The sequence below is a fragment of the Bufo gargarizans genome, unplaced genomic scaffold, assembly GCF_014858855.1.
Source record: "Bufo gargarizans isolate SCDJY-AF-19 unplaced genomic scaffold, ASM1485885v1 fragScaff_scaffold_41_pilon:::fragment_2:::debris, whole genome shotgun sequence".
Classification (NCBI taxonomy): domain Eukaryota; kingdom Metazoa; phylum Chordata; class Amphibia; order Anura; family Bufonidae; genus Bufo; species Bufo gargarizans.
In genome coordinates this window covers 170890-231395 of record NW_025334113.1, presented here as the reverse complement: position 1 = coordinate 231395, position 60506 = coordinate 170890, and the positions used below count along the sequence as shown (strand labels likewise).

The 60506-nt window shown below is 46.2% G+C and overlaps 1 protein-coding gene across 3 annotated transcripts; it reads right to left on the bottom strand.

The window, feature by feature from the left end:
- Positions 1 to 10621: 10621 nt before the first annotated feature.
- LOC122922514 (bactericidal permeability-increasing protein-like) lies at positions 10622 to 44920 on the bottom strand. 3 transcript variants are annotated; one of them, XM_044273133.1, is made up of 18 exons: positions 44859 to 44920; positions 44071 to 44232; positions 43844 to 43976; positions 38657 to 38765; positions 38181 to 38295; positions 34171 to 34299; positions 33793 to 33948; positions 33006 to 33069; positions 32869 to 32929; positions 27069 to 27160; positions 26821 to 26997; positions 23096 to 23155; positions 21365 to 21535; positions 21220 to 21287; positions 17983 to 18025; positions 13461 to 13521; positions 11860 to 11933; positions 10622 to 10928 (listed from the first exon to the last, which is right to left on the bottom strand). In XM_044273133.1, the coding sequence occupies exons 4-18, from the start codon at positions 38760 to 38762 to the stop codon at positions 10863 to 10865; spliced, it is 1443 nt and encodes a 480-aa protein (XP_044129068.1). In that variant the 5' UTR covers positions 38763 to 38765; positions 43844 to 43976; positions 44071 to 44232; positions 44859 to 44920; the 3' UTR covers positions 10622 to 10862. The 3 variants fall into 3 exon arrangements, with proteins under 3 accessions (XP_044129068.1, XP_044129065.1, XP_044129067.1); XM_044273130.1 differs by having other exon boundaries at positions 43844 to 43918; XM_044273132.1 differs by having other exon boundaries at positions 43844 to 43918; positions 44854 to 44915.
- Positions 44921 to 60506: the final 15586 nt, after the last annotated feature.

Here is a 60506-nt window from a genome sequence, read left to right as displayed (position 1 = left end):
CGGATGTGTGAATGGAGCCTGACAGTCCCTGATTTTAGGCAGTGTCCTGTGGTCCCAGGAGGGCTGCAGCATTTCCTACTTTTATCTGTATCTAGGTCCTCAGGATACAGATACAGTTAAATACATTGGTGAGGCAGAAACCCGTCATCTCACTGATCCACCATACAACTTTCGTGCGACCACTGCTACCGGCAGCCTTGTGAAGGCGTGATGTGATCACAACTGTTTTAGGCCTCCTGCACACGACCGTATGGCTTTTTCAGTGTTTTGCAGGCCGTTTTTTCCGGATCCGTTTTTTGTTTCCGTTGCGTTTCTGTGTTTCCGTTCCGTCTTTCCATATGGCATATACAGTATACAGTAATTACATAGAAAATATTGGGCTGGGCATAACATTTTCAATAGATGGTTCTGCAAAAATGGAACGGATACGGAAGACATTCAGATGCATTTCCGTATGTGTTCCATTTTTTTTGCGGTCCCATTGACTTGAATGGAGCCACGGAACGTGATTTGCGGGCAATAATAGAACATGTATCTTTCAACAGAAAGGAAAAACGGAAATACGGAAACGGAATGCATATAGAGTACATTCCGTTTTTTTTGCGGAACCATTGAAATGAATGGTTCTGTATACGGAACGCAAAAAACGGCCCGTAAGCGGGAAATAAAAATGTTCGTGTGCAGGAGGCTTTAGGGCTCATGCACACGACCGTATGGCTTTTTCAGTGTTTTGCGGTCCTTTTTTACAGATTTGTTGTTCCGTTTTTTGTTTCCGTTGTGGTTCAGTTTCCTTTCCGTTTTTCCGTTCCGTTTTTCCGTATGCCATATACAGTAATTACATAGAAAAAATTGGGCTGGGCATAACATTTTCAATAGATGGTTCAGCAAAAACGGAACGGATACGGAAGACATACGGATGCATTTCCGTATGTGTTCCGTTTTTTTTTTGCGGACCCATTAACTTGAATGGAGCCAAGCACTGTGATTTGTGGACAAGAATAGGACATGTATCTTTTCACGGTACGGAAATATGGAATGTACACGGAGACACTTCAGTATTTTTTGCTGAACCATTGAAATGAAGGGTTCAGTATATGTACCGCATACTGAACTAAAAAAACGGCAATTATACTGAACGAAAAATACTGTCATGTGCATGAGCCCTTAAGCTGTAGGCAGCACAGACCAGAAGAGACTTGCACTGAGAGGTGAGCTCCATTCATTGTGGGAGCGGGGCTAGGTCAGTATTAAATCTGGAGGCACAAAGAGGGCATGATACTTCATAAGGGTGCTAATGAGGCATAATACTTCCTTGGCGGCACTAAGGGGTATAATACCTTATAGGGGCACTAAGTGGGCATAATACTTTATGGGGGCACTAATAGAGATAATAATTCCTGTGGGAAAATAAGGGTACATAATACCTCAAGGGGGTCCTTAAGGGGGTATAATAATGAGTGGGCAAGCTCCAAGGTGAGCATCATCCTACATAGGGGCACTAAGGAGGCATAATAATAGAAAAGGAAGAGGCACTAAGTGGCACCGTAGTGCATGATGACACTAAGGGGGTATCATACTGCATGGGAAGGCACTTAGCGGTATCATTATCGTAGGCACTAAAAGGTGATCATACTGCGTGAGGGGCGCTAAGATGGCATCATTACTGTATGAGGGGCACTAAGGAAGCATTGTAATTGTCTGGGGGCATCCTTACGATCGCTATGTGGGGATACATAGGGGACCGGGTAGGATTGGGTTTGTATTAACAGGAATTGTAAAAAATGTAATGTAAAAAAACATTTGTCATGGCAGGTTATGCCAACCACTGCTCTTGTCCCTCTTTTCATTTTATCAAAGTTTGGAGGTATGCCCTTTAGTTTCAGCAGAAATTCTGGTTCAGGTTAAAGGGAGTCTGTCAGCAGTTTTGACCGTCAAAACTGCTTGCACTTTATTGTTGATGGGGGAGTAATGTAGTGGTACCTGCAGTGAGAGTCATTCCGGTTGCATGACCAACTACTTCAAACCTATAATCTCTCCCGAGCCACAATCACAAGTGCCAACGGAGGCAGCTTGTGAACAAAGTGCACTAAACGCGTCCATTGCTCCTCTTTTCTGCTCTGAGTAGTGGCTCTAGCAGCCTCTTGATTGGATGCTACAGGAGCAGAGAGCCAAGGGCACTGAACAGGAAGGGACCACTTTTATCACACTTGCAATCACAGCGCCAATGGGATTAACAGATTTCTTGCTGGAAGCTGCATGGTCATCCCCCCTGGTATAATTAAACTGCTCCCCCCATCATGTATATAGCACAGTCAGTAGTTTTTAGGGTCAAAACTGCCGACAAACTCCCTTGAATATCGGTATAACTATCATAGCAGGAGGTACTGTGCTATGAATGTCCTGGGGAGCCTTATCCGAGATGGTACACTTTATTGACCATCATACACTGTGACAGTTCAAAGGGAACCTGTCATCAACTTTATGCTACCCATCAGGGGCGTAGCTAAAGGCTCATGGGCCCTGGTGCAAGAGTTCAGCTTGGGCCCCCGTTCTCTCAGTGCTTTGTGGCCAGTGGCCGGGAAGCACATAGCCTTCCTGCTGCCTGAGGCAAAAACGGAAACACCCCCCCCCCCCCTGCCAAATTATTGACCAAACCCCTTCCCTCCAGCCAGAGGTGTAAATTGAATCTATAACAGAGCCAACCCACCTTCTATTATACCAGTGTCTTCTTATAAGCACAAGGGTCTTTGGGCCCCCTCAGGCCCCTGAGCCCGGTAGTGACTGCTCCCTCTGCACCCCCTATAGCTACGCCCCTGCTACCCATACTAATGGCAGCATAAAGTAGAGACAGGTGAGTTGATTTCAGAGGTCTGTCATGTAAAAGTTAAAAGTAAGTAGTTGCCGAGAACCAACATCAAAATCCTTGCAGACTGGGCCTGGAAAAGAGTCACGGCCACCTGAGAAGAGTCCTGGTTAGTCATACATTCCTGCTCCCCCTGCCCACCTGCTGATGTCTGACAGTCTTCTACCTAGTTGTCTCTCTTTCTCTCTAGGAGAGAACTGACAATCATCAGCAGATGGGTGAGAGAGCAGGGGATTATGGATAACTAGGACTCTTCTCAGGAAGCCATGACTCTTTTCAAGGCCTGTGCTGCAATGATTGTGATGCTGGTTCTCAGTAACCACTGACTTTTAGCTCATGAGTGACACACCGCTGAGATCAGCATTTCTGTCACAATTTTATGCTGCCCTCAGTGAGGTTAGCATAAAGTTGATGACAGGTTCCCTTTTAACTTGATTATAGTTTGTATACACAACTTCAAAGAGGAGATTATGTCCAGTACTTTCCAGGCGGCTTTATTACAGTGAGTGATTTATCGATCAGGATTGTCTTTGGCCACTTTTCAACTTTCCGCTTCAGCCTAGGTCAATTACATTCCGCCTTCCTGTAATTCAATATACAGGGGACTACAGAAATAATGTTATTATTCCACATCACCAGGTTTACCAAGTTATTGGAAGCCTTTTACTGTTATTATCATAGTGCTGGTCTGGAAGACGTTACCTGTCATGTGCACACTTTGTCATAGTTATGGGGGCTCTGTGGCTGTCACTGCTATGGAGGCTCTGTGGCTGCTAATGTTATGGAGGCTCTGTGGCTGCTAATGTTATGGAGGCTCTGTTGTTGTCATTGCTATGAAGACTCTGTACCACAACAAAGAAAACTCAAGGAGGAGGTTCTGAAAGGCCTCTGTCAGAGCTTCTCAGCTGTCTGGTTGTGACAGTACCCCTCCCTCTACGAGTGGACTCCGGACACTCAGAACCCACCTTCTCAGGATGGGACCTATGGAAAGCCCTGATGAGACGAGAGGCCTTGATGTCCGTCACTGGGACCCACATCCTCTCCTCAGGACCATAACCCTCCCAATGAACAAGGTACTGAAGAGAACCGCGGACAAGACGAGAATCCACAATCCTAGAGACCTGAAATTCAAGATTTCCATCAACCATAATCGGAGGAGGAGGCAAAGGCGAGGGTACAATGGGTTGAACATAAGGTTTCAAAAAGGACTTATGAAAAACATTATGGATCTTCCAAGTCTGAGGAAGATCAAGACGGTAGGCAACAGGATTGATGACAGACAGGATTTTGTAAGGCCCAATAAACCTAGGACCCAACTTCCAGGAGGGAACCTTTAATTTGATATTCTTGGTAGACAACCACACCAGATCACCAACATTCAGGTCCGGACCAAGAACACGTCTCTTATCTGCCACACGCTTATATCTCTCACTCATGCTCTTTAGATTATCCTGAATCTTTTGCCAAATAGATGACAAATACGAGGAGAATCTGTCCTCATCAGGTAAACCAGAAGACCCCTCTCCCGAGAAAGTCCCAAACTGCGGATGAAACCTATATGCACCAAAAAATGGTGACTTATCAGAGGACTCCTGACGACGGTTATTTAAAGCAAACTCAGCAAGGGACAAAAAAGAACACCAATCCTCTTGATTCTCCGCCACAAAACAGCGCAGATATGTCTCCAGATTCTGATTGACGTGCTCTGTCTGGCCATTCGACTGCGGGTGGAAAGCAGAAGAGAATGACAACCGAACCCCCAAGCGAGAACAGAAAGCCTTCCAGAATCTGGAAACAAACCGTGCCCCTATCAGAGACTATGCCTGAAGGAATACCGTGCAATTTGACAATGTGATCAATAAATGCCTGCGCCAGCGTCTTAGCATTGGGCAAACCAGGAAAAGGGATGAAATGCACCATTTTGCTAAAACGGTCCACCACCACTAGAATCACAGTCTTCCCCGAGGAACGAGGCAGGTCCGTTATGAAGTCCATGGACAGATGTGTCCAAGGACGGGAAGGAATGGGTAAGGGAAGGAGAGGACCTGATGGCCGTGAATGAGGGACTTTGGCACGAGCGCAAGTCTCGCAGGCTGCCACAAAACCCTCAACCGACTTACGAAGCGCAGGCCACCAGAATCTCCGAGCGATGAGATCCACTGTGGCTCTTGCCCCCGGGTGCCCAGCAAGGACCGTATCGTGGTGTTCCTTAAAAATCTTGTGTCTTAAAGCGAGAGGCACAAACAACCTCCCAGGAGGACAAAGATCAGGAGCCTCTGACTGGGCTGCCTGCACCTCTGCCTCCAATTCAGAAAAAAGAGCAGAGACCACCACACCTTCAGCCAAAATGGGACCCGGGTCTTCAAAATTCCCGCCTCCCGGAAAACAACGTGACAGGGCATCTGCCTTCACATTCTTAACTCCAGGGCGGAACGTGACAACAAAATTAAACCTAGAAAAGAACAAAGACCATCTGGCCTGTCTCGGGTTCAGATGCTTGGCTGACTCCAAGTAGGCCAGATTTTTATGGTCAGTAAATACGGTAATAGGGTGTCTGGCTCCCTCTAGCCAATGGCGCCATTCCTAAAAAGCCAACTTGATGGCCAACAATTCCCTATCTCCCACATCGTAATTTCTCTCTGCGGAGGAGAGTTTTTTTCGAGAAAAAGGCACACGGTCGCCATTTGGCAGGAGAGGAACCATGAGACAAGACCGCCCCCACACCCACCTCAGAAGCATCAAAATCAACTATGAAGGGTAAAGAAATATCAGGTTGCACCAAGATGGGAGCGGAAGCAAAACTCTCCTTGATATTAGAAAAAGCCTTACACGCCTCTACCGACCAGGAAGAAAAATCTACCTCCTTTCTGGTCATATCAGTGAGTGGTTTAACAATAGAGGAATAATTCAAAATAAACTTCCTGTAATAATTGGCAAAGCCCAAAAAACGCATCAGCGCCTTCTGATTCTCAGGAAGCTCCCACTCAAGCACAGCGCGGACCTTCTCGGGGTCCATGCGAAAACCAGAAGCGGAGAGAAGAAACCCCAGAAATTGAATTTCTGGAACCGCAAACACACATTTTTCCAGTTTCGCATATAATTTATTCTCCCGCAGGATGAGCAAGACCTGACGTAAATGTTCCTTAGAGTTTTGAAATCAGGAGAAAAAATCAAAATGTCATCCAAATACACTAATACAAATTTTCCCATCAAATGGTAAAAAATGCTGTTCACGAAATGCTGAAAAACTGCTGGGGCATTCATCAAACCAAAAGGCATAACCAAATTCTCAAAATGGCCCTCAGGGGTATTGAAGGCCGTCTTCCATTCGCCTCCTTCTCTGACCCTGACCAGGTTGTATGCCCTTCTTAGATCTAATTTGGAAAAGACTTTAGCCCCAACAACCTGGTTAAACAGGTCCGGGATCAGAGGAAGCGGATAAGGGTCACGAATAGTGATACTGTTCAGCTCCCTGAAATCCAGACAAGGTCTTAAAGAACCATCTTTTTTCTTAACATAGAAAAAAACAGCGGCAACAGGTGACTTCGAGGGTCGTATGTGTCCTTTTCTCAGACTCTCAGAGATATAAGCACGCATAGCGATCCTCTCAGGTTGGGAAAGATTGTATAAACGAGATTTAGGCAGCTTGGAGCCTGGGATGAGATTAATAGGGCAATCGTACTCCCTGTGCGGGGGCAAATCCTGAACTCCACTCTCAGAGAAGACATCCGAAAATTCAGAGAGAAAAGATGGTACAGTCTTAGTAGCAACCTCAGAAACAGATGTCGTGAGGCAATTCTCTCTGCAAAAGTCACTCCAACCATTTATTTGCCTCGCTTGCCAATCAATGGTGGGGTTATGTTTCGTGAGCCAGGGTAGCCCCAACACTAGAGGAGTAGGCAAACCGCTAAGGACGAAACATGACACATCCTCAACATGAGCGTCACTCACAATTAAACGGATATTGTGAACTATGCCCTTTAATGATTTCTGAGAAAGTGGAGTGGAATCAATAGCAAAAACAGGAATATCCTTTCCCAAAGTGCGCACCTGGAAACCATGAGTTATTGCAAATTGATTATCAATGAGATTGACAGCTGCTCCACTATCCACAAAAATCTCACAAAAAATGTTCTTGCTCTCTAGCGCCACCCTAGCAGGCAGGACAAAACGGGAACTACAAGCAAACGGAAAACCTTCAATTTCCACCTCAACCCTGCCAATAGTAACAGACAGAACATTTTTAAAAGATTTTTTCCTGTTTGTTTCTTTATTACTCCCAGAAAACTGCCTGAATCTCCTAGAGGGACAAACATTTGCCAAATGATTTATACCTCCACAACAAAAACAAACCCTCCCATGCGAGCTGAATCTTCTATTGTCAGAAGCAATCAACCCCAGCTGCATGGGCTCCTGCTCAGAAGGGGCTGACAGCGACCGAGACCGCTGCGCGCTGCACTGTCCTGGGACTGAGTATGACAGGAAGGAGATATCTCTCCTCTCTCTGTAAGACGCCTGTCAATACGAACGGCCTGAGACATAGCAGAGTCTAAGGAAATAGGCCTCTCATAAAAGGCAAATGCTTCTTTCAATCCCTCTGAAAGACCATGGCAAAATTGACTTCGGAGTGCAGCATCATTCCAACCAGCATCAGCTGCCCATCTCCGAAATTCTGAGCAGTATATCTCTGCGGATTGTTTACCCTGGCATAATAGATGTAGTCTAGACTCAGCCAGAGCAATACGATCCGGATCATCATATATCTGACCCAGGGCTAAAAATAATTCATCCACTGAACGGAGAGGCCGTGCCCCCTCCGGCAGCGAAAAGGCCCAGGACTGAGCGTTACCCCTGAGCAGCAATATAATGATCCCCACCCTCCGTTCCTCATCACCAGAGGAATGGGGAAGAAGGCAAAAATGGAGTTTGCAAGCCTCTCTAAAACGCACAAAATTCTCACTACCCCCGGAGAACGTATCCGGGAGCGAGATCTTAGGCTCAGAACAAACTCCATGAACGCATCTGAACCGGTCACTTGAAGCTGAGAAAAAGTCTTACAGAGATCAGCTACCTCCAAGTGAAACCGGATCCATGCTTGAGACGGTTTTGGCGGCTTATAATGTCACAGACGGTGTACAGGAAACAAGACAATGCAACATGCATATATGACTCACTGGATCCAAAGCTAAGGAACCAAAAGGGAGACCCCTGCACAAGAGCTGGCACTTTCCCCGGCTGCTCAGCCTATGCAAAAATCCCAAAGGTGGATGGTTGCATATCCACGTACCTCGACTATATAACACCTGAACACCCTACAATAGTGAGGGGACACGACCACCGGCTCCCTACACCAGACACGGAGGGAGTCAGGGTCACCTGGGATCCAGCAAACAGAAAATAACAGATAAATGTACAGCACTTAACTTAGTAGCAGACTGGGAAATAGGATCAGCATGCACACACACTCCAGGAAGAAGTATAAGCCGCCCAGTAAAGCATTATGGGGAGGAATTTAAAGGGAAGCAATCAGTCCAACTACATGACAGCTGAGAGAGGCTAACGAGATGAGGAACTGAATACCACAACAAAGAAAACTCAAGGAGGAGGTTCTGAAAGGCCTCTGTCAGAGCTTCTCAGCTGTCTGGTTGTGACAAACACTCAAGGTAGGCTTGGGGCCTACATTAGGTCCCAGCCAGCAGGGTGCAGATGGTAGACAGAGGTAGTCCGCCATTACCCGCTGCATGTAAGGGGTAAACAGCCTGGATCAGCGCTCCTGCCGGTCCGAGCTGTTAGGGCAGGCGCGTGGCTCTCATGTGAGAGTCAAGCCCCCCCCCCCTCTGCCCTAGCAGCGCTTAAAAAGGCCTATTGGTGGTCACTAAGCGGTTAAGTAAAGCTTAATTTCTTATTGGTGACTGCCATTAGTTTGACTCCAATTCAGCCATCAAGTATGGTCTCCAAGAGCAGAAGGGAGGGACTGTGAAGCAGCTCAATGCAGAGAACATGTCACAGTGAAGCTCCGCCTACTAGGCAATTTCAGAAGCAGAATAAAACTTCATATTCACAGTACTTTACTCTTGATAAAAACTCCATAAAATGTATGTTTGTACTCCTGTCTCATGCCCCTACCTAGCGCTGACAGACTCCCTTTAATTAGTTATTTGACTTAACTGTAGAATAATGAGTTCCGAGTAAAACTAGTAGATGCCTGCAGCTCAGGACCCTGGAATGGACCTTAAGGATGATAGGAGACAGGACTGAAAGTTCTTACAGATACCACTCCAGTCTAAGCCTTATACCCCGTGCTTTAGGCTGCAGTGTAGAACAAACTACGAAGAACTTCAGTGCATGGCGAGTTAGGGGGTCATTTATCAAACTGGTGTAAAGTAGAACTGGCTTAGTTGCCCATAGCAACCAATCAGCTCCTTTGGAAAATAAAAAGAGGAATCTGGTTGCTATGGGCAACTAAGGCAGTCCTCTCCCCAGGGCCCTCTATATATCGTGTGTCCCAGGTGTAGGAAATGCCAAGTGGTGTAATGGTGCGGCCCAAATGTCTCTTTATGTGTGTCACGGTGCTCCTACCTGGATACTGCTGGACCCCAGACTTTTGGCTCCAAAGCAATAAATAAAGAGAATAATTGAGGGATTAAGGAAGAACTTGAGTCCAGACCTTGAGATGAAGTTCAGTGGCAGGTTTACTTGAGTAAACATTTTTCCAAAACAGATTTCAGGCTTTATCTTGGTTCCAGCAGGCTTTAGCATTAAAATGGCAGGCAAACTCCACCCTGCTATCCAATCTGTTTCTCTCTGACTCTGCTGTACTGACAGGTTGGCTGTATAACTCAGTTTCTTCTGTATGCTGCACTTCACTTTGAAGTCTTACTCTAGGTTATGCCAGGGAACTCTCCTCCTGACTCCTGAGGCTTCAAGCTTTGGCCTCTATGGCCAGCAGAGCTTAGGGTGCTCTGGCTGTCGTGAGCCTGTCGTGCCATGAGGCTGTCGTGTGCCCCTGCACACCTTTCCCCTTGCAACCAACTAGAACTGGTCCCTAGCCCACTTCTCTCCAGGTGTGTGTGTGTGTGGGGGGGTTAGAATGAAATGGTAAGTTCCATTCTACCCAAGTACAGCTCTGCCATGTTTGCTGCCACCTGCTGGTGAACCAGGCACATTACATGTGAACATAACAGTTGCATAACAAAATAGAAATGCACATTGTGGAGGACCTGGAATAAATACACAAGATGACATGAGGTTAGACCAATAAAGACAGTAGCAGAGTGCAGAAGTGGCAACACCACTTGGGGGTGTTACACCAGCATCTCCCCAGTCTGTGTGGCTAATAACAGAGAACAGATACAAAATGTACAGTCAGTTTTAGGCCTCATGTGCACGACCGTATGTACTTTGCGGTCCGCAAAAAACGGATCCGCAAAAAATAGGGATGACATCCGTGTGCATTCCGTATTTTGCGGAACGGAACAGCTGGCACCTAATAGAACAGTCCTATACTTGTCTGTAATGCGGACAATAATAGGACATGTTCTATTTTTGGGTGGAACGGAAATACAGATATACGGAATGCACACGGCGTACCTTCCCTTCACATTTTTTGCGGCTCTGGTGTGGACCTATTCACTTAAATGGCGCCGCAAAAGATGCGGACAGCACTCCGTGTGCCATCTGCATCTGTTGCTCCGTTCCGTGGCCCCGCAAAAATTATGAGTCATGTCCTATTCTTGTCCGTTTTGCGGACAAGAATAGGCATTTCTATAAAGGGCCTTCCGTTCCGCTAATTTCAGAAGGCACATGGGCGGCATCCGTGTTTTTTTGGATCCGCAATTTGCGGACCGCAAAATACGGCACGTTCGTGTGAACAAGCCCTTAATCTGATGATGATCACAGTTGCGGTACACTGATTCTCCACTGTCAGTTATCCAATATCTTTATCAAATCTGAGAGCTGCAGCTCAAAGCACGGTGAACCTCTGGTGGTAAAGCTGATTTTAAGGCTTCATGACATGGTGGGAGAATGGAGTCACTTGGAGATCAGTCATGATGACCAAATATCCCTGAGAAGGAGAGAGAGAGAGCAGATACTGGTCAGGACCCAAGCACAAAGGGAGGATGGAATTATGGCAGAACTGGCTTAGTTGCCCATAGCAACCAATTAGCTCCTATGGAAAATGATAAGTGGAATTTGATTGGTTGCTATGGGCAACTAAGCCAGTTTCCTTTACACCAGTTTTGATTAATCTCCCCCAATGACTATGGCAACTGTGGTGCTTAGCTTGGGTAAGACTAACCTGTGTGGTACTGCCTGAAAAGACACTGTATCTAAGCTTGTATTTAGCCTATCATGCGTGCCACTGTCTGATGAGACACTGTATCTAGGCATATCATGTGTGATACAATCTAATTAGACACTGTACCTAAGCCTATATCATATATGTATTACTGTCTAATGAGATATTGCATCTGCCTGTAAGGTGTGATACTGCCTCCTGCACCTATGTATCTAAGCCTATCGTGGGTGATACTATCTGTTGAGCCAGCATATCTTTGATCTGTTAATAGTCTATTGAGCTGCTATATCTAATCCTATCATGTTTGATACTGTTTGATAAACCACTGTATCTAACCCAGTGATGTATGATACTGACTGCTGGGCGGCTGTATCTAAGCCTTTCATGTATCATGCTGTCTGCTGAACTGCTGTATCTAATCGTATAATGTGTGATACTAACTGCTGAGCTGTTTACTTGGTCCTATCATGTGTGACAGTCTGTTGAGCTACTGTATCTAATCCTATCATGTGTTCAGCTACTGTATCTAATCCTATCATGTGTTCAGCTACTGTATCTAATCTAATCCTATCATGTGTGATACCGTCTGTTGGTTGTGTGGCTAATTGTGTAATGTGTGATACTATCACGTGTTCAGCTGCTGTATCTAATCCTGTTTTGTGTGATACGGTCTATGGAGCCAGTGAAGTGTTTTCACCTGCAGCACACGAACGGTGGGGTCTTGGAGACAGACCAGAGGTGTTGGCAGTGGGATCATTTTCTTGAGTCGCTCTGTAGACAGATTATAGAGGTCAGTGAGAAGCTGCGTTATTAAAGGGGTTCCCTGCAGGAATCATTTGGGGTTCCCTGGGCTATGTCCTATGAGCCTGTGGTGGTGACTGGCATTGGACACAACCCCTGGCAGACCTGGCGCCCCTTATGACTAGCTGACTGCGGCTGGTGAGCCATTATAATGAACTGTCTGTGTAATGCATGTATGTGCTCCACATAGGTAGAGAGGGGACCCACCGCTACACATAGATAGAGGGAGGACCCACCGCTACCCATAGATAGAGGGGGGCCCCACCACTACACATAGATAGAGGGGGGACCCACCGCTACACATAGATAGAGGGGGGACCCACCGCTACACATAGATAGAGGGGGGACCCACCGCTACACATAGATAGAGGGGGGACCCACTGCTCCACATAGATAGAGGGGGGACCCACCGCTACACATAGATAGAGGGGGGACCCACTGCTCCACATAGATAGAGGGGGGACCCACAGCTCCACATAGATAGAGGGGGGACCCACCGCTACACATAGATAGAGGGGGGACCCACCGCTACACATAGATAGAGGGGGGACCCACCGCTACACATAGATAGAGGGGGGACCCACCGCTACACATAGATAGAGGGGGGACCCACCGCTACACATAGATAGAGGGAGGACCCACCGCTACCCATAGATAGAGGGGGGCCCCACCACTACACATAGATAGAGGGGGGACCCACCGCTACACATAGATAGAGGGGGGACCCACCGCTACACATAGATAGAGGGGGGACCCACCGCTACACATAGATAGAGGGGGGACCCACTGCTCCACATAGATAGAGGGGGGACCCACCGCTACACATAGATAGAGGGGGGACCCACTGCTCCACATAGATAGAGGGGGGACCCACTGCTCCACATAGATAGAGGGGGGACCCACCGCTACACATAGATAGAGGGGGGACCCACTGCTCCACATAGATAGAGGGGGGACCCACCGCTACACATAGATAGAGGGGGGACCCACTGATACACATAGATAGAGGGTGGACCCACTGATACACATAGATAGTAGGGGGACCCACCGCTACACATAGAGGGGGGAGCCACTGCTTAACATAGATAGAGGGGGGACCCACTTCTCCACATAGATAGAGGGGGGACCCACCGCTACACATAGATAGAGGGGGGACCCACCGCTACACATAGATAGAGGGGGGACCCACCGCTACACATAGATAGAGGGGGGACCCACTGATACACATAGATAGAAGGTGGACCCACTGATACACATAGATAGAGGGGGGACCCACCGCTACACATAGAGGGGGGACCCACTGCTCCACATAGATAGAGGGGGGACCCACCGCTACACATAGATAGAGGGGGGATCCACCGCTACACATAGATAGAGGGGGGACCCACCGCTACACATAGATAGAGGGGGGACCCACCGCTACACATAGAAAGAGGGGGCCCCACCCTATTATCACTTCTGTGTGTCCATATCGGCCCTTCTTAACATAAAACTTACCATTCAGGACTGGGGTCATTATTTTCAGGCCAAAACTTAGAGTTTTCTGCAGAGCATCCATCTGATGAAAAGATACATGACATATGGTTCATATAAGGTGCATTAGGTCCCCCACAGGTACATTTCCTGGCTGCAGTTCCACTCATCACCTGTAGGTGAAAACACACAACCAAACCTATTGTTGTGTACATCTAGGCTCCTCCCCCTTAGTCAAGGCTACGCCCCTCAGTATACATACAAGAGTTCCCTGATAATGGCAACTATCTTTTAGCGCTACACCTGTCCATGGGTGGTATCAGGCATTGAGCTGCAATACCACACATATCCTGAGGGCAGGTGTGGCGTTGTTTTCGGAATTGAAGACGTGTTTCTCTAACCCGTACAATTCATTCAAAGAAACTGTATAAATTAATTACAAATTTGTGCCATGCCATTTAATGCTTTCAAATAAAAAAGCGATATACTACATTATATACGCCACTGTGGTCCTCCTCCTATTATTTGTATACAAGGCTGCAGCGCTGAGGTGTATGGCACGTGAAGACTACAACCAATGACTGTATACCACTGACGACGGTGACTGGCTGCAGTAGACATGTGTCATATGCAGGGCTGGTTTTTAGACAAAGTGTGGCCCTGGGCAAAATTTTAAGTGGGGCCCCAAAAGAAATATTGTACAACCCACACATTCACATATAGCCTTCCTGCACTGATTGCGGATTACACATGGTTTTTCCACGCAGATTCTCGTGCAGAGAAACTGCAGTGTAATACAGTACCAGCAAGGTGTATATCTTTAGGATAGGTCATCAATGACCTTCTCCCGGGACACCTGCCGATCAACTGTTGGGGGGCCAGTGATGTCACTGTATATCAGTCACATGGCCTCGTTGCAGTCCAGTCCCATTTAAGTGAAAGGAGATTAGCTGCAATACCAAGCATCGCTGCTGTCTAATGTACGGCGCTGGGCTTGTAAGCTATAAAGAGACTGCAGTGCTCTTGTGAGCGCCGTGGCCTCTTTAAACAGCTGACCAGCAGGGGTGTCAGGAGTCGGATCTTCGCTGATCTGATACTGATGACCTATCCTAAGGATAGACCATCCAGGTTCCCTCAAAATTCCCAGGTAAACCTTTTAACTGAAAAAAAACAAGAAGCAGGTTGGAAAGACAAAAAAATATAGCCTTTAAAGTGTAACTCTGCTTTAGAAACACTTTCTGAATGTCATAGTGATCCGCCAATTGTGATTGGTAGGAATTACGTTATTGAGACCCTGCACGGAGGCAGAAATACGCAGCCTTGTACTGTGCCTCCTCACTAACCAAAGACTGGATCACAGACTTTCTATAAGGCCTCAGGCACTTGACAGTATTTATGGTCTGCATGCATTCCATGTTTTTAGCGGCTCGGATGCGGACACATTCATTTCAATGGGGCCGCAAAAATGCAGACAGCACACCATGAGCTGTCCACATCTGTACTTCTGTTCCGTGTCCCTGCATAAAAACAGAACGTGTTCTTTTCTCTAACCTGGAAAAAACAGGTGGCATGCTCATGGCCGGGATCCGTGTTTTGTGGACCGCAAACAGATACGGTCATGTGCGTGAGGGCTTACCGATTCATCAGCTAGTGAGGAGGGACAAGACTCGACTGAGCACTTCTGCCTATTGTGGACTTCTATAAGAGAATATATATTTATACTGTATATACAGTATATAGATATATATACCGTATGTACACACATATTTACACATATACACTCAGATCAACATATACAGACGTGGACAAAATTGTTGGTACCCTTTGGTCAATGAAAGAAAAAGTCACAATGGTCACAGAAATAACTTTAATCTGACAAAAGTAATAATAAATTAAAATTCTATAAATGTTAACCAATGAAAGTCAGACATTGTTTTTCAACCATGCTTCAACAGAATTATGTAAAAAAATAAACTCATGAAACAGGCATGGACAAAAATGATGGTACCCCTAACTTAATATTTTGTTGCGCAACCTTTTGAGGCAATCACTGCAATCAAACGCTTCCTGTAACTGTCAATGAGACATCTGCACCTCTCAGCAGGTATTTTGGCCCACTCCTCATGAGCAAACTGCTCCAGTTGTGTCCGGTTTGAAGGGTGCCTTTTCCAGACTGCATGTTTCAGCTCCTTCCAAAGATGCTCAATAGGATTGAGGTCAGGGCTCATAGAAGGCCACTTTAGAATAGTCCAATTTTTTCCTCTTAGCCATTCTTGGGTGTTTTTAGCGGTGTGTTTTGGGTCATTGTCCTGTTGCAAGACCCATGACCTGCGACTGAGACCAAGCTTTCTGACACTGGCTAGTACATTTCTCTCTAGAATTCCTTGATAGTCTTGAGATTTCATTGTACCCTGCACAGATTCAAGACACCCTGTGCCAGACGCAGCAAAGCAGCCCCAGAACATAACAGAGCCTCCTCCATGTTTCACAGTAGGGACAGTGTTCTTTTCTTGATATGCTTCATTTTTTCGTCTGTGAACATACAGCTGATGTGCCTTGGCAAAAACTTCGATTTTTGTCTCATCTGTCCACAGGACATTCTCCCAGAAGCTTTGTGGCTTGTCAACATGTAGTTTGGCATATTCCAGTCTTGCTTTTTTATGATTCGTTTTCAACAATGGTGTCCTCCTTGGTCGTCTCCCATGTAGTCCACTTTGGCTCAAACAACGACGGATGGTGCGATCTGACACTGATGTTCCTTGAGCATGAAGTTCACCTTGAATCTCTTTAGAAGTCTTTCTAGGCTCTTTTGTTACCATTCGGATTATCCGTCTCTTAGATTTGTCATCAATTTTCCTCCTGCGGCCACGTCCAGGGAGGTTGGCTACAGTCCCATGGATCTTAAACTTATGAATAATATGTGCAACTGTACTCACAGGAACATCTAGTTGCTTGGAGATGGTCTTATAGCCTTTACCTTTAACATGCTTGTCTATAATTTTCTTTCTGATCTCTTGAGACAGCTCTTTCCTTTGCTTCCTCTGGTCCATGTCGAGTGTGGTACACACCATATCACCAAACAACACAGTGATTACCTGGAGCCATATATATAGGCCCAATGGCTGATTACAAGGTTGTAGACACCTGTGATGCTAATTAGTGGACACACCTTGAATTAACATGTCCCTTTGGTCACATTATGTTCTGTGTTTTCTAGGGGTACCATCATTTTTGTCCATGCCTGTTTCATGAGTTTATTTTTTTACATAATTCTGTTGAAGCATGGTTGAAAAACAATGTCTGACTTTCATTGGTTAACATTTATAGAATTTTAATTTATTATTACTTTTGTCAGATTAAAGTTATTTCTGTGACCATTGTGACTTTTTCTTTCATTGACCAAAGGGTACCAACAATTTTGTCCACGTCTGTATAAGAACATACACAGTGTGTGTTTATATATATATATATATTATCACACAACATACATATGAACATATTCCGTGGTAACGGGATCCATAACGCAATTCTGCTTTCACCAGTAAACAAATCGCAAACTAATTTCATAAGCGGACATTCTCTCATCTCTAATTGTATTCTCTAAAGATTGGAGGGAGACCACTGGAAGGGGGCCCCATTGGTGACGGGGGCCCAGGGCAATTGCCCAGTTTGCCCCCCCCCCCCCTAACGCTGGCCTTCGCCATATGTCTGCATGTCACCGCTGCAGCTTTTTTTATACAAAAAGAAGGAGGAGGACCACATTGGCGGTGCTGAGAAAAATGGCACAACAAAAAGATGAGTATATTATCATTTTTATTTTATTTTAAATCATTAGGTGGCATGGGGCAAATCTATAATTTGGGGAAAACGGTATTACCATCTATGACAGCTAGGTGTCAGGCTTTCTGTATCCTTACTATACAATGCTCTCTCCATATATAAATGGATATTGGTGTAGGTGGATGAAAAAGATGATAGATTAGGGTACTTTCACACTTGCCGCAGGACGGATCCGACAGGCTGTTCACCATGTCGGATCCGTCCTGCGGCTATTTCGCCGTGCCGCCGGACCGCCGCTCCGTCCCCATTGACTATAATGGGGACAGGGGCGGAGCTCCGGCGCAGCACGGCGGTACACGGAGAAAGGCCGCCGGACTAAAATTACTGCATGTCAGGCTTTTTAGTCCGGCGGCTTTCTCCGTGCACCGCCGTGCTGCGCCGGAGCTCCGCCCCCGTTCCCATTATAGTCAATGGGGACGGAGCGGCGGTCCGCAGGCACGGCGAAATAGCCGCAGGACGGATCCGACATGGTGAACAGCCTGTCGGATCCGTCCTGCCGCAAGTGTGAAAGTAGCCTTAGACAGACAGAGACAGACATAGACAGATAGATAAATAGATAGATAGATACATATGCGATAGATATGAGATAGATAGATAAATATGAGATAGATAGATAGATAGATAGATATTAGGTAGATAGATAAATAGATATTAGGTAGATAGATATGAGATAGATAGACAGACAGACTATGCATGAGGCACTAACCTTGATAGGACCCACATTGGAATGAACCAGTGTCAGCGAAAAGCTATGAGAAAAAATTCAGTCAGCTGCCAAGGAGACACAACTCCCATCTTCACATTGTTACCACAGAACACCGGTTTCCAACCTGTTTCTCTTTAGCTAAGACACTACAACTCTCAGTATGCCCCGAAAGCCACAGGCTGGAGACCACTGTAGATAAAATATACATCTCTTTAACGTGTAACTCCACTCCAAACCTGAAAAGTCAGGGGTGACTGTCACATTCATAGGGGTGCAGAAAGCTGAGACTGTTAGGTCCTCAAGATGTACCAGAGATGCTGTAGCTGTCCCTCTAGAAACAATGGTGACCACTGTGTTCCTCCATGTCACCGACAGCTACTGTATCGCTTCAGTTTAAGGACTCAGAAAACAGCTCCCATCGTCTCAGCTTCCTGAGATATTGTCAGTTATCAGGAATGAGCCATTTGTTCCTGATAATTGCCTGATCTTCTGCGGAGGTGAGAGATGCACTTACATGCAGCAATCATCTCCTCAGTATATGGAGGGGCAATCACCACTGTGATCTCTCATCTGCAGTTTCGGAAGCAAAAACCAGGAATGAATTCTAAAAAGAGAAGTTGTATCTGTCCTTCATACTTTCTCTCATTTTATGATCCACTCCTGGTTTTGGTTTCCACAACTGCGTGCAAAAAACAGACCGTGTGGCCGCACCCTAATAGTAAATAGGGTGTGCATAAGCGCTGTGACCCCTTCAACCAGCTGGTGGTGGAGGTGCCAGGAGCTGGACCATTGCTGATCTGAGACTGATGACCTATCCTGAGGATAAGTCATCAATATTACGCCACTAGACCATCCCTTTACACATACGCTGGGGCTTTATATTTGGGAGATTACCCCATGGTGTGGTTTGAATAAACACTAGCTGCACTGTTCTTGGTCAAATGTTCTTGACCTGGGCAGTACAGTACTATGGACTGAGGATCCCTCAGGGTCATACATGGTATAGGCTGAACGTCAGTATGAAAATGCCGTGTAATCTGCAGGCAGCATGTTATAGAGCAGGAGGAGCTGAGCAGGTTGTTCTATGGTTTTATGGGAAAATATTCAGTATAATTAGTATTTTATTAATTTAAACATTTGCTCTTTCTATGCTTAGGAGTCACGTGACAGAGTTATCCGCCAGTTACTAGTAGGACTGCCCACTTGACTTCTAATAACAGGAAGAGCAGAGATTTAAAGGGGTTTTCAATATTAGTAGAAGACCCAGGTCATCAAGATCTGATCGGTGGGGGTCCGACTACCAGTAAAAGGCCAGTGATGTCACGGTCATCGATCACATGGCCTAATTGCAACTCGATCTCAATTCAAGTGAATGAAGCTGAGCTGTGATACCAAGAACAGCCACTATACAATGGTTGGCACTGTGCTTGGTGAGCAAGAAGAAGGCAGGGGCGCTCATCAGAGCACTGCAGCCCTTCAAACAGCTGATCGGCAGGGATGCCGGGAGTCGATCACATTTTGATGATCAGTATAGAAGACCTGGAAAGCACCTTTAAATGAATAAAATAAAAATTATACTGAATATTTTGCCATAAAACTATATATCAGTCTGCTCAGCTCCATCTCCTCTATGGGTCAGTTCATTATTATTTGTTTTTTAACCCCTCCAGCCCTATTGTACTATGCATTCTGTATTCAGAATACTATTATTTTCCCTTATAACCATGTAATAGGGGAAAATAATACAATCTACACAACCTTGAACCCAAACCTGAACTTCTGTGAAGAAGTTCGGGTCTGGGTACCACAGTCAGTTTTTTATCACGCGCGTGCAAAACACTGCGTGATAAAAACTGAACAACGGAACGCAGTCGCAGTCAAAACTGACTGCAATTGCATACCTACTCGCGCGGGTTTGCCGCAATGCACCGGGACGCATCCGGACCCAATCCGGACACACTCGTCTGCAAGGGGCCTATGACTTGATACTTGCAGATTGCACTGAATTTCATGGTGACAGGTTCCGCCTAATATGTTGATATCAACATTCCTACCGAGGTGTCAGATTTGTGATAAATGTGAGCGCTAAAGAGGAACTCCAAGGCTGCACCGCTATCATTACAGGAGCCAGTGACATGTTCTGTTCACAGAAACCACCAGGGTAATTACTCACTCATTCTCATGGAACCATAGATGGCAAAGGTTGTGATGTTACTGGCGTTACTGTATTTTTTAAGAATGTATGTCCACCATACTACAATTTATATATAAAACTATCCTAGAAGAATTGTTAAGGGGGTTTTCTAAAGACAGCATATTGAGGGCCTGCCATATGGCCGTCAATATTTTGATCCTGGAAAATTCCTTGAAGTCAGTTTGTACATACATTACATTACTTATCCTGTGCTGATCCTATTTATCCAGCAGAATACTGAGTTCAGCTCTGGAGTTTTACACAGGATCTAATTCAGGATCAGTACAGGATAAGTAATATATGTACACAATGACTCTAGCAGCAGAATAGTGAGTGCAGCTCTGGAGTATAATACAGGATGTAACTCAGGATCAGTACAGAATAAGTAATGTAATGTATGTATACAGGGACTCCACCAGCAGAATAGTGAGTGCAGCTCTGGAGAATAATACAGGATGTAACTCAGGATCAGTACAGGATAAGTAATGTAATGTATGTATACAGGGACTCCACCAGCAGAATAGTGAGTGCAGCTCTGGAGTATAATACAGGATGTAACTCAGGATCCGTTCAGCATAAGTAATGTAAAGTATGTACAGAGTAAGGGTCCATTCACATGTCCGCAGAATGGGTCCGCATCCGTTCCGCAAATTGCGGAACAGGTGCGGGCCCATTCATTCTCTATGGGGCAGGAATGGATGCGGACAGTACACAGTGTGCTGTCCACATCCGCATTTCCATGGCACGTCGTCGATCTTCCGGTCTGCGGCTCTGGAAAAAAATAGAACATGTCCTATTCTTGTCCGAAATTGCAGACAAGAATAGGCAGTTCTATGGGGGTGCCGGCCAGGTGTATTGCGGATCCGCAATACACTACGGACGTCTGAATGGACCCTAACTCCATTAGCAGAATAGTGAGCGCAGCTCAGGAGTACGATACTGGATATAACTCAGGTTCAGTACAGGATACAGTAAGTACATATAATATGTATGTACAAATTGACTCCTCCAGCAGAACAGTGCCAAATATGTTGGCGACTCACTTTTTTACGGATATGGTTGCTCCCAGCGTATCATTAGATAAGACCACATTAACCGCCGTCAATGAATCCTGTGCAGAGAACATTGGGGTCACAATAAAATTATAACCTGGTAAAATCCATATGATCTCCAATACCAGTAACTCACAGCCTGTATCTGGAAAATGGGGAGCCACGTCTGGTTTGGATACGTGACAAAGGCCTGGATGTCTGCAGAAGCCTGAACGGTTAGAGAGTCTGGCTGGCAGGTAACAGTCGGGGCTGATCGGGCAGAGACCTGGAGGACGATTGGCGGAGAGTCGGGGAAATGGCTGGGGAGCTGCGGATGAAGGAGAAGACATCAGGAAGAAGCAAGACATGGTGTTAGCCATAGCAACCTCAGATCTCATCTTTCAAAGGCTCCTTGCAAAACGATTGCTTGTAAGGGGTAACTACTCAGTTACGCAAAGTTTGGTAAATCTGCCCCCCATTGTATCCCTGCATGTGAATAACATGACTCGCCATAGACGGTAAGGCTACATGCACATGACAGTGAAAAACGGACATGTGATGGATGTTTTATTAACCGCCATCGCACATCCGTTTTAAGACCAATGTTAGTCTTTGGGGCTATTCACACAACAGTTTTTTTAACTGCCAGTCAATAACGGACGTCAAAAAATAGATCATGTTCTATCTTGTCTGTTTTTCACTGACCGACCGCCCCCATACATTTGAATGGGTCTGTGTTTAATGTCCATTTCTCAGAAAGGCATCAGTGAAAAAAAAACGTGTTAAAAACAGACAATTTATCCGTTTTTAATGGACTTTCTTTTTCACTCTCGTGTGCATGTAGCCTAAGGCCCCTTTCACACGGGCGAGTTTTCTGCGCGGGTGCAATGCATGAGGTGAACGCATTGCACCCGCACTGAATCTGGACACATTCATTTCTATGGGGCTGTGCACATGAGCGGTGATTTTCATGCTCCTCTTTGTGCATTTTTCACGTAACGCAGGCCGCATAGAAATAAATGGGGTTGCGTGAAAATCGCAAGCATCAGCAAGCAAGTGCAGATGTGGTGCGATTTTCACGCACGGTTGCTAGGAGATGATCGGGATGGAGACCCGATCATTATTATTTTCCCTTATAACATGGTTATAAGGGAAAATAATAGCATTCTTAATACAGAATGCATAGTACAATAGCGCTGGAGGGGTTAAGAAAAATAAATAAAATTTTTAACTCACCTTAATCCATTTGTTCGCGCAGCCGGCATCTCTTCTGTCTTCTTTCTTCATCACATGATCCATCACCATGTAAGGTATACTCACTCGTCCGGTGATGCACAGGTAAGCCCGGGAGCCAGTCTGAAATCAAATGCAGTCACCGGGAGCAGCCAGTTCCGAGTACAGCCGGATGAAGGTCCCCGGCGGCTGTTCTAGAAACTGCCTGCTCCCGGTGACTGCATTTGATTTCAGACCGGCTCCCGGCACAGGTAAGGACTTACCTATGCATCGCCGGACGGGTGAGTCTACCTTATTAAAGATGGCAGCCCGCATGTGTTCACTGGCGAACACTGCGAACTGACCATCACTGACCGCAAAACGTAACCATTGTGTGAATGGGCCTTTAATATTTCACTTTAAGAATGGCGCACATCTTCAACAAGATTGATGCATTTTATGTCTCCTCACGGCTTTTGTCTAAGGCCTGGAGCCTACAGTTCAAAAAGTGTCGAAAACACACCAGAAGTTTTTGGGTCACCATTCCAATTTTTGGTGCCATTTGGTTAGTAAATCAATAATGATTATTGATAGTGGTCACCATAATCACTATGCCATCTCCAGTAATATCATCACACACAATCACAGCTGCGGCAGATACACAAGTGACTCTTACCTCTGGCACAAACATGGCTAGACTCTTCACATTCAGGCGCAGAGGAGATTGCTTCGGGATCTAAAACATGAACAATATTAAAGAGGACCTGTCACCTTTCCTGACTTGTGTGCTCTGTAACTAGTTACAGTCGTGTTCAAAATTATTCAACCCCCAATGCTGTAAAGGGTTTTAGGGAATTTAGTGTACATTTGTAATTGTGTTCAGAATGAAATCTTACAAGGACTTTTATGAAAATGACATCAATTGTTTTTGTAATACAGTATTAAATGTTTTTTTGTGATTTCTTTATTGACACAATTATTCAACCCCTTAAAGACTACCACTCTTAAGAACAGGGGTTCATTCAAGTGTTTTCGATCAGGTATTGAAAACACCTGTGGATGTCAAGGAGCAGCAATCAAGCATAATAAGCACCAATTAGGCAGATTTAAAAGGACTGTGATACTCAGCTTCTTCTAGACATTTACTGGTGTGTTTACAAACATGGTGAAGTCAAGAGAATGGTCCAGGAAGACAAGAGAAGAGGTGATTTATCTTCACAGGAAGGGCAATGGCTATAAGAAGATTGCCAAGATATTAAACATACCAAGAGACATCATAGGAAGCATCATTCGCAAATTCAAGGCAAAGGGCACTGTTGAAACGCTACCTGGTCGTGGCAGAAAGAAGATGCTGACTTCGACTGCTGTGCGCTACCTGAAGCGCAAAGTGGAGAAAAGTCCCTGTGTGACTGCTGAGGAACTGAAAAAAGATTTGTCAGATATGGGTACTGAAGTTTCAGCTCAGACAATAAGGCGCACACTGCATAATGAAGGCCTCCATGCCAGAACTCCCAGGCGCACCCCCTTGCTGTCTCCAAAGAATAAGAAGAGTCGACTGCAGTATGCCAAAAGTCATGTGGACAAACCACAAATGTTTTGGGATAGTGTTCTGTGGACTGATGAAACAAAATTAGAACTGTTTGGGCCCATGGATCAATGCTATGTTTGGAGGAGGAAGAACAAGGCCTATGAAGAAAAGAACACCTTGCCTACTGTGAAGCATGGCGGGGGGGGGGGGGTCAATCATGCTTTGGGGCTGTTTTGCTTCTACAGGTACAGGGAGGCTTCAGCGTGTGCAAGGTACCATGAATTCTCTTCAGTACCAGGAGATATTGGATGAAAATGTGATGCAGTCCGTCACAAACCTGAGGCTTGGGAGACGTTGGACCTTTCAACAGGACAATGATCCCAAGCATACCTCCAAGTCCACTAGAGCATGGTTGCAGATTAAAGGCTGGAACATTTTGAAGTGGCCATCGCAGTCACCAGACTTAAATCCGATTGAGAACCTCTGGTGGGACTTAAAGAAAGCAGTTGCAGCGCGCAAGCCTAAGAATGTGACTGAACTGGAGGCTTCTGCCCATGAAGAATGGGCGAAGATACCCGTAGATCGCTGCAAGACACTTGTGTCAAGCTATGCTTCACGTTTAAAAGCTGTTATAACTGGAAAAGGATGTTGTACTAAGTACTAAGATTGAATGTCACTTGGGGGTTGAATAAAACTGATAATGATGTGAGCACAGAAAAGACATTTGTGGTTATTTCATTATAAATGTTATGTTATATTTGTCTGACATACAAGTGCCTCTTTGATTTAATTGTAAACAAGATGACTGAAATGATCAAAATCAATGTCAAACTGGTCAAAACACTCAATTTCAGTGGGGGTTGAATAATTTTGAACACAACTGTACATTCTCCGATTGTAGATCACCATTTATGATATCTCTATTTTGTGATATTCCTCTATTATTCCTAATAGAAGTTTATGAATGAATTGACAAAAGCCTGAAATAGGTCCAACTTGGTTTCACCAGTTTGGGGTGTGTTCCTCTTTCTGCGCAGTCTGACAATATCCAATTAGTGCTGCCAGTGTCAGACTGTGCAAGGACCCCCACCCCCCAAGATGGACATTTATTGCAGACTACTGGCAATTAATTCATAAACTTCTAGGAGGAATAATAAAGGAATAGTACAACATAGGTTTATAAAAAGATGCGCTGGAATTGTTATTAAATGGGGAATGCACATACAGTAGTTACTAATCAGCATTTGAGTCCTCACTAGTCAAACTTCTACGGAGGTTATCACCCAACAAACCCCCCCCCCACCCATTGAATTGATATTTTTTATGTTTTAGTTAGGCCTCTTTCACACGAACGTATTCGTTCCGTGGCCGTTCTGCAGGCCGTGTACGGCGAGTCTGCAATACACGGGTCACCAGCCGTGTGCATTCCTCGGAGTGCTTCTGTGGTGTTCCGTACCGCAAAAAGATAGAACTTGTTCTATCTTTTTGCGGAACGGACAGATCGCGGACCCCATTCAAGTGAATGGGTCTGCAATCCGCATGCGCCTGCCCCACGGTTGGTGCCCGTGCATTGTGGACCGCAATTTGCGGTCCGCAGCACGGGCCCGGCCAGCACACGACCGTGTGAAAGAACCCTGAGGCTGTCATGCCCCACTCTGACGATGTGCGGAGGTCAGCCAGGATAGCAGCACAAAGTGTTTGTTTTGGTGCCGTGCTGGATCCGCCTCTCATCAGGTGCACTGGGTGGAGTCATTAGTTTAAATGGCACTCCAGCCACGTGATCTGAGCGGATTATACTAATCATTGTGGTCTGGGAAGCTAGGAGGGAAGGTTGGCTGTCTGTTCCTGCTCTGGAAGATAAGTGTCATTTCTAGTTTGGTTGTTTTGTGTCATCTTTCCCATCCAGGTTCTGTGCGAGCAGGCTGCTCCTATTTCCCCACTTCACCATATCAGGGAATTCAGGGTTTTGTCAGCCCAGGCTGGTGGACACATCACACCTACCTTCAAGGTCTGTATGTGGGCTGAGCAGTGCAGGGAAAGAGGTCAGGGATTAGCTAGGAGGTGACCCTTCCCCTGTCTCTCGTCCAGAGCCTGGTTGGTGCGTTATCTGTTATTCGGAGTGCACGCCCGCCGTGACAGAGGCCTCTTTCACGCAACCGTTTTTTTTTTTGTTTACGGGCCGTTTTTTGTGTTCCGTATACAGAACCATTTATTTCAATGTACTCCGTATGCATTCTTTTTTCGTATTTCCGTTTTTCCATTCCGTTGAAAGATAGAACATGTCCTATTATTGCCCGTAAATCAAGTTCCGTGGCTCCATTCAAGTCAATGGGTCCGCAAAAAAACGGAACACATACGGAAATGCATCCGTATGTCTTCCGTATCGTTCTGTTTTTGTGGAACCATCTATTGAAAATTTTATGCACAGCCGAATTTTTTCTTTGTAATTACTGTATACGGTATTTGCCATAAGGAAAAACGGAACAGAAACGGAAAAACAACGGAAATAAAAATTGAAACAACGGATCCGTGAAAAACAGACTGCAAAACACTGAAAAAGCCATACGGTCGTGTGAAAGAGGCCTTACTGAGCGGCTTTATCGAAAATATGGGGTAATTGTCTTACGAGCGATTGTCTGATATAATTCTAATTCCGCTCTCTGTGGCAATGCTGGTCAGTCTTTCTATGGCAATGTCTAGGAGGCTCCCAAAATTCGGGAGGCCTAATGAACTCCTGGGAAATGCCCCACAGCCTCATCCTGAACTCTGTATTTAGCAGGTCTGGTCTGGGGACTGAATTTGCAGAGAGGGTCTGAAATTTCAGGAATGATAGAATATTAGTTAGATATTAATTTTAGGGCACCTCCGCTCACCATCTCATCAGTGACATTACTCATCAGCGCCCCCGCTTTATAGTAGACAAACCCGGCTGAGTTTGCAGTGAATTCAGACAGCGCCAGGAGTAACATGCGGGAGTCGACGTCTGGCAGGAAAAGCTTCTCTGGAGGAAATGGCAGATCCCAGTGATGAGACCGATCCACAAAGTCACCCTGGAGAGGAAAAAAGACCGTTAGGGGGCTTCTATGTCCGCTCACCCACACCTATCCCCCACACTACCTACCTTTACCAGGAGATCAAACCTCTTCTCTGTGATGAGTGGAGGACCCAGCAATGAGATCTCAAATGAGGAAACCATGTCCACATTCAAGGAAACTGCAGATACAAGTGTGTGGGGGGGTGTTTAGTAAATGTTAGTCCTTGACCTGTGTGGTTCTGGTAAGAGATGCTAGGTGACAGGTACACCAGACTACCAGAGAATCCGGCGGTGGGCACAGTCTCTGAAGCCATAGTCGGTCCCAAAGATCCAGGAGAAGAAAACAAACAAACATTAAACTCAGTGGCGTGCCTAGGGTGTTTGGCACCCCCTAACAGTAGTATTGCCCTCATTGTACAACCTTCACAGTAGTTTTGTACAGATGTGTGCCCCCTCACAGTTGTTATGCCCACATTGTGCCCTCTCTGTGCCCCTTTCACAGTTGTAATGCCCTCTTTGTGCCCTATTCACAGTAATAATCCCCATCGTGCCCTCTTCATAGTAATAATGCCCACTGTGCCCCTTTTATAGTAATAATGCCCACTGTGCCCCCTTCATAGTAATAATGCCCATTGTACCCCTTCACAGTAATAATGCCCATTGTGCCCCCTTCACAGTAATAATGCCCTCTGTGCCCCCTCCATAGTAGAAATGCCCATTGTGCCCCCTTCCCATTAGTAATGCCCAGGGGTGGATTAAGTGCATGATATGCTGTCTACCCAACTCAGGCCCCTCCCTCCATTATAGTTTAAAAAAAAATCTGTATGAAGAGGCTGCGGTGCTTCGTGAGCGGCACAGTCTCCTCCTAGGCCATATGACATCACATTCCTCGTTCACATGGCCGAGGTGCAGCTCTGTCCCATCTGAGTGATTGGGTCTGAGCTGCAATACCAAGCGCAGTGCTATCAAATGGACAGCGCTGTGCTTGGTAAGGAGCAAAGAGGCTGCGGCGCTCACTGGAACATTGCGGTTTCCTCGCAGTACCAGGAGTCTGACCCCCACCATCTCATAACTCTCTGAGTACAGATGTCATAGATGTTACCTGCAGTCCTATGTAACACCCCACATAACACAGTGAGCTATTGTGTTATGTGGGGTGCTACATAAGACTGCAGGGAACATCTACTACGTTATCTGTACACAGAAACTTATCACTGTTATCTGGGCTGTTACAAATTTGCCAAATTTAAAATACATATGATTATAATAAAAAAAGACTTGGAGGAGAATATAGCACCACATACCTCTTACATCCAGGGACATTTACTGTCATGTAGACCTTCTCTTTTCTCTTCTCCTGCGTCTGACCCAGACCACCATGACAAATTATTTCAGTTGCATTTCGTCTCAACAGAGTTTGTTACACAGACACGTTACATTTCTCAATTTTTCCATCAACCTCCCTATCCTGGTTTCCTAACAATGTCATCCTGCTGCAACCCCCACTACTGTGCCCACTGTGCTCCCCAATGTCCCAGGTACTGTACTGCTGAAAAAATAGTGACCCCAGTAGACATAATGGGGTCATTTATTGAACTGGTGTAAAGTAAAACTGGCTTAGTTACCCATAGCAGCCAATCAGATTCCACCTTTCATTTTCCAAAGGAGCTATAAAAAAAGATAGGTGAGATCTGATTGGTTGCTATAGGCAACCAAGCCAGTTCTACTTTACACCAGTTTGATAAACTATCCCAAAGATCCCTATAGTGTCTACAGCAATTATAATGTTCCCTAGATGGCCCCCCAGATATAATAACATCCTATATTGTGCTCCATGTAATAATGCCTGAATAGTGTTCCCAAAAATAATGTCCCCTAATATGTCATGTAATGGAAAGGTCCCTACAGTGCCTCCCCAATAGCAGCATCCCCCACACCACATAGTAATTTTCCCCACACTGCCCCCATATAGTAATTTCTCTCACACTGCCCCATGAAGTAATTTGCCCCCACACTGGCCCCATTGAGTAATTTTCCCCCACACTGGCCCCATTGAGTAATTTCCCCCCACACTGGCCCCATTGAGTAATTTGCCCCCACACTGGCCCCATTGAGTAATTTGCCCCCACACTGGCCCCATTGAGTAATTTGCCCCCACACTGGCCCCATTGAGTAATTTGCCCCCACACTGGCCCCATTGAGTAATTTGCCCCCACACTGGCCCCATTGAGTAATTTGCCCCCACACTGCCCCATTAAGTAATTTGCCCCCACACTGCCCCATTAAGTAATTTGCCCCCACACTGCCCCATGTAGTAATTTGCCCCCACACTGGCCCCATTGAGTAATTTTCCCCTACACTGGCCCCATTGAGTAATTTTCCCCCACACTGGCCCCATTGAGTAATTTGCCCCCACACTGGCCCCATTGAGTAATTTGCCCCCACACTGGCCCCATTGAGTAATTTGCCCCCACACTGGCCCCATTGAGTAATTTGCCCCCACACTGGCCCCATTGAGTAATTTGCCCCCAAACTGGCCCCATTAAGTAATTTGCCCCCACACTGCCCCATTAAGTAATTTACCCCCACACTGCCCCATTAAGTATTTTGCCCCCACACTGCCCCATTAAGTAATTTGCCCCATGTAATCATTTGCCCCCACTGTCCCTGCAGTAATATAACCTCCTCTGCCCCAAAAGTTGGCACACACAAAAAAAAAGAAAACTAAAGGCTAATACTTACCTGTGTCCGTGATAGTGAGGCAGGCGCGCGTACATCAAAGCCCTGCGCCCCAGCACAGGCACGCAATGACATCATCGCACGTGATGACGTTATCACGCACACCTGCGTCGGGCTTTTACTACCACATAGGCCTCCGGCCTACTAGGCATGAAGCCTATGGCGATGATAGGCGGCGGGGCTGGGAACTATGTGCTCCCGTGGGCCCTCCACAGTATGTGGGCGTTCGGGTCGACTACCGAGCTGAACGTCCCTATTATAATCCGCCACTTGTAATGCCCTCTGTGCCCCCTCCATAGTAGTAATGCCCTCTGTGCCCCCTCCATAGTAGTAATGCCCTCTGTGCCCCCTCCATAGTAATAAAGTCCTCTGTGCCCCCTCCATAGTAATAAAGTCCTCTGTGCCCCCTCCATAGTAACAAAGTACTCTGTGCCCCCCCCCCATAGTAATAAATATCTCTGTGCCCCCTCTGTATTAAAAAAAACCACAATAACTACTCACCTTGTCCCGCTCCTGAAGCTCACAGTCCTCTCTTTCCTTCAGGCACAGATTGCTTTGCAGCAATTTGTGGGCGGAGCTTATGCAGATTTCCGGGCGATCTGTGCCTGCAGGCTGAATGGTGGAGCGGGGAGAAGTCTTCGTGCTTCACCATTCTGTGCGCCACCGGCCTGAGCGGTGAGTGACAGGACACAGCTCCCTGCGCTCCAGCAATGAGCGCTTGATGGAAGCGCTCATTGCTTTTGGCACCCCCTGAGAGCCGGCACCTGTGGCGGACCACCCCCCATTCAGTGGCGGATTATAATTGGGGAGTTTGGGTCGACTTCCAAAAACTACAGCGGGGCATGGGAGCGCAAAGTTCCTGAGGCCTATGTGATGGTAGAAGGCCGGAGCGGCGTGCATGGTGATGTCATCGCGCGCCTATAAAGGAGTGCACGCAGGGCTTTGACGTACGTGCGCCTGCCTCACCATTCCGGACACAGGTAAGTATTAGCCTTTTTTTTTTGTGTGTGTGTGTATGTGTGCCAACTTTGGGGGGCAGAGGAGGACATATTACTACAGGGACAGTAGGGGCAAATGTTTCCATGGGGGCAAATTACTTAATTGGGGGCAGTGGGGGCAAATTACTTAATGAAGGGCAGTGTGGGGGCAAATTACTTAATGGGGGCAGTGTGGGGGCACATTACTTAATGAAGGGCAGTGTGGGGAAATTACTTAATTGGGGCAGTGTGGGGGGAAATTACTTTATTGGGGGCAGTGTGGGGGAAATTACTTATTGGGGGCAGTGTGGGGGAAATTACTTTATTGGGGGCAGTGTGGGGGGAAATTACTTTAGTTGGGGGCAGTGTGGGGGCAAATTACTTAATGAAGGGCAGTGTGGGATGGAAAATTACTTAACGAAGGGCAGTGTGGGGGCAAATAACTTAATGAGGGGCAGTGTGGGGGGTTATTACTTGATGGGGGCAGTGTGGGGGGCAAATTACTACATGGGAGGCAGTGTGGAAGAAATTACTGTATGGAGCAGTGTGAGGGAAATTACTATATGGGGCAGTGTGGGGGAAATTACTATATGGGGGCAATGTGGGGGAAATTAATATATGGAGCAGTGTGGGGGAAATTACTATATGGGGTAGTGTGGGAAAATTACTATATGGGGGTAGTGTAGGGGAAATTATTATATGGGGGCAGTGTGGGGAAATTACTATATGGGGTAGTGTGGGGGCGTTGCTATTAGGGGACATTATTTTTAGGGACACTGTACAGGCATTATTACCTGGAGCACAATATAGGGTGTTATTATTACTGGGGGCACTCTAGGGGACATTATAATTGCTGTAGACACTATAGGGACCTTTGGGATAATTCATCAAACTGGTGTAAAGTAGAATTGGGTTAGTTACCCATAGCAACAGATTCCACCTTTCACTTTTGACAGCTCCTTTGGAAAATAAAAGGTGGAGTCTGATTGGTTGGTATGGGCACCTGAGCCAGTTCTACTTGACACCAGTTTGATAAATGACCACAATTCTGAGAAATCTAACATGTCTGTGTAACAAACTCTGTAGAGACGAGATGCGGCTGAATGAATTTGTCATGGTGGTCTGGGTCAAACGGAGGAGAAGAGGAAAGAGAAGATCTACACGACAGGAGATATTCCTGGATGTGAGAGGTATGTGGTGCTGTATTCCGCTATGTGTAGAGCTGGCTCACTACTGGGACCTGCGTCTCATCTTCTCCTCCAAGTCTTTTTTTATCATAATCATATGTATTTTAAATTTGGCAACTAAAATTTTAATTTGCCACCTGCAGTCCTATGTAACAGCCCAGATAACAGTGATAACTTGCTGTGTGCAGATAATGTAGTAGATGTTCCATACAGTTCTATGTAACACCCCACATAACACAATAGTTCACTGTGTTATGTGGGGTGTTACAAAGGACTGCAGGTAACATCTATGACATCTGTACACAGAGAGTTAAGGGATGGTGGGGGTACGACTCCTGGCACCCCCACCAATCAGCTGTTTGAGGAGACCGCAATGTTCCAGTGAGCGCCGCAGCCTCTTTGCTCCTTACCAAGCACAGCGCTGTCCATTTGATAGCACTGCGCCTGGTACTGCAGCTCAGACCCAATCACTCAGATGGGACAGAGCTGCACCTAGGCCATGTGAACGAGGAATGTGATGTCATATGGCCTAGGAGGAGACTGTGCAGCTCACGAAGCACCGCAGCCTCTTCATACAGAAAGAAATTAATAAAAATAAAATGGGGGCCGAGTTGGGTAGACAGCCCCAGGTCTATCATGCACTTAATCTGCCCCTGCCCCCATTAGTACGCCACTGATTAAACTTTATTGATGATATAAGGGTTAGGCTCCAAGAATAATTTCCTCTGCTGGGCCCATGGAACCCCAGTCAAACACTGCACTTGTATACTGTATAGTCCCTTCCTCGTCAAGGATTGTGTCTGCTCTGTCGGTCATTACTGTAATTTTGGTATTCTTTTCATAAACTGTCAGGAGGAAACTGTCTAAAGGCTCTGCACTGCATGGATCTATGGAGGACACGTAAAAGGGCATATTTGACTGGCTGAATGGGATAGTGGTGGAAACAGTGGACAGTATGTACCGGTATCATTTTCGAATGATTACCTGGGAAGTTGCTCAGAGATTTCTCCATATTTTCAACTGCATTTGAAAACGCAGGACAAATCTATAGGAAACAAAGGATATGTGAAGAGGACATCACCCCACCCACTGATGATGACACGTGTGCACCTAGTACTTGCCTGCTTATGTAGAGCATCATGTATGGGTTCCACAATTGCATCTTTGAACATGTTAAATAGCCATCTGTGTGTGTAGAGACAAATATATTAATATATAGGAGATAGATAGCTAGGATAGATAGATAATAGATATGACATAGATAGATAGATAGATAGATAGATAGAAGATAGGTAGATAGATTGATAGATATTAGATAGATAAATATGAGATAGATAGATATGAGATAGATAGATAGATAGATATGAGATAAATATGAGATAGATTGATAGATAGATAGAACCTGATGCTTGAAGAAAGCTACAGGTGGGAGCTGAAACGTTGCACTTTTTATGGACAAAATGTACAAGTTGTGATTTATTGCTGGAGTGCTGTGATCCCTATTGCATCTAGATATATAGATAAATAGATAGAACTATAGGAGATATATAGATTAGATAGATAGAAGAAATCCCACGGCACATCCAAGAAGTAAAATAAATGTAGTGACTTTATTTTCCAGGCATGCAACGTTTCGTTCCGCTTCCTGGGATCTTTCTCAAGCAAAGATCCCAGGAAGCGGATCGAAACGTTGCATGCCTGGTGAATAAAGTCACTACATTTATTTTACTTCTTGGATGTGCCGTGGAATTTCTTCTATCTATTAATTTGGAGCAGGATCGTCTCCTCAGCCGCTGGCACTCCATCCATACACAACAGATTGCAGTGCTGCCCAACTCGTATTTTTTCTAGATTAGATAGATAGATAGATAGGTACAGTAGACCGATCGATAGATAGCTTCTACCGACCCTGCTCCACCATGGAACTGCAGGTTGACATATTTGGCAGACGAGGAGCACCCGGCGTTCCACACGGCTCCATGTCCTGTGTCATCACATGTGATCCCCAGAACTCCATTAAGAGTCAGACCTTGGACTTGGAGCTCCAGCCAGGATGATGCGGAGCTGAGGACAAAAACATTGCATTGTCAGTTTCTTAGTTGTGTCTTTATTTGGGAAAGCTGTGTGATGTCAGCATTGGGCTCTCTTGGTGGCCGTATGACCTTTCCCAGCACCACATGTAAGTAAGAAATGACTTTTTATATGAAAGAACGAGTCAAGCACTTTTATCTTTAAGCCCTGTCACAGAGAAGATAGTTTCCCTCTTCCACCCTTTAATACACTCACAAGAGCACTGTCTTTATTCTCAGATGTCCTGTCACGTGGACTTCCCCGTTGTTAATGGAGACGCTAACTCCGGTGTCTGGAGCGAATGAAATTTCTGAAGCTGAGAGATCCAGGTTCTTTATCTTTAACCTGTAACATAAGCAACAACTTACAGCAGTGAACTGCCATCATGTCAACCTTAGTATGCTGCTATGCAGTTAAATCTATATAGTTTAATTCATATGATATTCTATATTTGGTTATATGCTCCCATCTAGTGGCCGTTTTTGGTATTGTTTTTCTGGTTCGTGATATATGTCATTCATTTCATTCTGTGTACTGTACCTCACCTCCAGTTTCTTTATACTGCTCCCCGGCACTTGCACAAAGGTACACATGTATTTTCATGTAGGCTTACAAAAGCATCATCTTTTGACCGCACAATACCGGAATCCATCTGTTCTGCTGTACTCTGTTATCTGGCTTACATAATAAAGCGACTTACACGGAAAAACTCGGTGTTGGTGAGTTCAAGCTATCTGATAAGGATTGTCCACAGTGATTATATCTGCTTATACAGCCCAGGCATAGAGGTCTCACTAGGGATCAATTGCTATTACAACAATCAGAGTCAGAATACTTAGTCACATCTAAAGCTGCGTGCAGGAGTCTGTACGACTGCACATCTACTAGGTCATTCCCTGCTGTATAACATATAATGTTCACATCAAGCCACCTAATGTAGAAAACAACTACGTCTCTCAATTAGAGATGAGCTCATTGAGCATGGAGCATTGACTGTACACGCAATGCTACACTTCCAGGTAGTGGACGCCGAACGTGCGTGTGTCGCTACTTGGAGCACCAGCACAGGCGCTAGATTGTCAAAGCCGGACGAGATATCTGGCTCTGTCAATCAAGCAGCAGGGAGAGTGTCCTCAGCTTCTCTGATGCCCCTTCATAAGTGAAGGACCCTGTTTCTTACAAATTGATTTGCTCATCTCTACTCTCAATGCAATACATCAGAGTCTGCTGTATTGTAAGGTCCCTGGTGGGTTTCATGGCATTGATAAGTAGATAGAGATAGTGCAGTGGATTTCAGGTCATCCCTGCAGTTTGTTGGCTATATTTTCTTCATTTGCTGTGCAGTTGAATATACAGTCAGGTCCATAAATATTGGGATATCGACACAATTCTAACATTTTTGGCTCTATACACCACCACAATGGATTTGAAATGAAACAAACAAGATGTGCTTTAACTGCAGACTGTCAGCTTTAATTTGAGAGTATTTACATCCAAATCAGGTGAACGGTGTAGAAATTACAACAGTTTGCTTATGTGCCTCCCACTTGTTGAGGGACCAAAAGTAATGGGGCATAATAATAATCATAAATCAAACTTTCACTTTTTAATACTTGGTTGCAAATCCTTTGCAGTCAATTACAGCCTGAAGTCTGGAACGCATAGACATCACCAGACGCTGGGTTTCATCCCTGGTGATGCTCTGCCAGGCCTCTACTGCAACTGTCTTCAGTTCCTGCTTGTTCTTGGGGCATTTTCCCTTCAGTTTTGTCTTCAGCAAGTGAAATGCATGCTCAATCGGATTCAGGTCAGGTGATTGACTTGGCCATTGCATAACATTCCACTTCTTTCTCTTAAAAAACTCTTTGGTTGCTTTTGTAGTATGCTTTGGGTCATTGTCCATCTGCACTGTGAAGCGTCGTCCAATGGGTTCTGAAGCATTTGGCTGAATATGAGCAGATAATATTGCCTGAAACACTTCAGAATTCATCCTGCTGCTTTTGTCAGCAGTCACATCATCAATAAATACAAGAGAACCAGTTCCATTGGCAGCCATACATGCCCACGCCATGACACTACCACCACCATGCTTCACTTATGAGGTGGTATGCTTAGGATCATGAGCAGTTCCTTTCCTTCTCCATACTCTTCTCTTCCCATCACTCTGGTACAAGTTGATCTTGGTCTCATCTGTCCATAGGATGTTGTTCCAGAACCGTGAAGGCTTTTTTAGATGTCGTTTGGCAAACTCTAATCTGGCCTTCCTGTTTTTGAGGTTCACCAATGGTTTACATCTTGTGGTGAACCCTCTGTATTCACTCTGGTGAAGTCTTCTCTTGATTGTTGACTTTGACACACATACACCTACCTCCTGGAGAGTGTTCTTGATCTGGCCAACTGTTGTGAAGGGTGTTTTCTTCACCAGCGAAAGAATTCTTCGGTCATCCACAGCAGTTGTTTTCCGTGGTCTGCCGAGTCTTTTGGTGTTGCTGAGCTCACCGGTGCGTTCCTTCTTTTTAAGAATGTTCCAAACAGTTGTTTTGGCCATGCCTAATGTTTTTGCTATCTCTCTGATGGGTTTGTTTCATTTTTTCAGCCTAATGATGGCTTGCTTCCCTGATAGTGACAGATCTTTGGATCTCATCTTGAGAGTTGACAGAAACAGATTCCAAATGCAAATAGCACACTTGAAATGAACTCTGAACCTTTTATCTGCTCATTGTAATTGGGATAATGAGGAATAACACACACCTGGCCATGGAACAGCTGAGAAGCCAATTGTCCCATTACTTTTGGTCCCTTAAACAGTGGGAGGCACATATGCAAACTGCTGTAATTCCTACACCGTTCACCTGATTTGTATGTAAATACCCTCAAATTAATGCTGACATTCTGCAGGTAAAGCTCATCTTGTTTGTTTCATTTCAAATCCATTGTGGTGGTGTATAGAGCCAAAAATGTTAGAATTGTGTCGGTGTCTCAATATTTATGGACCTGACTGTAATCTATTGGTCCCTGTTATCAGCAGCAAGAAATTTCAAGTTCCCCATCTCCCCCCCCCCCCCTAATGTATAGCAGTTGCATTTCCATTTGTCATACACAGACCCAATATGCCCTGTATAGACATAGTGAAGATTTATCAAAACTGGTGTAAAGTAAAACTGGCTTAGTTGCTAATAGCAACCAATCAGAGTCCACCTTTAATTTTTCAGAGCTTCTTTGGAAAATGAAAGGTGGAATCTGATTGGTCGCTATTGTAAGACCCCAGAGTGGTGTTACTACTCCTGCACCCGGCTATTATCTCTAATGGGCTAATATAATATCATCTTATGTATGTCTTTCCAGGGGGCACATATCTGGGCATAACTAATGTGAGGGGGAACATATCTTGGCATAACTATTTTGAGGGGGGAATATATCTGGACATAGCTACTTTTAAGCAAGCACATCATCTGGGCATAACTACTGTGAGGGGGGTGGGCATACATACTGTGAGGGGGCACATATCTAGCCATAACCTCTTGAAGGGGGCACATACCTGGGCATAACTACTGTGAGGGGCACAATATGGACATAACTATTGTGTAGTGGCATAAAGGGGGAATAATTACTATGTGGGGGCATTTAGGTGGGGTTGGGTGTGTATAGTTATGTTTTGGGCAGAGTTAGAGGCGTGGCCTAATATGAAAATATTTGCAGTGCATGTCGCAAATAATGTCCCTCTTCCTTTTTTTCAAAAGTGTAGATATATATATATATATATATATATATATATATATCTACAGGATAAGCCATAAATCCATAAATGTCTGATAGGTGCGGGTCCCACCTCTAGCAAAGTAATCATGCTTGGCTTTTTTTGGAACCCCAAGAAAGCCACCCGTGCAAGACTCGTCTTCATTAAGCCACTAGACATGGCCCCTTCTTAAGATAGGAGCGGGTGCCAGAGGTGGGACCTGCACCTATCAGACATTTTTGGCATATCCTTTAATGAGCCCCATCTGCTATAAAGACATGTTATGAATTTATCAGCAGAGAACGTTGGCTCTATTTTAGTTCTAAGCAAAACAGGAAAACTGTGATGTCTACGGTGGCGGCCTTAGGGGTGGAGCGTGACACAGGTATTCATCTTTGGTGATGCTTTTATTCCAGCGTCCAGTTCTGCGCTCAGGCCCTGCATTAGACATCGCACAGTGTATTTCCCCTTCCACTTGTCCACAACTTACTCTGTTACATAATAGTAAATGCGACCAAGAACAGCAACAGAGACGGAGCCGTTGACGTCAGGGAGGTGAACGGTCTCGAGTCGCTTGTGCATCTCCTCTAACCCCACCTGCCATCCTAAGAGGAAAAAAGGGACACAGGAACAAACATGAAAATCAATAGTATTGTCATCTACTGGATCTGGATCCACGTACAGGTGCTTGTTGGGACACCCCCTTTTATGTTATTGATTCAACTGGAGAAAATTGGGATGCTGTTGCTTAGTAACGGAGGACTCAGCCAGTGGGTGACTACTCTACATCCCCAGGCATTGTCTCACACATTCAATAGGGGCTGGTGGTACAAAATTCCTGGCTTTTTTTTGCCATGCCAGTATTATCTAAACTGACACATTGTAACAAACCCCTAACCGTATGAGTAGAACAAGTTGCAGAACTTTCCATGATATGATGATTAATCTGTATTGACATGTTATTACCGTACTGCAGGCCCTTCATGGTCAGCCTGCCCTTTATTCCAGGGTCAGTGGCTTTGGTCTTGGACAGGATGAAACCAAAAGTGAGAAGGATCAGATTGAGCTCCATTATCTGACGGGAAAAATGCAAGAAATGAACCACACGTTACAGCATGTAGATGACTTTGTGCTTCATTTCTTCTTTGCTTGTTAGTAAATGGGAACATTTTTATTTATATCCAAAATAAGACCAATTACTTATCACAGCTGAGGGGTTGTCACAATTGCATCCAGTCTACACAATCCTCTGTGAGGCAAACACATCAGCAGCACAAATCTCTCTCCAGTCCTAATACTACAATATATCAGTGCAGGTGAAATGTGCCAGTGTCGGGAATTATCTAGACTGGACACACAATGTAGCAAACCCTCAGCTGTGAGAAGTAAAAACAAAACAAAAACACACAAATAAACAAACAAACAAAAACAAAACAAAAAACCTCCATTTACTGACAGCAAGCAGAGATCTTGGAAATGGTGAGGAATTAAAATACAAAGACAATTCAGAATTATTTATGATACAGTGATTTCTCGCCATTTAACCCCTAGAGGACTCGGCGATTTTCCTTTTTAGCATTTTCATTTTTCATGATGTAGTGGGGAGCAAGAAAAAAAGTCCCAAAGGGGGTAAAATTAAGAAAAAAATTCAATTCTGCCACAGTTTTACGGGTTTTGGTTTTACAGTGTTCCCTATGCGGTAAAAGTGACCTGTTCATTCTCCAGGTCAGTACGATTACAACAATACCACTTGTATCGTTTTTCTTGTGCTTTATTACTGAAAACATTTTTAATTTATTTACTGCCTTGTTCTAACCCCTATAACTTTATAATATTTAATATTTTTAATATTTATGTATACAGAGCTGTGTGAGGGCTGATTTTTTGCAGGGCGATCTGTACTTTTCAGTAATACCAGTGTGTGTGAGTTTTTGATCACTTTTTATTTTTTATTCAGGAGGCAAAGTGACAAAAAATGTCGAATTCTCTCGAATCTATCATCAGCAAAGATTATTGGGAGTGCCGGTTTTCTTTCATTCTTCAAAAAATGGCGAATTGACCATTTTGAATTTTCTTTCTGTTACAACATCCATTATATTTGAATAGTAGTTCCCGGACGCAGTGATGCTTCTGATGTTTTTTTTTTTTATTGTTTATTTTTGGGAAAAGGAGTTGGTATTAACTTTTCATTTTTAAAAACTTTTTTTTTTCTTATTTTTTTTTTACTAGGTGACTATAACCAGTAATCATTAGATTTACAATTGTATTTTGTAATGGGTACTTATCCATCTAAGTACACACCATTTACAGTGCTGCCACCTGCAGGCCTGTATTGCAATATAACAGTGATAGGTTACGAAGTCTACTCGAGGCTCTGGGCTGTCACAGGCATATAATCGCTTTTCCGATTCAGGAGCAGGTGTCTCCTGTGTCCTCACCACTCACATTTGACCATGGCATCTGAGGGGTTAAATGTCTGCGATCAGCCTTATGCACTTGCAAGTTGGCTCTATCTTTAAAGTGACTACTTCCGCCATACATGTGCAACACAACAGTTATTTTCTGATTTTAGATTTTTTTTACATTCTACTTCATGATTATGGGGGAGACAATCTTGCCCCAGCTGTTCTTAACAGCATTTGGCTGTCTCAAAGCATGCTCTGTGACCTCTGCGGAGGTCAGGAGGGAGTAGATAAGCTGTGATGTCACCTATTGTGAATGGTGGATCCAGTGTTATCTGCATATATAGGTGATATCTGTCAGTCTAATCCTGCTTGTAATGATAAGCAGATAACTACAGTAAAGCGATCAGTACAGACCAAGAAGTGCGCCTGTTACTAGGCTTAGTGGGCAGAGGGAGAACTGCAGGATTTTAGGTTCTTCATTTAAATATAGATAATGACATGGAAAATAAAAAAATAACATTACCAAAAATTATTTTAAAATATGTTTAACACGATTAAAACAATACGTCATTTTCTGATGACACATTCCCTTTAAGATAGTAAAATAGATTTATACATAGAATTGAGGTTATTTTTTATAGAGCTTGGCATACAACTTATCATATCCAATGACTTCCTCCTGAGCGGCACCATTGGTGTCTGAAAGACGCTTATCTCTATTTGTATAGCTTCAACACATGCTGCAGCGCTGTACACAGGTTATAATCACTCACTATCCCAAGGGCGTTTAAAAAATGTAATTTCCCTGCCGCCTGCAGACAGCAATCAGTATGCTATTGATTGTGGAAGGACGAGGGATACTCAGGGGAAAATCCCAGGTTGTTGGCACAGGGACAACATACAAACTTGAGCAGGGATCAGCAACCTCCGGCACTCCAGCTGAAACCACAACTCCCAGAATCCTCCATTCACTTCTATGGGAGTTAGAAGAACAGCCAAGTATATTTGTATGCTGGGAGTTGTAGTTTCACAGCAGCTGGAGTGCTGAAGGTTCCTTCACTGTTCTAGAGTAAAGCCTCATGCAGATACCCGTGGAACATCGTCCGTGAGATACCGGACTGGCATTGCAGGAGCGCACAGCAGCATTGGTTGCTATGATGCCATGCGCTCCTGCAATGCCAGTCCGGTATCTCACGGACCGCGTTCCACGGATGTCTGCATGAGGCTTAAAGGGATTCTGTCACCAGGTTTCACCCCTGTCAGCTAAACATATGCTGATGTTCAGGGCCTCATCACGATTCCTAATGTGGGCTTCTAAATGTGATCTGTAGCCTTATTTTGCTAAAAAAACAGCATTTACTAACCTGTCACTCAAAGAAATAAGGTGCCCAAGAGGATGTCAAGGGATCCAAGCTGCCGGCCGCACCCGCCGTCGTTCGTGCCCAGCGCCGCCTTTCCAGACTTTTGTGCTGGCTACAGATCACATTTAGAAGCCCACATTAGGAATCGTGATGAGGCCCTGAACATCAGCATATGTTTAGCTGACAGGGGTGAAACCTGGTGACAGAATCCCTTTAAGGCACAGTATGAGGATCTCCCTGACATCTGATGACTGCTGAGGCTCTCCTACATCTCTTCAATACTCTACAACTACTGTTCCCATCATCCTTTCCACTAAAGTATCCAAGACTTTGCTTGTGCTGCAGCTTTACTCTCGAATGCTCTTCCCTGGTCAGTGACGTTCTTGTCATGTACAGTCAATCTGCCCTGTTCAAACCAAATTTCCAGTAATCTTAACGATGGAGGTTGTTAAAGGACCATACACGTCACAATTCTGGAAACAACTTATGATTTACTATTATTCTAAATTGTTCTCACAACCATCAAGGTTTAATTCAGTCACCAAAAACCATTAAAAAAAATTCAAGCAAGTCCCCAAGATTCACAAAGGGGATGGTTAGAGATGATCAACTACATAACATTCAGTAGAAAAAAGACAGCTTCTGGTCACCAAGGGGACACACAAGGAAAGGTGAACACAGCATATATTGAGGGTGTCGGGAGAGGGTGTCAGGAGTTGTAAGGAGCTCTCATAGATTGTCAAGGATCGTCAGAAGTTTTCTGAGAATGTCAGGGGTCATTAGAAGATACCATACACTGTTAAATACACTGCTCGTATCCAGAGGTTATGGTCACCTTACCTAGGGCAGATACAGGGTGGCCGGGAGCTCCTGCGCATGTGTGAGATGGGGAAACAGCTCTCCTTGTCTGAACACTGTTTGTGTAGATTAAATTAAATGATCGGGACTGACATTCTGCAGTTTGGTCACAAGATGCCGCTGTTTCCTAAACACAGCTACAGACTGCATATATATTTCCTTATTCGTGAGAGGTGGAGTTACACAGAGCCTGGAGAGGAAGAGAAAGGGAGCAGCCATCTTAGAGGGAGCTGAGACTGAGGAACTGTGTCCGCATAGGATCCGACGACGGCATCCAGGTGTGGGCGCATACCTCAGTGACCAGAGATGCAGCTAAGTGAAGCTGATCGTGTCCAAGACCCTGATCCTGTCCAGAGGAACGAGGATTGCTTCCAGAAACGCTGATGAGAGCTGAGGAGCAAAGCGGCATACACTGTGGTATTGCATGCTTGTTGAAAAGGCATTTGTTCTGTTCAGAATCACCAGCGGATGCAGAGCAGACCCGGGTCGGTAAGATCATGCACGCACCTCACCACAGTGTTGGAGCTTAGAGACAGATCGTGCACGCACCTCACCACAGTGTTGGCGCTTATAGACAGATTGTGCATGCACCTCACCACAGTCTTGGTGCCTAGAGACTGAGAACAGGCCTGTAGTTAGTTAGTTAGGGTCTCTGTTTGTGTAAGGCCACAAGTGTTGCTATTGTTCATTGCAAGGACTCCATAATTTAAAGTGACATTTCACATTGGAGAGCTGATAAACTTCCCACAAACTCAAGCCAGACTGGCGTTTGGCTCAGGAGGAATTCTCAGCCACATGCTACAGGAGCAGTTTTGGGAGGGGGGATTTTGTAGAGCTTTGTAAGTTTGTAAGCTGTTGTGCTGCACCGCAGGCTAGTCCGTACCACACACCCATACAGTGATTCTTGTTTTTTTAGGGTAATAAAAGGTAAGGTGTGGCAGTTTAGTTGTGCCCGCCAGGAGGTAAATTACCACGCTTTCCTCCTGCTTCCATCGGAGGGCGCCGCTCTGTGCAGCGGGGTCTCAGCCTTCGGACTGGGTGTATGTAAATGTATTGTATGTTCCCAGCATTTGTGGTTGTGTTCATTACCATGTTTAAGTAAAATTCTATTTTGGCAAAAGCTGGTGGTGGAGTTGTTTTCCTTGTTCATGACTTCGCTGTATCCTGGGGAGCCCACCCCGGTACACAGCTTACACATGCGTGCCTATATGCACGCCCACAGTCCCTGCCGAGCAGTGTATAATGTGATGGAAAAATGAATCCAGCCAGCAAAGGAGGCAATATGGACAATCACAATACATTAGTAAGTGCCTTGTATCAACTTTCTCTGCATGATAAATGCTATTTGATTAAGTGATATTAAGGCTTAAAACGAGTTATAAATTGTCAAAGGTTGTCAGGAGTTGTTAGAGGTTGTCAGAAGATATCATGCATTGTTAAGAGTTGTCAGAAGATGTCATAAATTGTGAAAGGTTGTCAGTATTGCCAAAGTTTGTCAGAGTTTGTGAAGAGTTTTTAGGGACACTCACCTTGTGACAGAGCCCTCAATGATCTCAGCCTCGTCTGTTGTAGGTGTCTTAGCTGCAGCTAGTAAACACTTTGCTCTAATGGGACAAAATATATCAAAAACGAAAGAAGGAACTGCATATGGGAGGAGAAATACTGAAAAAAAGAGACGTCAGTCAGCTGTGACAGAGGAAGGAGAACAAGTGGAAGGCTGAAAAGTCAGCCTGAATTTGTGGGAGGGGCATCTTACCTTCTTAAGCTCCAGCCCCCAGCTCCTCAGGGCGCTTCTGTTCACACCTGGATAGGGAGTCGCCTGCTCTGGTACTGCATCCGTGCACGTCGTGAGTTGCTTTCATCTGGTTCGTTCGTTTCGTTTTCATACGCTGCCGTCACGTCTTCAGGAGAGGTAATTCTGTGCAAACAATGCGCCACAAGGGCTCCATCAGCGGCGGTCACATACCTCCGGCCAGGGGCGTAGCTAGAAATGACTGGGCCCCATAGCAAAAAAATTTATGGGCCCCCCTCCCGGATCTCCCACCCCCACATACCTCTCAGACCTCCCACCCCTTCCAGAGCTCCCACCCAAACATTCCTCCAGTACCTCTCACCCTAGCATCCCCACACTCCTCCAAGACCTCCCACCCCAACACCCATCCTAAATCTCCCACCGCCAGTCCCCAGATATAATGGTCCAGACATCAAGTGTCCTGCTCCCCCCACAATTTAATGGTTTAGACCTTGGAGATCCTGCGGCTCCCCCCTCAATAAATTGGTCTAGACCTCCAGGGTCCTGTTTCCCCCTAAATATAATGGTCCAGACCTCCAGGGTCCTGCTCCCCCTCCTCCCAAGATATAATGGTCCAGTGTTCCCCCCTATATAATGGTCCAGACCATACCTCCAGATCCTGCTCCCCCCTTCTCCTTAAATGTACTGGTCCAGACCTCCAGGGTCCTGCTCCCCCCTCCTCCTTAGATATAATGGTCTAGGACTCCAGAGTAAATTTTACCAGTCCCAGAGTCAGTCAGCCCTCACCTCACCTCACAGCCACTTGAACGTCTGCGTGCCAACACTCCAGCAGTGCTGCCAGGCCCAGCAGCACGCAGCTTCGCTGTACGCTCCGCCTCTTCCACTTCCGGCCAGTAGGACTGCCGCCCAGACTGGGAGCGGGACCACTCCCTCTCCTCACCGCAGGTACGCCTCTCTGCCTCCAGCCGCCCCCTATCGCACTGCCCACAGCCTACAGGCCCTGCAGATAGCGCCTTCTCTGTCTGTCCTGGAGGGGCCTGCGACCCCTGTAGCTATACAACATGAATTAAAAAAATTATAATAATCCTCAGCAGGCAGCCCGGGCCCCCAGTGGCGTAGGGCCCCATAGCCATTGCTATGGCTGCTATGGTGATCCCTACGCCCATGCCTCCGGCTCCCTGAGTCGGCATGCGTTCCAGCGTGGAACGCATGCCGATACACATTTCTGCCCCAAATTGTTTCTCTCTTCCTGTTTCTCTTTGCTTGTTTCTCTCCTGTCTTTCCCGTCCAAACTCCCTCCCGAAGACTGGTTCAGACTCGCTGTGCTTCTGCATCCCACTGATGTCATCCTGAGCCAGCCAGGTTGAACTGGTCACAAACTAAGCTACATAGGTTTAAAGTTTGCACTCCAGCTGCAATGCGCTTCCTATACAATTACACGGGAGAGGAATGAGCAGCGGGGGACAAGTCTGATGGAGGAAGACAGTAGGAAGCGACAATTAGCCCGAAGTTACACGTCTCAGCTACTTAAAGGGAGGCCAAAATGCAAACAAACTACTTTATCGTTACTTAAAATCAAGGGGACCACACTTGTAATCATCTATAAGAAATACAATAATTAGGAGCGGCTATGGTACTCACTGCTGATCTCGCCGAGTACCTATATCAATATACTGACAATGTTTGATCCTCAGGCTCCGCTGCAGGCCGACGTGCGTTCCAGCATGGAGCGCACGCCGGAATTCCGCCCCCAGGCATGAGCCGGGTCACGTGGTCGGCGTGCGTTCCAGCTTGGAGCGCACGCCGGAGTCCCTCGGCCAGGCCTGGGCCCGGTCACGTATTCGGCGTGCGTTCCAGCTTGGAGCTCATGCCGGAGTGCTTCCGCCGGGCCTGAGCTTGGTCACGTGGTCGGCGTGCGTTCCAGCTTGGAGCGCACGCCGGAGTCCCTCAGCCAGGCCTGAGCTTGGTCACGGATTCGGCGTGCGTTCCAGAGTAGAGCGCACGCCGGAATCTCCATTCAGGCCCGGCCGATTCATGCCATGGCGGCTCCGGTGCCTTGGCTCCTACCTAAGTCGTTCCTGTCCCCTCTGGGTCCCTCCCCTTCTTCTATTACTCCCTGATTCTGGCCTCACTATCAGGTCTACTGCCCCCAGGCTGGCACCCCCGCCGAAACAGGCCACACGCGGCAAACAGGGGTATCTAGCCCCTGGGCAACGACGGCCCATGCCCACAAACAGCAAAAAAAAAAAAAAAAAATAAAAATATATATATATATATATATATATACAAATTAATCGGTAGGCTCAAATTCACCAGCCATTTCATACGCACTCCCGCCGTGCGGCAGTGGGAGGAAGGCAAGTCGTCCTCGGTTCCTCATTTAGGTGGAGGGCCCCGGGGTCCCTGCTGGGCTGGAAGGGACCTAGGTCAGCACGGTGTTCAAAAAACCGGGGGTCTCACCACGAGTAGGCCAGGCCATCATTGCACGCCATACCCATTCAGCGGTCACTAATCGCTCACTGCAGTCATCTATTCTATGGGGGCGACAGTGCCATGTGTTATATGTATGTACTTCACGTTATATGCTGCTGTCTCATCTACTGGTTCGCCAGGCTCATACCTACTTCTGTCTCCTGGATCGCCCAGGCTCATACCTACCTCTGCCTCCTGGATCGCCCAGGCACGCACCTACCTCTGCCTCCTGGATCGCCCAGGCACGCACCTACCTCTGTCTCCTGGTTCGCCAGGCTCATACCTACCTCTGCCTCCTGGATCGCCCAGGCACGCAACTACCTCTGCCTCCTGGATCGCCCAGGCACGCAACTACCTCTGTCTCCTGGTTCGCCCAGGCTCACACCTACCTGTCTCCTGGTTCACCCAGGCCTGTCATCCTCCCCAGTTATGTTCTCTTTCCCTTCCGAACTTTATGGATTTGTCCTCTCAGGAACGTGTTCTGACCGTTCACTTGTACGACATTTGGACCAAGGTCAGGTAACCCAAGACATCAGTACAGGTAGTAGCCTCTAATCCCAGGTACGTTACTCAGACCGACACAAGCCTTCTCGCAGTTGTACTACGTTCTGGTCACATATAGTTATTGCATCTTTTTCCAGGAACAGTCTGGTTATGTATTCCCCTGAATCGCTCAGGCGTCTGTATTTTCCCGGGTCTCTCAGTGGGTAGGTGGTGGCCAGGTCCACCCAGGTTCAGGGTAATGCCCGACGCACCCAGGGTCCGTCATCTTCACGAAAGGTGTAGGTAAGCGCCTGATTCGCTCAGGATTCAATGTATTTGCCTGAATCGCTCAGGTTCCATGCGTCTGCCTGGAACGCTCGGGGGTTTCTCAGCAGGGTCCGGCTGGTTCCTGGTTACCCGGTTCGTGTCCGGCATGTCTGGATTTCTGTTTCCCGCAGGTCTTGTTGCATGCAGCGCCCGGGCCCTGATTCTGGCAGTTCAGGGTCATCCAGCAGTTGGCCATGACGCCCAGGCTGCATCCTGGTTCTCCGTCGCTTCATTCCAGTGCCACCAGATCACACCTCTCTCCGGGTCTCGTACCAACGCTAGTTTATTTCAGGTAAGCAGGGCCTCAGGCCACCGGAATTTCGATCCATCCTCAATTGTGTCGCAGGGCGTCTCCGTGTCCGGTCATTCCACGGTGCCAGGTTTCAGGTAAGGTCCAGCCGGGTGGGGGCTTTACGCACCTCCGCAGCTCAGAGCCTTCCTTCTTTCATCACGAGCCTCCATTCCTAGGTCTTCAGTGTCGCCGGAGAGTTGGCAGCGCTGTCCGTGGATTCCGGTAGGTTGCGATCCTTTTTATACCATGGTCATTCCTGTTTCCTTTCCGCTCTCGCCCGGTCACTCGGCCACCGCTTAAAAAAAAAAAAAGGGGGAAATATATATATATTTTAGGGGGGTTTTTCTGGGGGGGGGGGTTTCTGACGCACCCCAGGTCTCATTTCCCTGAATCGCTCGGGTTTTATGTATTCCCCTGAATCGCTCGGGTTTTATGTATTCCCCTGAATCGCTCGGGTTTTATGTATTCCCCTGAATCGCTCAGGTTTCATGTATTTACCTGAATCACCCAGGTTTTATGTATTTACCCGCGTCACTCAGGTTTTACGTATTTTCCCTGAAATCACTCAGGTCATGTATTTCCCTGAATCGCTCAGGTTTGTATTTTCCTGTCTCTTTCAGGTTGACGGTATTTCCAGGGTGTATGTATTAATGTTGCAGGCTATAGCTGCTGGGGGGAGGTCGTTGATCCAGGGAGTTGTTCTGGTTGCCTGGTTGGAGTCGGGAAGGCATTTTTGTTCCCCTGGGGTGAGGAAAATTGGCTTCTGCCTCACAGGGGTTTTTTGCCTTCCTCTGGATCAACTTGCAGGATGACGGGCCGAACTGGATGGACAAATGTCTTTTTCGGCCTTATGTACTATGTTACTCTGTATTTTCCTGATTCACTCAGGTCACGTATTTCCCTGAAATCGCTCAGGTCTTATTTCCCACAGGTTGTTCGCATTTGCCTGAATCGGTCAGGATCCAATATATTTGCCGTTTCAGCTCAGAGGTTTTCCCGTACCATCAGGAAACTATCAAGCCGGCGTCAAGGTTTCCAAAGTTTTCAAGGTCCCACCCGCAGGTGGCTTGAACGATGTCTCCTACACCCTGGCGTTCATAGCCCACTGTCACCGCAAATCTCAGGCTGTCATTTAACACCATTGGGCTGTACCTAGCGAGGATACAGCACTGCGCCATGCTTCATAATCCAAATGGAGGTTCCATTTCTTCAGTGCAGGCAGTCAAGGCAGCCCTTAGGGGGATCCAGAGGTGCGGGGATGCCCCTACCGCCCGTAGAAAGCCTGTCTCCGGCGAGATGTTTGGGAGACTGTCGTCCGCGCTGGATAGACATTCTTTTGGGCACTCTCCTAGTTTAATTATTAAGGTAGCCATGTATCTCAGGTTTTACGGGTTCCTCAGGCCAGGTGAGTTTACCAGCACCTCCCCTAAACGTCAGGGGTTGCACGTGCGGCAGTTGTCCTGGGCCCATGACCATTTTTGTCCTCTGGCTCCCTTTCACGAAGGCCTCCCTCGGAGGTCAGGTTTTAAACCTCGAACGATTGGTGGCCGGTCATGGTCCTCCGTCAATTGTTAGCCCTGTTGCAAGATGCCCCCCTAGATGGCCCGCTGCTTCCTTGGCGTGGGGGGCCCCTGACATCAAAAAACGAGGTCCCGGCGCACGTGATCAAATGCATGGGTCGTTGGCGCTCTTCCTGCTTCACAAGATACATACTGAACCCGAATGTAGAGATTTCCCAGGTGTTTTGTAGTCTTGCCCTCTGAGTGGAATTAAAAGCTTTTGGTCACTACTCTGCTCTCCTCGTCTATCTTTGCCCACTACTAGGCTTACCCTCGCTCCTGGCTTCCGGCACAACACAGCCAGCTAGGTCAGGGGAGGCGCTTCACCCACTTATCACAGTTAAGCCTCTCCCATAAGTGGAAGGCTGAAAAGTCAGCCTGAATTTGTGGGAGGGGCATCTTACCTTCTTAAGCTCCAGCCCCCAGCTCCTCAGGGCGCTTCTGTTCACACCCACCCACCCCCCCTGTTCTCAAACACTCCCCTTACGGTATGCCCACTACTAGGCTTACCCTCGCTCCTGGCTTCCGGCACAACACAGCCAGCTAGGTCAGGGGAGGCGCTTCACCCACTTATCACAGTTAAGCCTCTCCCATAAATAATGAATGTTAGTGACCTTCCAAATGAACAAGACACTTCGCTCTACACCCTGACCTGCAGTCATATCTACTGTACTGCAAGGAAGCCTTGAAGTTCTGTACCTAAGCCCATGTTGTGTGATACTGTTCGATAGGCTGCTACAACTAATCCTATCATGTGTGATACCGTCTGCTCAGCCATGTATCTAAACTTCTCATGTCTCATGCTGTCCTCTGAACTGCTTTTCTAATCGTACCACGTGTGATACTGTCTGCTGAGCCATGTATCTAAGCTTCTCATGCCGTCTGCTGAACTGCTATACCTAATCCTATCATGTGTGATACTGTCTACTGAGCCATGTATCTAAGCTTCTCATGTCTCATACTGTCTGCTGAACTGCTATATCTAATCCTATCATGTGTGATAATGTCTGCTCAGCCGTGTATCTAAGGCTTTGTTCACGTCAGCATAGAAGATTCTGTTCTTCTGTTCCGTCATAGGAACAGAAAAACGGAATGCAAGCCATAAACAGATCGTCGTCATGACAGACCACAAAGGTGTCCAATGACCCTTTTAATATGGGGTCTGTCATTCCACTTGACATAATAGCACAGTATGCTGCATTATTGTATGGCATTTTTTTTATGGAATTGGAGCCTCCAACTCTGATGTGAACAAAGCCTAAGCCTATCATGTGTGATACAATCGGCTGAGCGGTGTATCTAAGCCTATAGCCTTCAACTCTGATGTGAACAAAGACTAAGCCCATCATGTGTGATACAATCTGCTGAGAGGTGTATCTAAGCCTATAGCCTTCAACTCTGATGTGAACAAAGACTAAGCCATCATGTGTGATACAATCGGCTGAGCTGTGTATCTACTAAGCCTATAGCCTCCAACTCTGAAGTGAGCAAAGCCTAAGGCCTCATGTACACGACCGTTGTGTGTTTTGCGTTCCGCAAATTGCGGATCTGCAAAACACGGATGGCGTCCGTGTGCGTTCTACAATTTGTGGAACGGCGCAGACAGCCATTCATATAACTGCCTATTCTTGTCTGCAAAACGGACAAGAATAGGACAGGTTATATTTTTTTTGCAGACCACGGAACGGAGCAACAGATGCGGACAGAGCACGGAGTGCTATCCGCATCTTTTGCGGCCCCATTGAAGTGAATGGGTCTGCATCCGAGCCGCAAATACTGCGGCTCGGATGTGGACCAAAACAACGGTAGTGTGCATGAGGCCTTAGCCTATCATGTGTGATACAATCAGCTGAGCTGAGTATCTAAGCTTATAGCCTCCAACTCTGATGTAAATAAAGCTTAAGGCGCCTTGCACACGGGCATCACGGATTTTGTTCGGATGCATTGCGGGAAACCCGCGCAAGTGCGCATGCAATTTCAGTCAGTTTTGTCTGCGATTGCGCTGCGTTGTTCAGTTTTTTCAGTGCGAGTGCAAAGCATTTTAATGCGTTTTGCACGTGTGTGATAAAAAACTGAATGTGGTACCCAGACCCGAACCCGGACTTCTTCTCTGAAGTTCGGGTTTGGGTTCGCTGTAGATTTTATTATTTTCCATTATAAAATGGTTATAAAGGAAAATAATAGCATTCTTAACCACCTCCGGACCAGCTAACGCACGGATGCGTCCTGGAGGCGGTTAATTCATTCCTCCTGGACGCATCCGTGCGTCATCTCGCGAGAGGCAAGACTTCCTGTGAACGCGCGCACACAGGCGCGCGCGTTCACAGGATCGCAAGGTAAGAGACAGGATCTACAGCCTGCCAGCGTCGATCGTTCGCTGGCAGGCTGTAGATGCAATTTTTTTAACCTCCTAACAGGTATATTAGACGCTGTTTTGATAACAGCGTCTAATATACCTGCTACCTGGTCCTCTGGTGGTCCCTTTTGCTTTGATCGACCACCAGAGGACACAGGTAGCTCAGTAAAGTAGCACCAAACACCACTACACTACACTACACCCCCCGTCACTTATTAACCCCTTATGAACCCCTGATCACCCCATATAGACTCCCTGATCACCCCCTGTCATTGATCACCCCCCTGTCATTGATCACCCCCGGTAAGGCTCCATTCAGAGGTCCGTATGTGTTTTGCGGATCCACGCATCCATTGATCGGAACTGCAAAACACATACGGACGTCTGAATGGAGCCTTACAGGGGGGTGATCAATGACAGGGGGGTGATCACCCCATATACACTCCCTGATCACCCCCTGTCATTGATCACCCCCCTGTCATTGATCACCCCCGGTAAGGCTCCATTCAGAGGTCCGTATGTGTTTTGCGGATCCACGCATCCATGGATCGGATCCGCAAAACACATACGGACGTCTAAATGGAGCCTTACAGGGGGGTGATCAATGACAGGGGGGTGATCATCCCATATACACTCCCTGATCACCCCCTGTCATTGATCACCCCCCTGTCATTGATCACCCACCTATAAGGCTCCATTCAGACGCCCCTATGTGTTTTACGGATCCACGCATCTATGGATCGGATCCGCAAAACACATACGGACGTCTGAATGGAGCCTTACGGGGGGGTGATCAATGACAGGGGGGTGATCAGCCCATATAGACTCCCTGATCACCCCCCTGTCATTGATCACCCCCCTGTAAGGCTCCATTCAGACATTTTTTTGGCACAAGTTAGCGGAAATTGATTTATTTATTTTTTATTAATTTTTTTGTTTTTTTCATACAAAGTCTCATGTATCACTAACTTGTGTCAAAAAATAAAATCTCACATGAACTCACCATACCTCTCACGGAATCCAAATGCATACATTGTTTTGACATTTATATTCCAGACTTCTTCTCACGCTTTAGGGCCCCTAAAATGCCAGGGCAGTATAAATACCCCACATGTGACCCCATTTCGGAAAGAAGACACCCCAGGGTATTCCGTGAGGGGCATATTGAGTCCATGAAAGATTGAAATTTTTGTCCCAAGTTAGCGGAAAGGGAGACTTTGTGAGAAAAAAATAAATAAAATAATTTCCGCTAACTTGGGACAAAAAAATAAATTCTATGAACTCGCCATGCCCCTCATTGAATACCTTGGGGTGTCTTCTTTATAAAATGGGGTCACATGTGGGGTATTTATACTGCCCTGGCTTTTTAGGGGCCCTAAAGCGTGAGAAGAAGTCTGGGATCCAAATGTCTAAAAATGCCCTCCTAAAAGGAATTTGGGTACCTTTGTGCATCTAGGCTGCAAAAAAGTGTCACACATGTGGTATCGCCGTACTCAGGAGAAGTTGGGGAATGTGTTTTGGGGTGTCATTTTACATATACCCATGCTGGGTGAGATAAATATCTTGGTCAAATGCCAACTTTGTATAAAAAAATGGGAAAAGTTGTCTTTTGCCGAGATATTTCTCTCATCCAGAATGGGTATATGTAAAAAGACACCCCAAAACACGGCGATACCACATGTGTCAAACTTTTTTGCAGCCTAGGTGGGCAAATGGGCCCACATTCCAAAGAGCACCTTTCGGATTTCACAGGGCATTAACGGATCAGTTGTTCCGTTATTTGTTTCCGTTGTGTTTCCGTTCCATATTTCTGCAAAAAATCTCCATATGGTTTCCGTATGCGATCCGTTGTTTGTGGATCGCAAACAGAAACATAACATTTCTAATCATTAATGTAATGTACAGTAATGTGTTTTAACAGTACACACATGGGCAAAGTTGGCATGGATCCGCAAAAAACTGATGACATACGGATGTGTTCCGTATGCATTCAATATTTGACTTGAATGGAGCCACAGATCGTTATTTGTGGGCAATAATAGGACAAGTTCTATCTTTCAGCGGAACGGATATATGGAAATACGGAAACGGAATGCATACAGAGTACATTCCATTTCTTTTGTTGCAAACCATTGAAATGAATGGTTCCGCATACGGAATCCGCAAAAACGGAACAGAAAAACTGATCGTGTGCAAGAGGCCTCAGGGACACTTTCCTGCGTCCAGGTGTTGGGTCACAGGTGGTTTCTGTAGCTTTTGTTTGTCCTTGTGACTCATATAATGTTGTGCTAGAGCAAATAATTCTCTTTTTGTCCCCACAAAACACCAGTTTAACTCTGTAGAAGGTTCCCGGCTGCAGCGCTTTTACAGGAAGTCTTATAATACAAAAAAACAGAGAACTGAAACCTCAGCAGAGAAATGACACATGCTTACTGACTGACCCCAGAATGTCTGCTTACAGGGTGAGGGGCAGATATTGTGAAATACCTTTCAGGCCACCATGTTTTGGCATACATGTCAACCAATATATATGGCATATATATATGCAGCTATATACTGTACTTGTTATATATGACATTCTCTTTTTCTACAGTATTTATCTGGCTAATATCATTCTGCAGGTACATTAGGTATATACAGAGTGATGAGAATCAAAGCCTAAATTTTTTTTCTATACATATGTACAAGAATATAACGACTATAATACTCTCGACTTCGGATGAGCCGAAGGTATTACTTTGCGAAGTCTCACGAGAAATTGATTTATACTGTAAAAAAACATTTCCTGAACTCGGGTTTGGTTCCAAGTGGTATCTTGGAATCGAACCCGAGTTTGGGAAATGTTTTTTACAGTACAAATCAATTTCTGAAGTTATTATGCAAAGTCTCGCGAGCCAATACATTCTAATACTGTATGGAGCGCTCGCTCAGTACAGTATTGAAACAAAGTTTTATGGGAATCGACTTCAGATGTTTCATCCAAAGTCGATTCACTCATCCTTAATAACTTCTATAATACAGTACCTATGTACAAGAATGACTACTATAATACTGCCTCATTGTACAAGAATATAACTACTATAATACTGCCCCCAATGTACAAGAATAACTACTATAATAATGCATCCTATGTGCAAAATATACTAGAATACTGTCATATGTACAAGAATGTAACTACTATATTACTGCCTTCTATGTACAAGAATATAACTACTATAATACTGCCTCATTGTACAAGAATATTACTACTATGGGGGGCGGAGCCTGACCGCCATCCTGATCGGCCGCATGTGAGAGAGCTCTCCTCTCCACTACCCTGCAAAGTGGTTTATCTCGCACCCTAACCGCAGAATTATGGGGAAAGTAGGTAACTACCTGCCTAAAGACAAGCCTGAGCCCCTCAAACAAGATCGGGGGTCCTCTGACATGGAGAAATACTTTAACAAGAAAGCGGCAGCTCCGGCAGTGGAGCGATCCAAAATGGCACCGCCGGACCGTGATGAGGGAACAGAAGAAAATGAAAGAGCTGATAGCCCGTTCACTGAGGGCTCATCGGGATCGCAGTCTGATACCCCGGAACCTATTTCCAAGAGGTTCTTACAACAGGTGCTGTCCTCAGCTTTGCTACCAGTGCTGCAAGAGCTCACAGAGATAAAGAGTGACATCAAGCACATTGGACATCATGTGGAGAGGCTTGAAAACACACAAGGGGCCATACTGGACTATGCCCACACAGTCGGGGACAATTGCTCCGCATACCTCTCCTCCTTGGACCATGCTTATGCCCTGATTGAAGACCAGGAGAATCGGAGCAGGCGTAAGAATGTGCGCATCAGAGGCCTACCAGAAACAGTGCTCCACGAGGAGTTACCTGAGGCGGCATCCACCATCTTCGCTACCCTGTTGGCGCTCCTTGCGCCCTAAACCCGCGGGATGTGGTCTGTGGCCTACTGCGCTATATAGATACCGCTGCGCTTTTCAAAGCGGCCAGAGAGCAAGGGGACTTGCAATATTAAGGAGTTAAAATTTAGCTATTTCAAGATCTGGCTCCCTCGACCTTAAGCAAGAGAAGGGTCCTACGTCCACTCACAGAACTGCTACGGTTGAGCAAGACCCCTTTCAAGTGGCTGTTTCCTTTCAGCCTTGAATTTACAAGAGAAGGCAAGAGATGCACGATCCGGACCCCCAGTGACCTGCCGGCGGCGTGGGAGCTACTAAACGCAACTCCACAGGAAATTCCATCATGGCTGCCCTCGGCGGAGACTGGCATTCCGCTCCCGGACCTCCCAGAGAGCTCAAGATGGTCCAAGGCTCTGCCAAGGAAAGGACAAGGGCCTAAGTACAGAAACACCTGAACATTCTCCACAGGTTGTATGTTAATATGTGGGCCCCCTGAGATGTCGCTCACCAAGTTCGGTGGGTGCCATTACTTTGCTAAGGTCAATTTGGCATCTCTGGGTCTTATGCTAAACGGCAGCTGCCTGGTGCCAACCCGGGCGATCAACATGTAATGTTATTTATGAGAAGTAAGGTTTTAGGGTACTTTCACACTTGCGGCAGGACGGATCCGACAGGCTGTTCACCATGTCGGATCCATCCTGCGGCTATTTCGCCGTGCCGCCGGACCGCCGCTCCGTCCCCATTGACTATAATGGGGACGGGGGCGGAGCTCCGGCGCAGCTCGGCGGTGCACGGCGAAAGGCCGCCGGACTAAAATTACTGCATGTCAAGCTTTTTAGTCCGGCGGCTTTCGCAGTGCAGTTATGTTCTGTGAACTAATGTTTATGTTTCCTCAGGCTCCTCCACACGATTAGGGCTGTTGTTATGTTTAACTGCGTATTATTGCACCACACTTTGCGGGGGCATGGGGTCCCGGTTGCTGGCTCCAGTATATATTACTGAGTGGTAGTACGAATGCCAGTTCGCTCCCATCTAGCCACCGGTGGTTCCTATGCCCCATCATGGTGTACTAGTACTTCTTCTGACCCCCTCTTGCTCTTCAGGATGTATGTCTTACTACTGATTAGGAAGATCTGGCAAGGGGGTTCAACTGTCCTTGCACACGGCAAGGATTTTTGTGTTTTTCACCTTGTTATGTTACCCCTATTTACATGTTCATGTTTACCACATTACATGACTAAGAATACCCTCCTACCGCACTGTACTGATGCCTTTGGTTAATTGCACCTCATTTAATGTCAGGGGTTTTAACACCCCTCAAAAGCGCTCACAGGTTATACGGCTCCTGAAAAAATCTCACACTGACATCTGTTTTCTTCAAGAACTTTGTTTTAAGCTAGGACATATCCCTAAACTCTCTGTCATATTTTCAACATTGGTTCATAAGCGCCCACGCTAAGGCGTCCGGGGGGGGGGGCGGGGGGGGCGGCGATTGCCATTTCCAAACGGGTTCCCTTCTCCCTTATTGCATCCTTAACAGACCCAGAGGGGCGATATGTTTTTGGGAAAGGTAGACTGGGGACCGTTTTAGTGACATTGGCAAGTCTATACAGTCCTAACTGGGGTCAGGGTTCTTGGTTAACTGCTACACTGTCTAAACTGTCCTCATTTGCGGAAGGGATCTGGCAAGTAGGGGGAGACCTCAACGTTACATTAAATCCTCTTATAGACGCTTCGACCAATCCTCTCAACTGACTCAGGCGGTTGAGGTCGGTTATTATAAAAAGCTTTCACCTATTTTAACCCCACATATGGTCACATGGTGCAATTCCCTTTTAAAGGGTTCTACACTTCACAAACAATCCCTGGAAGCAACGGTCACAATTATTCCGAAGGCAGGGAAAGATCCTAACCAGTGTGGCAGTTACAGACCGATTTCGCTCCTTAACGTGGATATAAAGATCTGGGCAAAATTGCTAGCTACCCGCCTTACACCCCTCCTGCCGAAACTGATTCACCCTGACCAAGCCGGGTTTGTGCCAGGGCGAGAAGGCAATCAAAACTCTTGCAGAGTGGTCTCGGCAATGCAGTTGGCTAGACAATAAGGTGCATCACTAGTTCTTTTGGGTGTGGATGTGGAAAAGGCCTTTGACAGGGTGAGCTGGAGTTACATGAAGAAAACCCTACATAAATTCGGCATACCAGAACAATTCCAAACAGCCATCATGTCCCTTTAACATGAACCTAGTGCCCGCATACGAGTGAATGGCACACTTTCCCAGCCATCCCCGATTACAAATGGGACTCGTCAGGGATGCCCTCTGTCACCTACCTTGTATGTCATGGTCATGGAGACACTGTTACAAGCCATCAGAGAACACCCTGACATAAAGGGATTGAAAATTAATGATAGTTCTCCTGAATTTATAAATGCTGCCTATGCAGATGACCTTCTGGTTATGCTTACTAACCCTGTCGAGGCCTTTCCGCATCTTCTATCCCTCTTTGAACAGTATGGGAGGATTTCTAATTTTAACGTAAACTATACAAAATCAGAGGCCATGAATGTTTCAGCTCCAAGCAAAGTGATTTCTTTGCTAAGGGAAACAACCCTGTTTATTTGGCAGAGTTTTAACCTTTCATATCTGGGGGTCAAATTGCCTGCTAGCTCTAATCGAATCTTCCAACTGAATTATGAACCCTTGTTGAAAGATGTGCAAAGCCAACTCCACTCCCTTAGAATCCCATATATCTCGTGGATGGGTAGGAAAAAACTGTTAATGGCTTTCATTATGCCAAAGATTCTGTATGTGCTACAGATGTTGCCCATTTTTCTCCCCATGTCCTTCTTCTGTCAGGTTAGGCGGCTGTTCAGAACATTCTTGTGGGGAGGTAGGACAGCCAGACTAGCTCATAGCAGATTGATACAGAGGAGGAACATGGGGGGGGGGGTTGGGTTGCCAGATGCACACCTATATTATCAGGCTATACACCTGAAAAGATGGATTCAACTCCATGTTCCCAAGTATCAAAATTGGGGAAGTGACCTGGAACTTGCACAACTTTCTTCTGTTCAGAGGGCGGGCCTATGGGGTCTTAACTCCTCCAACCTTAGGTCACAAGTTTTGCTAGGTGGAACAGCCTCAGTAATTCAACAGTTGAACAGCAAACTGAATCTTCTGAACAACCCCTCCCCCTCTATGCCAGCGGATTTACTCCCCTTCACTATATGTCCAAATACCACGCAAATAGCCCCGGCCTGGTTTAAACTACGCAAATTCAAGACGGCGGAATTCCTAGGGGTGACCTCAGGGGAACTTCCCTATCAACACCCATTGCAACCCCTTATAAACTCATGTAACTTTTTGGATTTAATTGAGCTTAACTCCTTTAGTAAACCACTGATAGACAGTAATAGACATAGACCTGCCCTGACATGGTTTGAGAAACTCTTGACTTTTGAGGCCATTCCGCACAAACTCGTCTCCATGTGTTACCTGTCCTTGGTCGGTCCCCGTTCCCCTGGAGTGCCACACTATCTGAGACATTGGGCTGCTGAGCTAAATGTAGAAATAACTGAAACTAATATTTTGCGCATTCACGCGCACTCCCATGGTTTTTCTAGATGCACCAGAATACAAGAACACTCATACAAAGTCCTTACACAATGGTATCAGACCCCAAAACAGATGTTTATCAGAGGTATGAGGCAGAATGACAGATGCTGGAGGTGCCATGAAGACACAGGAACTCTGTCTCACATTTTCTGGTTCTGCTCGAAGATCCGCCCATTTTGGGATGGGGTATTATCAACAATCCAGAAAATAACACATATGTCTGTCACTGTGCCCCCCACCCTGGTGCTCTTGTGGCTCCCAACTTCCACGTTTTATCCCGCGAAAAGATGTTTAACCACTCAATTGCTGCAGGCAGCCAGATTACTTATTCCGCAGAATTGGCTGCGCACAGAACCCCCCCACTGTGGATTCTTGGCTAAACAAGGTAGATCATATTTGTCATATGGAGGAACTGGCGAGCTGGGAGGACAGGGACCATAGCAGATATGTGAAACTCTGGACGCCTTGGTTCTTGTTCAGACAGGAGCAGTTGGACAAACAGACTTCACATGCGAGTCCAAGTAACACTGTAGCTTAGGTTCATATCTTGAAAGTCAGGTTATATGCTCCGCCTAAACATAACAGGTGTTCATGTGAGAATAATACAATCCCATCCTCACTCTTATCTGCCTTCAGTACTTAACCCCTTTTCAGTATGACGTATTTTTCGCCCTATAAGACGCACCGGCCCATAAGACACACCTAGGTTTTTGAGGAGGAAAATAAGAAAAAATATATTTTGAACCAAAAGGTGTGCTTTTGGTGGGTTTTGAACTAATTGTGGTCTGTGGATGGCACTGTTATGGGGGATCTGTGGATGGCGCACTGTTATGGGGGATCTGTGGATGGCGCACTGTTATGGGGGATCTGTGGATGGCGCACTATTATGGGGGATCTGTGGGTGACGCACTGTTACGGGGGATCTGTGGGTGACGCACTGTTATGGGGGATCTGTGGGTGACACTTATGGGGGATCTGTGGGTGACACTTATGGGGGATCTGTGGGTGACACTTATGGGGGATCTGTGGGTGACACTTATGGGGGATCTGTGGGTGACACTTATGGGGGATCTGTGGGTGGCTCTTATTGGGCTCTCTGGATGGCACTGTTATGAGGATCTGTGTATGACACATATATAGCATCTTATGCTATGTGTCATCCACAGATTCCCCCTATAAGTGTCCCTGTAGTGAATGACCCTCAATACACGGGGTGGGGGTCGCATCTGCTTTTATAATGACAGCAGGACCCGTGCAGCGACTGTATTCTACTACACGGGCCCCGCTCACTGTATAATCGTATCTCTAATAGTTAATTGTTATGTATATAATCGCATAATCAGCGCTGTGTATTACTTACAACTACAAGTGCTCGGTAGCAGAGAGGAGGGAGGAGGCAGGCCGGGAGGACAGGCGCTGGTAGCGCCCATGCC

Bases quoted from the DNA above. Each gene is read 5' to 3' on its own strand.
- LOC122922514 (XM_044273133.1), bottom strand. From the start codon at position 38,762: ATGGAGCTCAATCTGATCCTTCTCACTTTTGGTTTCATCCTGTCCAAG. The intron at 33,949-34,170 runs GTGAGTGTATTA...TTTTGTCCTCAG, and splicing joins AGAATAAAGACAGTGCTCTT to CTCCGCATCATCCTGGCTGG. The intron at 32,930-33,005 runs GCAAGTACTAGG...TGTTTCCTATAG, and splicing joins ATGATGCTCTACATAAGCAG to ATTTGTCCTGCGTTTTCAAA.